The sequence below is a fragment of the Salvelinus alpinus genome, chromosome 9, assembly GCF_045679555.1.
Source record: "Salvelinus alpinus chromosome 9, SLU_Salpinus.1, whole genome shotgun sequence".
NCBI classification, from domain to species: Eukaryota; Metazoa; Chordata; class Actinopteri; order Salmoniformes; family Salmonidae; genus Salvelinus; species Salvelinus alpinus.
The window spans coordinates 62,244,991-62,317,079 of NC_092094.1; the positions used below are offsets into that span (position 1 = coordinate 62,244,991).

The 72,089-nt window shown below is 42.3% G+C and overlaps 1 protein-coding gene and 1 long non-coding RNA gene across 2 annotated transcripts; both read right to left on the reverse strand.

The window, feature by feature from the left end:
- Positions 1 to 4,025: 4,025 nt before the first annotated feature.
- LOC139584054 (uncharacterized) lies at positions 4,026 to 5,514 on the reverse strand. The gene is made up of 4 exons (XR_011676680.1): positions 5,329 to 5,514; positions 4,950 to 5,029; positions 4,674 to 4,785; positions 4,026 to 4,160 (listed from the first exon to the last, which is right to left on the reverse strand). It is a non-coding gene; the product is annotated as an uncharacterized lncRNA (long non-coding RNA).
- A 14,321-nt stretch (positions 5,515 to 19,835) lies between these two features.
- On the reverse strand, positions 19,836 to 52,634 carry th (tyrosine hydroxylase). The gene is made up of 13 exons (XM_071326864.1): positions 52,395 to 52,634; positions 51,707 to 51,910; positions 48,733 to 48,907; positions 48,180 to 48,268; positions 45,466 to 45,533; positions 40,531 to 40,581; positions 38,424 to 38,569; positions 37,280 to 37,415; positions 26,225 to 26,294; positions 25,924 to 25,980; positions 25,586 to 25,681; positions 24,609 to 24,742; positions 19,836 to 22,128 (listed from the first exon to the last, which is right to left on the reverse strand). Exons 1-13 carry the CDS (start codon positions 52,476 to 52,478, stop codon positions 21,969 to 21,971), a joined length of 1,470 nt encoding a protein of 489 aa, XP_071182965.1. The 5' UTR covers positions 52,479 to 52,634; the 3' UTR covers positions 19,836 to 21,968.
- Between the last annotated feature and the right edge of the window lie 19,455 nt (positions 52,635 to 72,089).

Here is a 72,089-nt window from a genome sequence, read left to right on the forward strand (position 1 = left end):
ACCACACAAACCATTTTCTGATAATGATTTATTGATATAAGTGGCGCGTGCCGGCAGTCAATCACATAACCTCTGACACTCCCACTCTGAGCCATTCAGTGCTGTTGTTTATGTATGTAGCTAGTGAGCTAAGCTGTAGCATCAGCAATGACTTTCAAAAGGAGACAACTCAGGAATGCGGAAATTATGGAGGTTTTTGTAAATTCGAACAGTAAGAAGGTCAGTAATCAGATTCTGACAGTGACAGTGAGAAGCTGCCCCCCCAACCATTGATAACCCTGAATCTGAGGACCCCTTGCCTACTGACGAAGTCCCAGGTCCCTTTGAAGATGCTGTTGGTGATGGAGGCAGACCCACAGTGGATGAAGTACAGGAGGTATGTGGTAGCTGGAAGGCCGCCAGTCATTTCATCCCTCCTGGCCCTGCTGTTTGCTTTGATGAGTCCCAGTCTGGAGTGCAAAGCCCCTTCCCATTTCCCTCTGATTCAGAGTGCTTCAAGCTGTTTCTGACAAAGGAGCTGGTGGGAGACATAGTGGAAGAGACCAATTGCTATGCCTTGGAGCTACAGGAGAAGAGAGAGCCAGGAGTGAGGGGGAAACTCGCTAAATGGGTGACAACCACAATTAGTGAAATGTATACCTTCCTGGTTAGAGTCCTTCTCAGGTGAATAGTGAAGAACTCCCTAAGAGAATACTGGAGCACAGATCCTATGTTTGCAACTCCCTTCTTTGCCACCCTCTTTTCCCAAGACCACTTCCTAGTTCTGCTTCGATGCCAGTATTTCATCAACAATGCTACTGCCAACCTAAATGGCCCATTTACCTTTATTTTTTATTACCAGCATAACATCAGCATTTGGTCGGGTCTATGTGCCATACAAAGACCTATGCATTGATGAGTCCCTGATGTTATGGAAGTTTAAGTATGGGGTTCCATCAATATATTCTCTCTGAAAAGCACAGGTTTGGGTTCAAGTTATTTTATTTGCGATGTAAAGACAGGATTTGTCCAGGACATTATAGTTTACACAGGGTCCACCACTGACATCCAACAATATGAGGGGCTTGGGGTGTCAGGGTCCGTGGTGATGACCATGCAGGCTCCTCATCTAGGAAAGAGACACTTTGTATGTGGACAATTGGTACAAAAGTCCCACACTCTTCCAGCATCTGCTCTCCAACAGCACAACGACCTGTGGCACAGTCAGGTCGAACAGGAAGGGGATGCCGGCATTCGGAAGCAGGAAGATGCAGAGGGGGAGGTTGAGTTCAAGGAGAATGGTCAACAGCTGGCAGTAAAGTGGCATGACAAACGAGACATCCATGTCCTCTCCACTGTCCATACAGTAACCATGTCGGCCACAGGGAAGGTGGACCACCTGACGGGAGAGAGAGAAATCAAACCAGATTGTGTGCTTGACTATAACGTCAAAATGGGGGCAGTGGATAAGGCGGACATGATAAATGTGGAATGCGTTCAGAAAACTACCAAGTGGTATAATAATATATTTTTCTATCTGATTGACACCGCTGCCCTCAATGGCCACATAGTTCACCGCCAACTAGCTGGTGAGATGATTACTGAACAATATTTTTTTGGTAATTGTAGAAATTATAGTGATAATATCTCACCCACCTACCCACTCCCTCATCATCCTCTCCTCTCCCTCATCCTCCCCACTCCTTCATAGTTAAAGTAATTACCTACCAAAAGTACAGAGAAAACCTAATGAGAGAGCTGCTGGAGGAGCACCACACCCCTCAGTGTCGATCCACTGGGGGTCGTCCTGCTGCAGACAATCCCCTACGCCTCACTGCGCTGCATTTTCCCTGCGAAGTCCCTCAAACTGCTGCTCAAGGTTGTCCCACACGGAGACACTGCAAAGTCCGCCTGTCTGGAACCAGGAGAAGGAAGCAAAGGAGGTTGACAAAGTATATGTGTTTAGCTTGTGATACTCCACTGTGTGTTTCACCATGCTTTGGGGAGTACCATATGCTCAAGCACTATTGAGCACATCTGCAACAATTACTGACTGACTGACTGACTTGACAGGTGACCTGCCATGATGTTATGCCTTTAGTTGTTGTTCAATCACTGCATGAATATTGAAATATGGATTATGCATATTCATAAGTTGTCAGTATTTTCTTGCAGTTTTTTTCCCCTCGAGTTAAGCAAGTTTTTGTTGTTCAACCACCGCCAATATTTAAATAAAATAGATGACTATTACATATAGGCCTATACGTTTTCTTGCTGCGTTTTCATCCAGTAAAACTGTTCAGGAGTGTACATTCAAACAGTATGTTGCTAGCATACAAACGCTGGCGTCAATCTTCAGCTTGAAAGATGTGTAACGTCTGCTTCCAACTCACACTCTCAAACACCTAGATCCCCTGAACGCAGCTCACTCTTCAGATCCCAATCACCTGAATTCTAATCACCTGTTCACACACCTGTATGTTATTATCACACACTATTTAGTTTAGTTCTTTGCACCCCATCACTGTGAGGTATTGTTTGTTTTGTGACACACGTCTTTCAGAGCGCTGGGTTTCCTGTCATTTACTCTTCCCGTGTATGATAGTTTTTGCCTGCCTCACTATTGACGCCTTTTGTCTATTCCCTGCCTGTACTTTAGCATGTTGGATTTCCTGTTATCTACCTAATGCCCGATCTCCTGGACTACGTTACTAGACTTTTCCCTGCCTGTACTGTTGCCCTTTTGGACCCCCTGTGTGTGACCTGCCTGCCCCTGGATCCAGCTACCTGCCTCCTCCTGTGTGTGACCTTCTGCCTGCCCCTGGACCCAGCTACCTGCCTCCTGTGTATGACCTTCTGCCTGCCCCTGGATCCAGCTACCTGCCTCCTCCTGTGGTCCTTTGCAATAAACATCTGCTGCGCACTGCACTTGAAACCAGCTCTGTCTCCCCTCGTGTTCATTACAAGATGTCCAGCTCCAGTTATATTGGCAAATATTATTTGTGTGTTTGGTTTCTGAAAGTACAGAATAAAGCGGAATTATTAGTAATTAGAACACAATATCAGGATATAGCAATAAAACTGTATTACAAAGAACATAACACTGCTATAAAAATGATACATTGCATTGACAAAATGAAAGCTCTACAAGGGGACAGGGCAAGGCAAAGCAGAGCTATGCTAAACAGGTCAAATGAAAACACAGACCATGGTCATAAGACCAGGGCAGCTTCAAAAGACACAAGCTAATCCTTCTGACACCATTAGCATTTTTTTACAGAGCTACATTAATAGAATGTAGCTAGCTACATTAATAGAATGTAGCTAGCTACATTAATAGAATGTAGCTAGCTACATTAATAGAATGTAGCTAGCTACATAAGCACAACTGAGCATAACACCATAAGAGTTATGTCCGTGGTTATAAGGAATACACAAATATATGATGCTCCGTACATAGTGAGCTACAGTAGAAACGACATACAGAAACTTGAGAACCTAGTAAGGCATTTACTTTGATAGAAACGCACACATGTCCAGAGTTATTGTCATGTAATGAAAACAATGAAGGCAATGAGGGCAATTGTGACCTCTATCTGACCAGCTGGTCATAATTCTGACCACTATATTATGTAGCCTACTGGTCATAGTAAGACCTCATCATAACCTGGTAATAGCCACCTGACTACAGCTTGTTACCTACACACTTAGAAAAAAGGGTTCCAGGAAAGGATCCTACATAGAACGCTAAAGGGATCTACCTGAAACCGAAGGGGTTCTCCTATGGGGACAGCCCGAATAGCCCTTTTAGGTTCTAGATAGCACCTTTTTTTCTAAGAGTGTACTGTAAAAAGTATTGCAGGGGATAAAGCTTGATATTGAATATGTTGTTCGTTACATTTCTAATGGATTCCATAGTTACCAATTAAAGTTAATCTGCAACAAATTCTTACATTTAAAATAGATCAAGCGATGGTAAAAACAAATGTAAATCACAATCTGCATACAGTAATTGTTTCATAATGCATAGAAATACTGGGAGTATATAAAGGCTGATTGTTTTATTTGATTATGATTAATAAGAGGGTTGTGATGGGGTAGATCCTCATCAAGGACCTCGGAGCACAGAAGGTGATCTGGAGAGTAGTGGCCTTCTCGAAGAGTCATGTGATGGGTCCGATCTGCAGTGAAGAGAATCATACCATTATCAATTTGAGATTTTAAAAGAACTAGAAAAGGATATTCTTGAAGAAACTTTGTGGACTCAGCTGGCTAAAAGTATTTCCATGGTACTAATTTAAGAATTATGTGGCAGTTATCATAGTATTAAAAAAAAAAACTCATATACACTACATGTATGTGGACATGCCTTAATTTGTGGATTTGGGTATTTCAGCCATACCTGTTGCTGACAGGTGTATAAAATCGAGCACACAGCCATGCAATCTCCATAGACAAACATTGGCAGTGGAATTGGGGCGGCAGGTAGCCTAGTGATTAGAGCATTGGGCCAGTAACTGAAGTGTTAATGGATCGAATCCCCAAGCTGACAAGGTAAAAATCTGTCGTTCTGCCCCTGAACATGGCAGTTAACCCACTGTTCCCCGGTAGGCCGTCATTGTAAAAAAGAATTTGTTCTTAACTGACTTGCCTAGTTAAATAAATAAAAAATCTACATTTTGTACACAACTTACTGTCAATGATTATGGATTAAAGGAATGGTGGTTCTGCTCTCTCCATTCCCTGGGATGTGGCAGAATAGGTCACTAGTAACTGAGTGGGTGGCCAAGCACTGCAGTAGTGGAACTGTAAAGACAGAGGAGAATCATGATTAACCATTACCTAAGGTCTTCACTAAGTTAGACTTAGCCTAGAAAGTACATTGACGATGTTGCCCCTCAGCAATCTGACAGTCAGGCAGACCCACCGAGAGATAGAGAGAGCTAGACGGCAAAGCACATGGTATTTACATTTCTTAGTCAGCAGCCTGGATAACTTCTGTACTCCTTCCCGTTGTTACCTCTATCCTTCCACCCAAACTAGAAGATTCCTGCAAAAACAGAGAATCAAGAATTGAAAAAGGCAGTTGAGGTATAACATTAGAATGCGTGTTGAGGGGGAGCAGGGATAGGCAAAATGTATTGTATTGTCAAATACAAATTACACAAATGCAGTGGCATTAAGTACTTAAATAAAAATACTTTAAAGTACTACTTAAGTCATTTTTTGGGGTATCTGTACTTTACTTTCCTGTTTATATTTTTGACTACTTTTACTTCTCTACATTCCTAAGGAAAATAATGTACTTTTACTCAATACATTTTCCCTTACACCCAAAGTACTACTTACATTTTGAATGCTTAGCAGGACAGGAAAATTCACATACTTGTCACGATCGTCTAAGGGAGGAGACCAAAACGCAGCGCGGTAAGTGTTCATTTTAATAAATAAACTGCACACTGAAACAACAAAGAGAGTGAACGAAACAGTCCTGTAAGGTGCAGCAACACAAAACAGAAACCAACTACCTACAAACACAGGTGGGAAAAGGCTACCTAAGTATGGTTCTCAATCAGAGACAACGATAGACAGCTGCCTCTGATTGAGAACCACACCCGGCCAAACACATAGAAATAGACAACATAGAACAAAAACATAGAATGCCCACCCCAACTCACGTCCTGACCAAACCAAAATAGAGACATAAAAAGGATCTCTAAGGTCAGGGCGTGACATCAAGCGGACATCCCTGGTCATCCCTATTGCCTCTGATCTGGCGGACTCAAACGAACACACATGCTTCGTTTGTAAAATGATGTCTGAGTGTTGGAGTGTGCCCCTGGCAATTCCTAAATAAAAACATTTAATGATGCCGTCTTGTTTGCTTAATATAAGGAATTTGAAAGTATTTATACTTTTATTTTGATACTTAAGTATATTTTAGCAATTACATTAACTTTGATATTTAAAACCAAATACTTTTAGGCTTTAACTCAAGTAGTATTTTACTGGTTGACTTTCACTTTAACATTAGTTATTTTCTATTAAGGTATCTTTACCTTTACTCAAGTACGACAATTGGATATTTTTTCCACCACTGCAAAAATACAAGGATCTCTGATGAATCAAGAACATCTTTACATCCATATTGGGGGTACAAGCCGAGCTAACTGTCTTACAGACATAAACAATCAATGTTTTCTGTATTCATGTGCCATCCATCTCTCTCTCTCTCTCTCACTCGCAGACGCAGACGCAGACACACACACACAGCAAGCATGACACAATGTTTTTAAAAACATTTTTAGGAGGTGGATTAATACAGCTTTAATATTGCAGATAGATTGTAGCTTCCATCAATGTAATTGTCTGCATCACTTCCAATCCCCCAAATATATTTTTAAAATACGTATATATATATATATATGTACATACACACATATACATATACAGTGGGGCAAAAAAGTATTTAGTCAGCCACCAATTGTGCAAGTTCTCCCACTTAAAAAGATGAGAGAGGCCTGTAATTTTCATCATAGGTACACTTCAACTATGACAGACAAAATGAGGAAAAAAAATCCAGAAAATCACATTGTAGGATTGTTAATGAATTTATTTGCAAATTATGGTGGAAAATAAGTATTTGGTCAATAACAAAAGTTTCTCTCAATACTTTGTTATATACCCTTTGTTGGCAATGACAGAGGTCAAACGTTTTCTGTAAGTCTTCACAAGGTTTTCACACACTGTTGCTGGTATTTTGGCCCATTCCTCCATGCAGATCTCCTCTAGAGCAGTGATGTTTTGGGGCTGTTGCTGGGCAACACGGACTTTCAACTCCCTCCAAAGATTTTCTATGGGGTTGAGATCTGGAGACTGGCTAGGCCACTCCAGGACCTTGAAATGCTTCTTACGAAGCCACTCCTTCGTTGCCCGGGCGGTGTGTTTGGGATCAGTGTCATGCTGAAAGACCCAGCCACGTTTCATCTTCAATGCCCTTGCTGATGGAAGGAGGTTTTCACTCAAAATCTCACGATACATGGCCCCATTCATTCTTTCCTTTACACGGATCAGTCGTCATGGTCCCTTTGCAGAAAAACAGCCCCAAAGCATGATGTTTCCACCCCCATACTTCACAGTAGGTATGGTGTTCTTTGGATGCAACTCAGCATTCTTTGTCCTCCAAACACGACGAGTTGAGTTTTTACCAAAAAGTTATATTTTGGTTTCATCTGACCATATGACATTCTCCCAATCTTCTTCTGGATCATCCAAATGCTCTCTAGCAAACTTCAGACGGGCCTGGACATGTACTGGCTTAAGCAGGGGGACACGTCTGGCACTGCAGGATTTGAATCCCTGGCGGCGTAGTGTGTTACTGATGGTAGGCTTTGTTACTTTGGTCCCAGCTCTCTGCAGGTCATTCACTAGGTCCCCCCGTGTGGTTCTGGGATTTTTGCTCACCGTTCTTGTGATCATTTTGACCCCACGGGGTGAGATCTTGCGTGGAGCCCCAGATCGAGGGAGATTATCAGTGGTCTTGTATGTCTTCCATTTCCTAATAATTGCTCCCACAGTTGATTTCTTCAAACCAAGCTGCTTACCTATTGCAGATTCAGTCTTCCCAGCCTGGTGCAGGTCTACAATTGTGTTTCTGGTGTCCTTTGACAGCTCTTTGGTCTTGGCCATAGTGGAGTTTGGAGTGTGACTGTTTAAGGTTGTGGACAGGTGTCTTTTATACTGATAACAAGTTCAAACAGGTGCCCTTAATACAGGTAACGAGTGGAGGACAGAGGAGCCTCTTAAAGAAGAAGTTACAGGTCTGTGAGAGCCAGAAATCTTGCTTGTTTGTAGGTGACCAAATACTTATTTTCCACCATAATTTGCAAATAAATTCATTAAAAATCCTACAATGTGATTTTCCTGATTTTTTTTCTCATTTTGTCTGTCATAGTTGAAGTGTACCTATGATGAAAATTACAGGCCTCTCTCATCTTTTTAAGTGGGAGAACTTGCACAATTGGTGGCTGACTAAATACTTTTTTGCCCCACTGTACATATAAATACGCATATATACATATCTATTTTCCTTTATTACCCTCCACCCCTCTTCTAATTGGAGCAAACCAGTGAACAACAACACTTAGGCCTGTATTTCCAGCTTATACATACTATATACATTTTAAGGACACAGTCTATTTTACAATAGTTCTGTTTTGTTTGTTTTTACTCCTGTCCTTCCTCTACCCTCAACCTCTCCCATCTATTTCTGATGTCCATCTGGTTTGCCATATCTTTCAAACTGTGCTCTTTCACCAACGTTCTTAAGCTATATATGTTTTACGGACACAGTATGTTTAACATTAGTTATCTTGATGTTATTAGTCCCAACCTTCAGCTCCATTTAACCCCTCGCATCTATCTCTTAACACCATCCATATTGGATTTCTATTTGCCATATATTTTTCAACTGTGCTGTGATGTTTCACAAAAGTTCTGAACCTTTCTATTCTCATTGTTTCTACAGATTGTCAATTGAAAATAAACATTTCTGCTAAAAGTATTATTGTATTATTGATCGATTGACTATGACTTTTCAGATCACCCTGTAGTGCTATCTGCAGCTCCAAGTAAATATTGCAATTCTTCAGCCATTCCTTGACCTGTGACCAAAACCAAGCTACATCTGGACAGTACCAAAACAAATGATCTAATGATTCTGCCTCTTTGCAGCAAAATCTGCAGACCTGGTGTCACGTATACTCTCTCTCCGGACTCTAGGTCATCAGGCTGCTGATTATCCCGTAAACCTGTCACCATTGTCTCGCGCACCAGCGCCTCATGACACTCACCTGGACTTCATCACCTCCTTGATTATCTTCCCTATATCTGTCACTCCCCTTGGTTTTTTCCTCAGGTGTTATTGACGCTGTTCTGATGTCGGTGCGTTGGTTGTGTTTCGTGTTAATTGGTTCTATTATTTATTAAAACACTCACTGCCTGTACTTTCTTCCCGACTCTCAGCGCAGACACGGCTGTCAATTTTTTTGGTCCTTAAATGAAACTGATGCTTTTTTATTTATCACAATTTTCTTTATCCAATTTTGGTCTTTAACGCAGGGCCGGCAGACAAGTTCCTTACTTTCTCCCCCTTCCACTTGCCTCTTCCATTTTTGTGGTAATGCTGCAATTAGGTGGTTGTAATTTTGGTTAAAGCAGACATTTCCGTATGTTTTTGTTAGCTGCATGTGTGAAAACTCCAGCTATTTATGATATGATATCAAGATTATATATATATATATATTTTTAATCAATTAGTATATTTGAGTCTAACTACAATATTTGGTATTATTTGTTCTGTCTTTTCTGGTGGATTAAATTGAAATTGCAACCAACTTTCTATGGCTTGTTTTAAAAATAGCAATATTTGTGAGAGGATTTCCTTTTCAAATAACTGAAAGTGAGAGGTAATCTGAATAAAAGGAAAAAGGCCTTTCTTGAACATAGGGTGAGACATTCTTAATTATTAATTATTCTTAATTTGCTAGAGAACCAGTTCAGATTTAAGTATAACTTTTGTTTGACTGACGCCTTAGTGAGAGGTCTAATGCTTTAATATTTAATTTCTGCCCTCCACATTCATATTCATTATATAAATAGGCTCGTAAAATTTTGTCTGGCTTGCCGTTCCAAATAAAATGGAATCTTTTTTTCTAATTTCAAAAACTGTTCCCTAGGTGTAAACAAGACCATGAGCAAATAGGTAAACTGGGATATTACTAAAGAGTTAATCAGGGTTATTTTTCCACAAATAGAAATGTATTTACCTTCCCATGGTAGCAAGATCTTATCTATTTTTGCTAACTTTCTATAAAAATGTATTGGAGTGAGATCATTTATTTATTTTGGGATATGTATCCCGAGTATATCCACATCACCATCAGACCATTTTATTGGTAAACTACACGGTAATATAAAAGTTGTATTTTTTTGTGATCCAATACGTAGTATAGTACACTTAACATAATTTGGATGTAATCTAGAGAGGTTAGAAAAATTATCTAGATCCTCTATGAGGCTGTGGAGGGATCCAAGTTGTATATTTAAAAGAAAACATGAATCATCAGTGTACAATGACACCTTTTTTTAAGCCCTGGATTTCTAATCACTTGATATTATTGTTGGACCTGATTTTAATAGCTAACATTTCAATGGCCATAATAAATACATATGCCGATAGAGGACAATCTTGTTTACTCCTCTTGACAGTTTAAAACTTTCTGAGAAGTAGCCATTATTTTCTATTTTACACCTAGGGTTACTATACATGATTTTAATAGATTTCCAAAATGTAAATGTTCCAGGCATTTAAATGTAAACTCCAGTCGTACTTTATCAAAAGCCTATTCAAAGTAAGCTATGAATAGCAAGCCTGGTTTCACAGATTTTTCATGGTGTTCTATTGTTTCCAGTACTTGCCTTATATTATCTCCAATGAATAATGTCCGACAACACCTTTTTAATTCTATGCGCTATATAATTAGAAGGCCAGCATCCCGGAGTCGCCTCTTCACTGTTGACTTTGAGACTGGTGTTTTGCGGGTATTATTTAATGAAGCTGCCAGTTGAGGACTTGTGAGGTGTCTGTTTCTCAAACTAGACACTCTAATGTACTTGTCCTCTTGCTCAGTTGTGCACCGGGGCCTCCCACTCCTCTTTCTATTCTGGTTAGAGCCAGTTTGCACTGTTCTGTGAAGGGAGTAGTACACAGCGTTCTATGAAATCTTCAGTTTCTTGGCTGTTTCTTGCATGGAATGGCCTTCATTTCCCAGAACAAGAATAGACTGACAAGTTTCAGAAGAAAGGTCTTTGTTTCTGGCCATTTTGAGCCTGTAATCGAACCCACAAATGCTGATGCTCCAGATACTCCAGTTGTATTGCTTCTTTAATCAGGACAACAGTTTTCAGCTGTGCTAACATCATTGAAAAAGGCTTTTTTAATGATCAATTAGCCTTTTAAAATGATACACTTGGATTAGCTAACACAACGTGTCATTGGAACACAGGAGTGATGGTTGCTGATAATGGGCCTCTGTACGCCTATGAGATATTCCATTTAAAAAATCAGCCGTTTCCAGCTACAATAGTCATTTACAACATTAACAATGTCTACACTGCATTTCTGATCAATTTGATGTTATTTTAATGGACAAAAAATTTGCTTTTCTTTCAAAAACAAGGACATTTCTAAGTGACTCCAAACTTTTGAACGGTAGAGTATGTAATACCCTAGGTACTTAATGGTGTTCTACAGCTCGATAAATGGGTCAACTAACGTTAGCTAGCCACGCTGCCTCGTCATGCTAGTTGTGTTACACCCAGCTATAGTTTTGTTTCATTACTGGTAGCTAGCGTGTTTCATCTATTTGTGATCATTGCTTTGTTGATTTGATTAGATGGGTAGTCGTGGATTTAGCACACGACTGATTGCACAGCCAATGATGTATGCCTCGCCATGCAATTAATCCAAATGCATCTTCTCTCAAATTATTACATACCTTTCAATCTCTGTCCCTTCCTCTGGACAGTATTGCAGCTGATTGCTGCACCTAGCCTTATCTTTCTATCTTTGTAATAATTGCAGTGGTTATCAGTGTATCTGACGTCAAACACATGAGATTCCAGCTCAGCAATTTTCTAATCAAGTGGGAAAATAGCCTTGCATAATTTGTTTTGTATATTGCTTCCCCTCCCCCTGAACAAAATCACAGAACATTTTACATTTATTTATTGATGACATGTTTCTTATCGTCAAAAATAGATGATTCACAGATGGAGTATTAGTAGTGTCAACAATAACAAAAACTTGAAAAGACATCGATTTCTAGATATTTAAGCCAAGTACGTTTTTTTAATTCTTTGAGTTGTGAATTGGCTCGATAGCCAGCTCAATATCTACTTGGAACAAGCTAGCTAGCTGCTGCCAAGAGGAGGAGGACCATTTGTGCCTTACTGAATATGCATGAGAATCTTCATTAGGAAAACGCCCACTACCTTCTGCACTCATCCTAAACAAAGTCATCTCTGAACAATTAGGTAAATCAAGTCTACCAAACTTAGTGCACTCTGTTTGTTAGAGATTACCGATCAAATGTTTCATTGACGAGAAAATGTGTAGAATGTCGGCCAAAATCCATCTCACTCCATCTTCTCCCACTGCCGGCCAATGGGCTTTTCTTACTACCATATTTGGTAGTAAGAGGAAACGCCAACCGGATGCTTCACATTTATACATCGGGTGAAATATCTGTCTCATTGATCTCTGATGAAACCAAACCATTTGAAGACCGGTTATTCTCAAGTTTTTTTGAAAGCACAGTGTGAGTTTTTATTCGTCTGTATAGCAATATAACGTTACTGATCCGTCAGTTTTTTAACTAATTCCCTACCTTTTCACGCCAACACGGTATAAACAGCTCTACAGGCTACACTGTCATGGTGCACAGGCAGTACACAAGACTATGCTCATCATGTCTTAGCAGGATCAGATGGTGACAGGTGTCCCAGCAGGGTCAGACAGCCAGGGAAGTACAGTCTACGGAGCTCAGGTGAATTTTGTAGTATATTATATTAATCGGTGAACGGATAGAAAGTTCCATCTTGAATTGATGGGTAGACCTACGGTAGCTACAGGACAGCAGTTTAAAGCTACAGTCTGGGATCTGGGAATAATGGTCATTTCAATTATTGAACCGTTGATTCTATTCTTGGATTATATAATGTATAAATGTACACCAAGGTAATTATTTATCATGCCTCATCTTAGGAGGATCAGAAGGTGACAGGGGTCTCAGCAGGGTCAGGCAGCCAGGGAAGACCAGCCTGTGACGGTGCTGGGGTGATCTTTTGAAGATACCACACTTGATTCTCTTGGAAGCAAACACTGGACAAGCCAGAAGCTTCAAAGACGTAAACTATTTTAAGGCAGTCTGACAAACCTCAAGTTGATTTCCACACTATCAAAGGTCGATAGAGGCTTTTCCCAATGATACAAAACATGACAACGTGTGGCTCACTTGGTAGATCATGGCACTTGCAATGCCAGCGTTGTGGGTTTGATTCCCATGTATGAAAATGTATGCACTCACTACTGTAAGTTGCTCTGGATAAGAGTGTCTGCTAAATTACGTAAATGTAAAAAGGTGAGGAAAATCTGGGAGACACTACTGATGATGAATGGATACAGATATGTTTGAATGCACAGTCCTGTTCATATCATCACAGACATAAACTACTGCACGTTAAGACCATCCATAGAACATACTATATGCCTGTGTAACTGATATATCAATGCACTCAGAAATGTACTTTCTCTGCTGATGGTCTAAAACACAAAAGGGGACATAGTTGCATGTTATGATCTTCTGAATTCTGGCAAATATGATTTTATCTCAACATGTCTACAGATTCTCTTTGTTTTTGTTTGCTTGGATTGTAACGGCTGTTGGAAGGAGAGGACCAAGGTGCAGCGTGGTACGTGTCCATATTTATTTAATGAACACTAAAATAACTAAAATAACAACGAGAACGACCAAAACAGTTCTGGCTGGTGCAGACACAAAACAGAAAACAACTATCCACAAAACACAGGTGGGATGAGGCTACCTAAGTATGGTTCTCAATCAGAGACAACGATAGACAGCTGCCTCTGATTGAGAACCACACTCGGCCAAACACATAGAAATATAAAACATAGAACAAAAACATAGAATGCCCACCCCAACTCACACCCTGACCAAACCAAAATAGAGACATAACAAAGGAACTAAGGTCAGGGCGTGACATGGATACGTTGATACTGGAGACTTATGAGAAAAAACGGTGTAATCTAGCATTTATAGCGGCTAAGAAATGCTTTGCCATTAATTGCAAGGCTGGTTATCCTCCCACAATGTCACAATGGATGGCATAAATGTCAAGTTATGTATCACTTTATTACAAGATTAATGGTATACTGTGCAATTTTCATAAGGTCTGGGTGCTTTATATGGAATACTGTATGACAAAAGGGGTCTATTGAAAACATGAGATTTATTTTAGTCCAGCAGTCACAAATATAAAGTGCTTTTCATTTGTATTTTTCAGGGCACATAAGATTTGCACCTGTCATTGAGACCGCGGGATGACACAGTCCTTAAATATGGGGATTGTCTCAATGCACAATTGCACGACTCTCTCCAGAATGCGCTCTCTCTCCCTCCATTTTGTGGGTACTCATTGTTTTATAACTTCATTGTTTGCGGTGTCTATCAATTATCCATTACCTATTTCACCAGTAGTAACTTACATTTACTGTTAATTCCCATAATTTCTAGTCTGCAATATTTGTTTGGATAAGGTAATATCTTTTATTTATTTTTTTTCCTCCCCAATTTCATGGTATCCAATTGGTACTGTAGTTAGTCTTGTCCCAACGTTGCAACTCCCATGGGAGAGGGGAAGGTCGAGAGCCGTGAGTCCTCCGAAACACAACTCAGCCAAGCCACACTGCTTCTTGACACGATGCCTGCCTAGCCCGGAAGCCAGCCGCACCAATGTGTCGGAGGAAACACCGTACACCTGGCGACCGTGTCACCAGCTCGTACACCTGACATTGCGCCCAGCTCGCCACAGGAGTCGCTAGTGCGCGATGGGACAAGAACATCCCTGCCGGCCAAACCCTCCCCTAACCCGGACAATGCTGGGCCAATTGTACGCCGCCCCATGGGTCTCCCGGTCGCGGCCTGCTGTGACAGAGCCTGGACTCGAACCAGGATCTCTAGTGGTACAGCTGGCACTGTGCTGCAGCGCCTTAGACCACTGCGTGACTTGGGAGGCCCTTTGGTTAAGGTCATTTCTGTTAACATGAATGGACTAATTGTAAGTCGGTCTGGATATGAGCGTCTTCTAAATGACAAAAAAAAGTACTTTAAAATGGAGATAGCCCACAATGTCACGGCCCATGCCATCACAGAAGACAGCCATCACAAGGATATAAGGTACCCTATCTTCCTATACAGTGGGGCAAAAAAGTATTTAGTTAGCCACCAATTGTGCAAGTTCTCCCACTTAAAAAGATGAGAGAGGCCTGTAATTTTCATCATAGGTACACTTCAACTATGACAGACAAAATGAGAAAAAAAATCCAGAAAATCACATTGTAGGATTTTTTATTAATTAATTTGCAAATTATGGTGGAAAATAAGTATTTGGTCAATAACAAAAGTTTATCTCAATACTTTGTTATATACCCTTTGTTGGCAATGACAGAGGTCAAACGTCTTCTGTAAGTCTTCACAAGGTTTTCACACACTGTTGCTGGTATTTTGGCCCATTCCTCCATGCAGATCTCCTCTAGAGCAGTGATGTTTTGGGGCTGTTGCTGGGCAACACCGACTTCCAACTCCCTCCAAAGATTTTCTATGGGGTTGAGATCTGGAGACTGGCTAGGCCACTCCAGGACCTTGAAATGCTTCTTACGAAGCCACTCCTTCGTTGCCCGGGCGGTGTGTTTGGGATCATTGTCATGCTGAAAGACCCAGCCACGTTTCATCTTCAATGCCCTTGCTGATGGAAGGAGGTTTTCACTCAAAATCTCACGATACATGGCCCCATTCATTCTTTCCTTTACACGGATCAGTCGTCCTGGTCCCTTTGCAGAAAAACGGGGGAGGGAGAAGCAGAGGAGCAGCAGATACAGTATGGAACGTTTTTTTGCATAAAATAACACATGCGTAGAATGTAAGGTTTAGTGCATGGGAAAAGGTGTGCTGGGGCACAGGTCTTGCAGCCACTCTGTAAAGATAAGGACATAACCTCCACAAGTTGCAAGAATGCCTTGGAGATAACAAGACAGTGAGTGCAATACGTGTGAGGAAACAACCCCATGTCGATAACCATTTACTTTACAGCCCTGTCTTTAGCAGGCAGTTACTTTGAACTGACTTGTTGAAATTGTAATTCCCTAATAACCGCATATTAATTCCAAGTTAGAACATTGACATAGCGCATGCTTTGTACCCTTTGGTACCAGGTAGTTAGCAATGGTGTTGAATTATTTGAAGTAAGTGCAAGAAAGTATCTATCGCTACCACATAGTGTCTTAGTAAATACCACCAATACCACGCTGTAAAATGAAGCGTAACCAGGCCTTCTGCTGTCATTGGCCCACGGCAAGGCGACTAGTTTAAGGTGCTGTGTTCAGGTCACAGCCTCTCCTGGAGGTGTGGATTCGAATCCCACTTTTGACATTACTTTAGCGGCTTGTCATCTCAAGGGAGTTTCCATGGAAAACTTGCTCCTAGCTCCACCGAAGAAGGGAAATCGCCTCAGCACAGCCAGCTGCAAGAGAGTTAGTCGTGTCCAAGGGGTTAAGAACGGACTAGAACTCTATTGGGATCTACTTGTGCAGAATCCTGCTGACTACAGCTCTATGTTTTGTCAGCCCGTTTGGAAGCTGTCTTTCCCGTAGTCGATGAACTCCAAACAACATGGTTCACTCCTAACAAAAGGTAGACAGACAGAATTAAAGAAGACAGGTTAAAGGTTAGGTTAGACAGGCTAAAGAAATGATTTTTAAGCCTTGAGACAATTGAGACATGGATTGTGTATGTGTGCCATTTAGAGGCTGAATGGGCAAGACAAAAGATTTAAGTGCCTTTGAAAAGGTTATGGTAGGTATTAGGTTCCAGCCGCACCGGTTTGAGTGTGTCACGAACAGCAGCGCTGCTGGGTTTTTCACGCTCAATAAGTTTCCTGTGTGTATCAATAACGGTCCACCGCCCAAAGGACATCCAGACAACTTGACACATTTGTGGGAAGCATTGGAGTCAACATGGGCCAGCATCCCTGTAGAACGCTTTCGACAACTTGTAGAGTCAATGCCCCGACGGAAAAGGGGGAGGAGGGTTGCAACTCAATATTAAAGCTAATTTCCTGCAATTCTACACATATTGCCATGGGCAGAGAGAAACATCTGCAGTTTTATGATAACTTTAGCAGTATATGCAAACATTTGGTGACCCAGAAAGAAAAGAAAAGTGATAGCAAACACTTGATTGACAGAATACGTTTTCGTCTTGCCGCTACACTGCATCTGACTAGGTAAACAACTTAATTTGCAGTTAATGTGGACTGAAGCACTGGGACTCGGACTCCAGCCATCGGGACTCGTGACACAACTTGTGACTCGACCATTGATGACTTGGACTCGGACCGACGCACAGGGGACTTAGTCTCAGATATCCTCGACCTTGGAGCTACGTAAGCCTATAAGCAACGGCACAGTGTCTGGGGGAGAATGTCAGCTTTTCTCTGACATTTTGAAAGGGGACAAAAAAATGTTATGTGGATGTTTCTCAACTTTCCCAACAAATCACGAATTTTGGTCGGCGGGGCTGAAAATGCAGGAATTGTGCTCCGAACTTACGCTTGAACGTACAGATGTCTCACAATTTCGCAATCAAAGATGGCGGAAGTAAGCCGTCCGGCTCATGGACTACAGCCCACTGGGCAGTCTACATCAATTCAAGGTCTATTCCACGTTGGTTTAACATCATTTCATTGAGATGACGTGGAAACAACGTCGATTCAACCAGTGTGTGCCCAGTGGAAGGGGACTTCAGACTCTGACTCGAGGTGTAATGACTTGACTCTATCACTGTATAGTATCAGCAATTCTCATTCAGATGAGACAGACTGGTCTCATTGATTAACAGATATTACTGAAACTGAGATTTAAAAAAATAAAAAAATAAACAATTATATTTATTATATTAAATATAAGGCAACATACAAACAGTACATACAAGCAGTACACAGGGGGAGAAACATTAACAACAACCAAAAACGAGGAATAAATCAATCAAGAAGGTCAAAACAAATTGTGTTGCAGTTCTTGTGTTTTTTTCTGGTGAATAAACATGACTATACTAAGAGCAGTGTAATTACACCTTTGGGCACAGGATGGTGCAAAGCATGCATACTCCTGAACAAGAATACACCACAATATATACACAAACATACACGTACAAACCACACGTACACATATAGCCTATAATAGCAGCCAGATATCCTAAAGTGATGACTAGGGACAGATCCTATATCAGATTCTGGGTGTACGTGATAGCCTAGGATCAGTTGGTTATTGAACTTAATAGCCTAGGATCAGTTTGGCTATTGAACTTTCTAATATGCAAATGAGTTTGATATAATACCCAAACTTTACACAACACAAAATTGGGTTCAAACAAAAGAAATTGAACGTTTTTTTCCCACAGCTGTTGAAGCTGATAAGATTATTAGCTTTTCTTGAAAGGACATGTTGAAATGTGGGTTGTAACCAAAGAGCATAAGAGCAGGAATGATCCATTAGCGTCCCACTTTAAATGACATTCAGCATATAAAGGCTTCATAAAGCCTTCATAACGCCTTCATAAGCACTCCATAAATGTGTTACAAAGCATCTATAAGCATATGTCATGCTTTATAAAGGCTTCATAAATGTGGCATAACTGTATGACAATCACCAATGTCAAACATAATATAAACATGTGCTTTGTAAAGGGTGGCATGTTGTGGTGAAGGATGGCTCACGCTCTGTGAAGTCATGTTAGTCACAGTACACCTAATCTCGTTCCCAGACACTTCTGCCCAAATGTACAGGTCTGGTGGACCAACGCATTAAACTTGGCCTTCATTAGTTGGGTTACATTTCAAGTCAAATTTTTAAGAAGAGAAATTTTGGAAATGGACAAGATTTTGCCATAATTATGACTTTGTGTCTGTGTTAACTAGTGATGACCAGGGGAAATGCTTTTGCTGACAGAGGACATAGCCTGATGACAAATACTTTACTCAGTAAGGTCACTCCCATAGAATTCTATGGCCACTCCCACTAAGGCCAACTTTAAATGGTTGATATCCCAGGCTTATATGTGTTGTGTGCACAAAAGCCTTATCCAAATCAACTTACAGTCATGCGTGAATACATTTTTATGTATGGGTGGTCCTGGCAATCGAACCCACTATCCTCGTGTTGCAATGCTCTACCAAGATGCATGACAAGGTTATACATGCTTTGTGACGCCTCGATGTAATACGATTTATAAGCCTTTATTGAGCAGTGCTTACGCCACCCTTTATAAAGCACAGGTTTATGTCATATTTGACGTAGTGGTTGATGTCACATTTATGCTCAGTTGTGGGTAATTATATAAAAAAATATTTTACAAAGTTTAAACTGTTGAATTTTGTGAAGAATATTGTTATAGACTCTGTTTTTATAGTTTATTCACCGTTAGTCAGCAGCTCTACACTAAATCAGTTTCTCTGGGTGTGCGCCAGCTCATGCTTTTGATTAGAATACTGTTCAATCAAAATCAATAGCCTGACTATTTCTTGTTGAAAAGAGTCTCATAAGATATCCTACTGGTAATGAGAAATACAAGTGAGTCAAAATTCTGACATCCAGCCCCCATCTCCCTTAATCTGCATCGGAAGCACACGTAAAGGAGCTGCGACTCACCAAATGTTTCAGAGAAAACAAGTTATGATATTGCATACATTTGATCAAATGCTTGCAGCCAAACAAACCAATAATACTGTCCGCATCTTGTTCTTTTCCTGTGTTTTGTTGGTATGTGTGACGTTTATTTATTTAATAAAATGTCATCATAATAGCCAGATTAAATTTGAGAGGAATAGTCAGAGCGATAGTCAATATACTAGAAAATGTACTGTATAGGTGTGTATTTGAGGAATCACGTTTTCTTTGAGATTATTGAGTCAGGAATGGACACCAAGAGGTAATGCTAATGTCTGATTATTTCTTTTTTTTATTGATATTTTTACAGAGAATGTGCTATCATAACTTCCTCACTGGGCAAGCATAAATATATGTATATAACATCGGATACAGTTCTTTATTTTTATTCTGCTATTACATCGCAACAAGCACAATGCTTACAATTCACAGAAAATAGTTATACCACAATAATGTATTTTTTATTCCAAACAGGGTTTGTTTTGGATGACTTCAATATTTTCCCTGGTTCAATATTACAGTAATTTACATAAACATCCTTTTTTATCATTATACCATGTCCAGTTTCCCTGCTTTTATTACATTCATCATTTTACTGCTTGGATTTTGTAATTTTCCTAGCGTTTTACATATTTTGTTGAATTCATACCAAACTATTAAAGTGAGGTGAAACTTTGCATTGAGACTTTTGTTTGAAAGCATAACACACGTGAGTAGCAAGCCACAACCTTGCCTTAACCCTACATTAACTCTGCATTTTAGCCCTATTCCTTGTTCACAAAATTAAAATTTTTCGCATTTTGCGCCATTTTAAAATAATTTGAGATTGAAGTGACATTCTCACCCCTCTGTATTTATTTGGACAGTGAAGCTTAAACTATTAATTTGTCTCTATAATCTATAATCCAGCATTTTGGATTTGAGATCAATTGTTTTATTTGATGCAACAGTACAGAACGTAACATTTTATTTGAGGGTTTTTTCGTGCACTTTATGTATCAAGTCCCAACATTTGAAGGTGTCAAGTATTTGGACAAATTCCCTTGTAGTCTATTATAGTAGTCAAAAGTATAGTAATTGGTCTCATAGTCCTAGCATGCAATGCCTACACTGTACATCAAGCTTGTGACTCTACAAAGTAGTTGGATACATTTGCAGTTTGTTTCGGTTGTGTTTTGGATTATGCTGTGCCCAAAAGGAATGCATGGTGAATAATGTAGGTTGTGTTTAAAACAGCTAGCCCATGGCTGATCTTTTTTCCACTAATTTGTCTTTTGACCAAATCAAAATCAGATCTTCTCTCATCAGATCTTTTTCAGACCTGATCAGATTCGTCAAACGCAGCCGAATGGTTCATTTTGGAATCCCTTTTCTTGTAAATAAGAATAGAATATGTTTATGAACACAACATTAATGTGGATGCTACCATTATGGATAATCATGAATGACTACTGAATAATGATGACTGAGAAAGTTAGAGGCACAAAGATCTTACCCCCAAAACATTCTAACTTCTCATCATTAATAACGGGAGTTTTCTGGTGGCGGGGTAAGATATTTTTGCCTCGTCATTATTCAGGATTCATTCATGATTATCCGCAATCATGGTAGCATCTACATTCATTTAGAAGTGTTCAGAAAAATATTATATTCTTATTTACAATAAAAGTGACTCCAAAATGACACAATATATTATTCACCATATTCACCATTCAGTTCCTTTTGGGCACAACGTAATCCGAAACACAACCAAAACAAACTGCAAATGTATCCAACAAGTTTGTAGAGTCACATGCTAGGAACATTGCATGTTAGGAAAATGGGACCAAATACTAAATGTTTGACTACTTTAATACACTATAAGTGAATTTGTCCGCATACTTATGACACCTTCAAATGGGCCGACTAGATACATATAGTGCTTTCATTTCTAAACGGTAAAACAAATATGTATGAACATACCCTCAAATAAAAGGTGACATTCTGTGTTGTTGCCTCATAAAACATTCGATCTCAAATCCAAAATCCTGAAGTATAGAGCCAAATTAAAAGTTTTAGCTTCACTGTCCAAATAAATACGGAGGTGAATGTGTACAACATTTGAGATGAACGCAGTCTCCACCAATGGAGGAAAAGTGCCTTTAAAAGCCTCATTGTCTACTATGCGCGATCAGATTGAATCCTGACTTCAGTAAGCATGGGTACTGGATAATGCCCACCCACCTGCACAACATATCTTAGAGACATCACCAGATCAAATAAACCAAACAAGTCCAGCGAGAGGTTTCACGGTCGTCACTTAGCCAGCCACATAAAGCAACTCATAAAGCACAAGAGAACAATGGTCCATGTCACACGTCAAAATGGCACAGAGTGGGACCAGCAGCAGTAGCGGTGTTGTTGTACATCATGCGAGCACGTTGAGGGCATCTGTGAGCATCTTCAGCTCGTCCTTGACAGACTCCAGGCCTCCTCGGATCTTCAGGGGATTGTCCAGGACCTCTATGCTGTAGGTGTAGGGGTCAAACCGCACAGAAAACGGCCTCTTAATTCCGGCCACATACGATCTGTCCGGAAAAACACAAGGCAAATATAAAATGTATAGAAAGTCTAATATCTATTGATTGGTCAATGTCTGTCTGTCTGTCTGTCTGTCTGTCTGTCTGTCTGTCTGTCTGTCTGTCTGTCTGTCTGTCTGTCTGTCTGTCTGTCTGTCTGTCTGTCTGTCTGTCTGTCTGTCTGTCTGTCTGTCTGTCTGTCTGTCTGTCTGGACTGCCTACAGTTCAATGACAACATTCTTATTGTATCATGCACCTTTTCTTCAGTAGAGGCCAACTACAAGAAACATGAATTCAATATGCATTGAATCACAGAAAACTGATTTGCATTGCACTGCAAATACATATTAACCATCTACAGTCTAAGCCTCTAGAGGGCGATATCGACTAACCAAACATATGGAATTGTTTTAAGTTAGTAATAACATGGACCATTTAGCTGATTTAGAATTTTAGGACACCTGTAGGTATAAAAAAATATGTAATTTTTTTTATTTATTAAATATTACATTTGGCCTTACTGCTATTAGACCATAGAAACCCACCGAATAACACACAAATACATGGCAAATAAGAGAAGCAAAAAATATTTGGGGTCACTTACAAATGTCCTTGTTTTTGAAAGAAAAGCAAAAAATGTTGCCCATTACAATAACATAAAATTGATCTAAATACAGTATAGACATTGTTAATGTTGTAAATGACTATTGTAGCTGGAAACAGCTGATTTGTAATGGAAGATCTACATAGGCGTACAGAGGCCCATCATCAGCAACCATCACTCCTGTGTTCCAATGGCACGTTGTGTTAGCTAATCCAAGTTTAGCATTTTAAAAGGCTAATTGATCATTAGAAAACCCTTTTGCAATTATGTTAGCACAGCTGAAAACTGTTGTCCTGATTTAAAGAAGCAATAAAACTGGCCTTTAGAGTAGTTGAGTATCTGGAGCATCAGCATGTCACGTTCCTGACCTGTTTTCTGTTATTTTTATATGTGTTTAGTTGGTCAGGGCGTGAGTTGGGGTGGGCATTCTATGTTTTGTGTTTCTATGTTTAGGTCACTTGTAATTAGCCTTATATGGTTCTCAATCAGGGACAGGTGTTTGACATTTCCTCTGATTGAGAACCATATAAAGGTTGGCTGTTCACAATGTTTGTTTGTGGGTGATTGTCTTCCGTGTCTGTGTATGTTGCACCACACGGGACTGTTTCGGTTTGTTCGTTCGTTTGATGTAGTCTGTTCCTGTTCGTGAGTTCTTCGTGTCTTTATGTAAGTTCCATGTTCAGGTTTCGTCTACGTCGTTTTCTTATTTTGTAGTTTGTTGAAGTGTTTTCGGTTTTCGTCTGTACTTTAATAAACTTTATTATGTATTCACAACCCGCTGCATTTTGGTCCTCCGATCCTTCTCTCCTCTCCTCATCCGAGGAGGAGGAAGAACTAGACATTCGTTACACAGCATTTGTGGGTTCAATTACAGGCACAAAATGGCCGGAAACAAAGAACTTTCTTCTGAAACTCGTCAGTTTATTCTTGTTCTGATAAATGAAGGCCATTCCATGTGAGAAATTGCCAAGAAACTGAAGATCTCGTACAACACTGTGCACTACTCCCATCACAGAACAGCACAAACTGGCTCTAACCAGAATAGAAAGAGGAGTGGGTGGCCCTGGTGCACAACTGAGCAAGAGGACAAGTACATTAGAGTGTCTAGTTTGAGAAACAGACGCTTTACAAGTCCTCAACTGGCAGCTTCATTAAATAGTACACGCAAAACACCAGTCTCAACGTCAACAGTGAAGAGACGACTCCGGGATGCTGGCCTTCTAGAAGCTAGCAGGTAGATCAGGTTTGAAAGCAAAAACTGATGTTAGTTGGTAAAATAATAAAACTAGTGTGAGACCGGACTATACGGCTTAAACGTGTGCGCTTGTGTGTGTATGCATTCGTGTGTCAATGGCCGTGTCTGAAATCTGTCTTGCCTACTACTTACTAAAACTACATGCTGTGTACTTCAGTGGAGGCTGGTGGGAGGAGCTATAGGAGGACAGGCTCATTGTAATGGCTGGAATGGAATTAATGGAAGGTATCAAACACATCAAACATATGGAAACCACATGTTCGACTCAATTCCATTCATTTATTTCCAGCCTTTACAATGAGCCTGTCCTCCTATAGCTCCTCCCACCAGCCTCCACTGGTGTACTTATAGTACTACATACTATTTTGCATGTACTGTTTAATAAAAATGTATTCAGCAAACAACAAATATCAACATTCCACTCATCCATACTGAGAAGGCATCATCTAATGCGCAATCGCGCTTCCTCAATACTGTGCAGTGAATTCTACTTCATGAAAAGCCAAAATGAGTATGACATCCTGGCATACTACATTTTCTAAATGTATATTTTTGCATACCAAAAAAGCCTACTATTTAGCCTACAAGTATTGGTATTCTGACACGGCCTATGTGTGTCTGGTTCGTTACCTGAGTTTCTCTTTGGCATCTGTGAAGCTCTCAGAGACAAAGTATACAGACTGGTAGTTCTGGTCTTGGTAGGGCTGAATGGCAGCAGCCTCTGGGTCAAACTCCCTCCTCTCTGGCTCATCTGACAGAGCATGCTGGGCAAGACAGGGGGAGAGTGAGAGAGAGAGAGCGAGAGCGGGAGAGAAGGGGGACGGGGACGGGTGGTTAATGTCTGGATGTCTGGATATTACTGTAATTCAACATTTAATGGAAAATTTGGTTAGGGGAGGTTTATTCTGTTCCATTATATTGTTTATACGGTGGCTTATCTCTAAGATGAACCTCTTAAGGATCTGACCTTTTTTTTTCGCCTAAAATGACATACCCAAATCTAACTGCTAACTGCTCAGAACCTGAAGCAAGGATATGCATATTCTTGATACCATTTGAAAGGAAACACTTTGAAGTTTGTGGAAATGTGAAATTAATGTAGGAGAATATAACACATTAGATCTGGTAAAAGATCTTTGAAAAGCAAGAGAAAGGCCACAATGTATTATTCCAGTTTAGGCACAGTTTAGATTTAGGCCACCCGATGGCAGCAGTGTATGTGCAAAGTTTTAGACTGGTACAATGAACCATTGTATTTCTGTTCAAAATGTTGTATCAAGTCTGCCCAAATGTGTCTAATTGATTTATTGATACATTTTCAAGTTCATAACGGTGCACTCTCCTCAAACAATAGCATGGTATTCTTTCACTGTACTGGCTACTGTAAATTGGACAGTGCAGTTAGATTAACAATAATTTAAACTTTCTGCCCATATCAGATATGTCTATGTCCTGGGAAATGTTCTTGTTCCTTACAACGTCATGCTAATCACATTAGCGCACATTATCTCAACTGTCCCGTGGGGGTGGTCACCAATCCCGTAGAGGTTTTAAGATATGGTATGATTTTAGAATGGAGAGAGAAAGAGAATACTCCATGTACTCACCACTAGCTCTCCATATGAGGAGAGGAGTCCTGCCCCGTAGGCTTTCACAATGCCACCCTGTTTACACAGACCAAACTCCACCGTGAACCAGTAGAGCTGAGAGACACACACACACACACACACACACACACACACACACACACACACACACACACACACACACACACACACACACACACACACACACACACACACACACACACACACACACACACACGACATGCATTCTAAATTAGTCATGTTTCCACAGCTTCACACTTCATATGTTTTGCATGTGTGGTAGGAAGCAAATAAGGAATCAGGAATAATCCAAGCCATGTTGCAACAACAAAACGTACCGTTGACAGTTTCTCAATATCTTCTTCTGAAGCCCCCAGTGAAGCAAGACCGATGTTCTACAAGACACATGTGATCTCTGTTAGTAAAGCATGGCAGAGTATCATCTTTGGTTCATGGTATGTATACAAGGCAGACAAGAGGCTGATGGGTAGACAGCTCAAGTCAAGGTGCAGACCAGAGGCCCAACTCTCTTTCATTTTAGAACGGCTCCTTTTCTAAATGTTACTGGGTTAAAAATGTCCATCTTCAGAATCAATACATCAGAATCAATAAAGCCAATAAAGCCACAGAATTTGTCACCTGAGAAAACTGGGCGAACACCCGGTCAGCCAGAATGGGGACATGGCCCAGGAGCTCGTGCACACAGTCCCTATGGCAACATCACAAAAATAATGAGATGATGAAATGCTAAATGCACACAGTCACACAGGAGATGGAGACAGAGAGTGAGAGTGAGAGTAAGATGCCCAGTACATATTTCCTACAGTTATCATACAGAAAGTGCATGATGCTGTCTCTATCTAAGAAGGTGCAGATAAGGAAGAGAGAGGTATGGAAAGAGAGAAATACATGATACAGGGACAGAGAGCTGTTTGGACTGCAGACCTGAGTTGAAATACTATTTGAAATATTTCAAAATACCTTGTAAGATATGCATAATAAGTCATAGAATTGCAGAATTGCAGGAAATTGTAGGAGGACCCCCCCCCCCCCCCCCACTGACAAGCGGTTTCGACTCACTATTCACATTTGAGGTTTGGTCCAACAGAAGGTCTAACCAAATTATTCATAATGTGTTTCGGTGTCCATATTATGGACACCTGAACACATTGAGATATTATTTTACTGTAATAGAGGAGAACTTTTCTAACAATCCCCTTTCTTTGTCTCAAGTCCTCAAATTGCACGCAGAGCAGACACTACTAAAACAGTAGTATCAATGAACATTGATTCTGGAAAGTGTATGCTCAGTACTACATACCACTAGCAGGATTCTATCCAAAGACTGTCGTACTAGCTGTCTAGTCTGTGTTTTATAAATGTGCAATAAGCATAAAACACAATTATATAAGGAATTGGCAACACATTCTCATTCTGAGAAATAAGGCAGGCCACTCGATTTCAACATGAACAAATGCTGTTCAAACAGTTGGAGACGGACAGAAGGGTGTGTTCATAACAATTCAACTGTTCTGCCTTGTTAGCTAGCAAATAGATACACGTTGGATAAACTTGAAATAAAAAGAGTAGCTGGCTGCTCACTAGCACGTGGGCTTGTACTTGAGAGATTGTTGATGAGACCTGGGTTAATTTTCTATAATGCCTACAAGAAGTTAGTCATTATTAGTGAATTTGCATTATGAATGGTTTTGGTATTTGTTTTACAAAATGGTATTGTCATAGACAGACTTGAAAGTCAGATCAGTTTTCTGCCCTATCTAACTCTAACCCCACATAAGGGACGCATGTGGCAGCTCCCTTACGATTGATGAGGATTTTCATAGGGAAAATGGACGGTCCCTAACTAGACGTCCACAGGTGCTATTACAATAGACAGACGGCCTCAGGTCGCACCCTAAGGCCTGGTCTCCGGGAAGTAAAAAAATAAAGTGACCAGGACACTCGGTTTCCGAGATATACATATTATTATAATTTTTTTAATGTAATGCTGTACTGGAAAATTCCACCAGATGGCGACTGACTGTATATGGCAAATAGACATTTCATAATCAAATGGACATGGCCGTTTCTTGTAAATGGAACAGACTTCAAAGACGAAACTCAGTGAGCATAGGGGTGGCCAAATGTACTTTTAGCCCTGAAATAAGTTGGCGTCGAGGCCACAACGCTCACAACTTCTTATGGCTGGGGGCAGTGTTGAGTAGCTTGGATAAATAAGGTGCCCAGAGTAAACTGCCTGCTACTCAGGCCCAGAAGCTAAGATATGCATATTATTAGTAGATTTGGATAGAAAACACTCTAAAACTGTTTGAATGATGTCTGTGAGTATAACATAACTCATATGGCAGGCAAAAACCTGAGAAAAATCCAACCAGGAACTGGGAAATCTGAGGTTTGTAGGTTTTCAAGTCTTTGCCTATCCAATATACAGTGTAAAACTTGGTCCGATTGCACTTCCTAAGGCTTCCACTAGATGTCAACAGTCTTTAGAACCTTGTTTCAGGCTTCTACTGTGAAGGGGGAGAGAATAAGAGCTGTTTGAGTCAGGTGTCTGTCAGAATGCCATGAGATAAATCTCGCGCGCAGCCGTGAGCACGAGCTCTGTTCCTTTTCCTTTCTCAAGACAAAGGAATTGTCCGGTTGGAATATTATTGAAGATTTATGATAAAAACATCCTAAAGATTGATTCTATACATCGTTTGACATGTTTCTACGAACTGTAATGGAACTGTCGTCTGAACTAAGTGCTTGCGCCTTGTGAATTTGGATTTGTGAACTAAACGCACAAACAAAAAGGAGGTATTTGGACATAAATGATGGACTTTATCGAACAAAACAAACATTTATTGTGGAACTGGGATTCCTTGGAGTGCATTCCGATGAAGATCATCAAAGGTAAGTGAATATTTATAATGCTATTTCTGACTTCTGTTGACTCCACAACATGGCGGGTATCTGGATGGCTTGTTTTGGTCTCTGACCGTTGTACTCAGATTATTGCATGGTGTGCTTTTTCCGTAAAGCTTTTTTTGAAATCTGACACAGGAGGAGGAGAAGTATATCTTTAATTCCATGTATAATACTTGTATTTTCATCAACATTTATGATGAGTATTTCTGTAAATTGATGTGGCTCTGCAAAATCACCGGATGTTTTGGAAGCAAAACATAAGAACATAAGAACATAACGCGCCAATGTAAACTGAGATTTTTGGATATAAATATGAACTTTATCTAACAAAACATACATGTATTGTGTAACATGAAGTCCTATGAGTGTCATCTGATGAAGATCATCAAAGGTTGATTAATTTTATCTCTATTTCTGCTTTTTGTGACTCCTCTCTTTGGCTGGAAAAATGGCTGTGTTTTTCTGTGACTAGGTGCTGACCTAACATAATCACATGGTATGCTTTCGTCGTAAAGCCTTTTTGAAATCGGACACTGTGGTGGGATTAACAAGAAGTTTATCTTTAAAATGGTGTAAAATACTTGTATGTTTGAGGAATTTTAATTATGAGCTTTCTGTTGTTTGGATTTGGCGCCCTGCACTTTCACTGGCTGTTGTCAAATCGATCCCTTTAGCGGGATTTCAGCCGTAAGAAGTTAATCCACATTTTGTGGGATTAAAGGTCAAAAATGGTAATACAGCAGTAATTTGACCGCTTCACGTCAAAGTACATGAACCTACGCTGTAAGGAAAAATAGAACCAGCCATTTATCTATTGTAGTTTACGAGAAATCGTACAACGCCCATTTCATGATGCTAAAACAAATTTTTATTTTTATTTTTTTGTTATAGATCCAGTTGAGGTGTGTTAAGGCGAATCCGTCAACATGGAGTGAGGTGTGTTAAGGTGAATCCGCCAACATGGAGTGACACACTGTGGGGCTTACAGACACACAGAGCCTGTGTTCGCACCATCAAAGAACAGTCAGAACTAGAGCTCTGATACTTTATAAACCTGTTCTAGGGCTTAAGTCGGTAGCGCACGGTGAGTTATGTGGCTCTAGAAGGTTCTCAGACCGCGAAACAGCCTCGTCCATTTGCAATACCTTCAATACATTTTTAACGTCGTGAAAATGACAACATTTAGAAAAGTCCCAGAATCACAAGACTAGGTGCATTGAAACCGCCTCGGCCCATAGAGACGGACCCTACAAGCACTAATTAAGGTCTCTGCTCGGGCTCCGAATGACCTATCGAGCCAAAACTCAGGATTCGGGGTTGCCTCAGCTAGGCCTACACATAATGTCTGAACTGGAACCACAGCTAGAACGTAACTACGTGTTTTACGTTTTTTATGGTTTAAACAGAAGGCGCTGTGTGAATTTTGGGCCGGCTCTAAAATATGTGATATTTGGCTTCTAAACGAGTTGGACAAAGTGGGTTTGGTGACAGTATGTATCAGTTTGGTGTCAGTATGATATCTTATTGACTGATGGATGGCTGACTTTATGGCTGACTTATTGTCTATTTCCAATAAGTTTAAACAGTGATGAACCATCACCAAATGGACAGGCTGAAATCACACACAAAGGGTTGGCAAATGGCCTCACCGTAGTCTCTGGGATGTGCCGAGTTTAACGAGGTGCCCCACTTGCCGGTAGCTCGCTTGGTCTGACCGCAGCGACTGTGCAAAAAGTAGGCCCAGAATGAAGCCTGACAATTAGTGATTTCAACATGCTTTTGACATATTGTGGCCTCTGGGTCACACAGAAACACACCGTTTCGATGGGGTCGTCGGGGAGAGGTTGGGGTGGATAAGCCACAGAGTTATTCTAGCTGCGCTCGCAGGTTCATGTAGTTTGACACATCCGAGTTTCTCCCTAAGGATAACATGGGTTTACAGGTTATGCTCTAACTTTCTGCCACATTAAATACATGCTTAATCATTTGGACAAGTATCCTGCCTCTATTGTATTGTGTTTTAGAGAAAATGGGGGTCATGTTAGCAGTAACTGCATAAAGTTACTGTGAAACCAAGGTAAATAAAAGCAATTTTTCTCAATTCCACGCTATGAGCAGTTACTGCCTTTTTGCTTAGTAGGGCAGTATTGCAAAAAAGCAGGTTCAACTATTTTGATGAAATAATGACATTATTATTGGGTCTTATGGTTGTGGAAGGCTTATATTTAGCCTAGGACTAATTTCACAAGCCCTGAATTCATTAGATTATTGCTGACTGTTTGAAATGCAGTGTATCTGACCTTTAATTGTACAGAAAAGCTTATTTAAAGAAACCCCCAAAAATTGAGATACACAGTTTATTAGGTAAAGCACCCCATTCACGAAAATGAGTCACGTGGCCGTGGCTTGCTATATAAAGCAGGAAGACAGGCATCGAGGTATTCAGAGACTGTTGGGCAAAACGAGTGACCTAAGCAACATTGAGTGTGGTATGATCGTCAGTGCCAGGTGTTCCGGTTTCAGTATCTCAGAAACGGCCGGCCACCTGGGCTTTTCACGCACGACAGTGTCTAGGGTTTACTGACAATGGTGCGACAAACAGAAAACATCCAGTCAGTGGCAGTCCTTTGGGCAAAAACAGCTCGTTGATGAGAGGTCAAAGGAGAATTGCAAGGGGGTATGCTCCAAAACGTTTTGTGTGGGTTCAAGTCCCCTACGCGACTCGAATTAGAAAAACCATCTCCTGCTGGTCCTCGAGTCAAATAATGCATATGTGATGTTTGTAGATCATTTTAATAATGTATGTACAAGGTTGTACAGTTAAATGTACACGTCTGTGCAATATATGTAATAAACATGATTATTAACAGTGTGTCTACAGGGCTGAAGAAAGATGCCTCATTAAATGTATTATTATTGTTCATTATCAAGGTGTTGCACTTCCCTTTGCAACACAATAACACAAATGTAATTGTACATAAAAAAAATTGAATAATCTGATCTGGGATTCAAACCCTTGCCGCAATCTACGAAAATTATCAGGAGCTTGGCTCACTACACAGTGAGCTATTTAACCAGTCATTTAAACACATGTGATTTAGTAACTTTGATCAGCAGAACTTCTGTTTGGAACACTTTCATGAAAAACTGTTAGATCCCGTCCAACTACAGAACGTCAACGTTTTTAATTTGTTACATTATAGTTAGTCGCATGTCATTTGCGGCATGCATGATCTTGAGCAAAGTCATTATAGCCTATCATTTCACTTCCCCTGTGAGAACCATGAGCACAGGTTTATTTGTCTTTGCTGTACCACAGTCGAAACCTGACAGCAGACTACCTAACAAAGGTTGCACTGTATGTCAGGTTTTGGCCAGGACTGTTCTGTTTTTTTGTCACTAGATGTCCCCATTGCACCTTTTTTGTACCTTTTGTTTTTCCCTTGTTCTAATTATTGTTTGCACCTGTATGTCGTTCCCTTGTTAGTATTTAATCCCTGTGTGTTCCTCAGTTCCTTGCTCAGTGTTTGTATGTTAGCACCCAGCCCCAGCCCAAGCCTTGTTGTGAACATATATTTTTCTCTTGTTGGATTTTCCAGAGGTTCTCTGGTTTTGTTCTTTTGTATTTTGGATTAGTCTTTTGAGGTTTGTTTTTCCCTTGCTGTTTTTACCACTTTGTGGATTTTCTTTGTATTTTGGAAGATATCTATTTTTTATTAAACCACCATCTCTAGTACTGCTGTGTCTGCCTCATCTTCTGGGTTCTGCCGATTTAGTGACTGTTTCTCGCACCGGGTCGTGACAGAAACACTGAGCCATTAAAATGAACCCAGAGGCAGCCAGTACCCAGGACTTTTTTCCCATGCTGTCCCACCACGAGGGGACTGTCCAACGTCACGAAGCTGCTCTGGTTCAGCAAGAGGCCTTAATGGCTGGACATTCTCAACTTCTATCGGAGATGATGACTTCCATAAAGCAGATTTCTGATCAACTTTCTCCTGCAACCGCTTCTGCTCCAGTTCATCAGATTCAAGTGCCCGTGGCAGTTAACCCCCTGGCTGAACCTCGTCTGCCGCCTCCCCAACGGTTCTCAGGTGATCCGAGTGGTTGTAAGGGGTTTTTCACCCAATGTTCTCTCTCCTTCGAGCTGCAACCCTCGTCATTTCCCACCGACCGGTCCAAGATAGCATATATCATCACCCTGCTGTCGGAAAAAGCCCTAGCCTGGGCTACTGCTGTGTGGGATGCCCAAAGTCCCTGCTGTGCCAGCTACTCTACCTTTGCTGAAGAATTCAAGCGAGTGTTTCAAGGTCCTACCAGCGGTCCTGACTCAGCCAAACAGCTCCTGACTCTCCGCCAAGGTCGGCGCAGCGTGACGGACTATGCCATCCAGTTCCGCACGGTGGCAGCAGCGAGTGGCTGGAATGACGAGGCGCTCACAGTGTGCTTTTTGAAGGGTCTTTCCGACACCATCCAAGATGAACTGGTCACTCGGGAACCACCGGACAACCTCGAGTCCCTGATCAAGTTGGCTTCACGCATAGACCAGCGTCTGAGAGAGAGAGAGCTCAACCGTAGATCTCTCACCCTAGCTCCTATCGGTCCCAGCTCCGAGTCTCCACCTTTATCCCCGCTGACTCCACCGGAACCCATGCAGGTTGGACGCATCTCCCAGGCTGAGAGAGACCGCCGGATGAGGGAGCGATGCTGTCTATATTGCGGCAAACCGGGCCATTTCCTCTCCACGTGTCCCGGGCTCCAGGGAAAACGCACTCTCCCGTGCAGGCCTGGGAGGACGGTAACGGGAAACATAACCTCCTCTCATCCATCCAACTCCCGCCTGCTCATTCCAGTTACCCTTTCCTGGGACAACCACGAGCTTCCCCTTCAAGCCTTGGTAGACTCTGGAGCCGCAGGTAACTTCATGGATGGTGTCTGGGCGAAGGAGAATGGCATTCCCTCTGAACCTCTAAGTGACCCCATAAGGGTTACTACGTTGGATGGAAGCCCTTTGGGATCTGGACTTGTCACTCGTGTCACTACCCCCTTGCGTCTTTCAGTTTCCCAACACCAGGAAGTGATGAACTTTCATCTGACCTCGTGTTCCGAGTTCCCTCTCGTCCTTGGATACCCCTGGCTTCACAGCCATAACCCTCACATCGACTGGTCTGTGGGCACTATCAAGCAGTGGGGTCCTACGTGCCAAGCCACTTGTATCTTCCCAAGTTCCCCGAGTTCCCCTCCCGAGTCTCTAGAATCCATCGACCTGTCCCGAGTTCCCGAGTGTTACCATGACCTCAAACCGGTATTTAGCAAACAGAGGGCCACCAAACTACCACCCCATAGACCTTACGATTGCCCCATCGACCTGTTTCCGGGCACCTGCCCCCCCAGGGGTCGGATATTTTCCCTATCTCCTCCCGAACGAGCTGCTATGGATACCTACATCAAGGACGCTCTGGCAGCAGGCCTCATGCGTCCATCCACCTCGCCGGCGGGAGCAGGGTTTTTCTTTGTGGCCAAAAAAGACGGGGGATTACGTCCTTGCATCGACTACCGGGGACTTAATGCCATAACCGTCCGTAACCGCTACCCGCTACCCCTTATGGCCACAGCCTTTGAGCTGCTCCAGGAAGCAGTGGTCTTCACTAAGCTTGACCTGCGGAACGCATACCATCTTGTGCGGATCAAACCCGGTGACGAGTGGAAGACCGCTTTCAACACGCCTACTGGTCACTACGAATACTTGGTGATGCCCTTCGGCCTGACCAACGCCCCGGCTGTGTTCCAAGCGCTCATAAACGATGTGCTTAGGGATATGCTTAACATTTTCGTGTTTGTTTACTTGGATGACATCCTCATCTTTTCGAGCTCCCTTCAAGAACACACTAAGCATGTCAGACAAGTGCTCAAACGCCTCCTAGACAGCCATTTGTACGTTAAGCCGGAAAAGTGTGAATTCCATTCCTCTCGAGTACAGTTCCTGGGATTTGTAGTGGAACCCGGTCGAGTCCAGATGGACCCCAAGAAGGTAGGGGCGGTAGCAGATTGGCCCACCCCCAAGTCCGTTAAGGAAGTTCAGCGTTTCCTGGGCTTCACTAACTTCTACCGCAAGTTCATCAAGAACTTCAGCTCGGTGGCAGCCCCTCTCTCAGCTTTAACCAAGGGTGGCAACACAAGGTTTCTGTGGGGAAGAGAAGCTGAGACGGCCTTCCAAGGACTCAAGCAGCGCATCCTCTCTGCTCCCATCCTGACACTACCGACGGCGGATGAACCTTTTGTGGTGGAGGTAGACGCATCAGAGGTTGGTGTTGGAGCTGTCCTGTCTCAGAGGGGTGAAGACAAGAGGCTTCATCCTTGCGCCTTCTTCTCTCACCGGCTTACCCCGGCCGAGAGGAATTACGATGTGGGGGATCGTGAACTCCTAGCGGTTAAGATGGCATTGAAGGAATGGAGACACTGGCTCGAGGGGGCTTCTCAACCGTTTCAAGTGCTTACGGACCACAAAAATCTGGAGTATATCCAGCAGGCGAAGCGGTTGAACTCCAGACAAGCTCGATGGTCTCTTTTCTTCAGCCGATTCCAGTTTATTCTCACCTATAGACCCGGGTCGAAGAATCTCAAACCGGATGCCTTGTCACGAGTCTACTCTCCTGCCATTCGAGAAGATACTGACATGACTGTTCTTCCTGCCGCTAAGATCGTGGCTCCGATCTCGTGGCAAGTGGAGGATACCGTGAAACAAGCTCAAGCCATCGAACCGGGCCCTGGAGGAGGTCCTGCTAATCGGTTGTTTGTTCCCAAGGCAGCAAGGTCCCAAGTCCTTCTGTGGGGGCACTCCTCTCGCCTCACCTGTCACCCGGGCGTAGGTCGCACCTTGGAGTTCATCCAGCGTAAGTTCTGGTGGCCCACCATAAAAGAAGACGTTGCCACTTTCGTCAAGGCCTGTTCCGTGTGCTGCCAGGGCAAATCTTCTCACCTCCGCCCTCAAGGACTCCTTCAGCCTTTATCTATTCCCCACCGACCCTGGTCCCATATCTCGCTGGACTTTATTACTGGCCTTCCTCCGTCCCATGGTAATACTACGATCCTAGTCATCATCGACAGGTTTTCTAAGGCGGCCAGGTTTGTTCCCTTGACCAAATTACCTTCTGCCAAGGAAACAGCTGAGTTGGTGATTAACCATGTGTTCCGAGTCTTTGGCATCCCGCAAGATATGGTTTCCGACAGAGGTCCCCAGTTCGCCTCAAGGTTTTGGAAGGCCTTCTGCCAACTCATAGGGGCCACGGCCAGTTTATCTTCAGGGTACCATCCGGAGTCCAACGGCCAAACTGAGAGGATGAATCAGGAGCTGGAAACCACCCTCAGATGTATGGTTTCCAACAACCCATCCACATGGTCATCCTTCATTGTTTGGGCTGAGTACGCGCACAACACCTTGTGCTCCTCCTCCACTGGTATATCCCCGCACGAGTGTCAGTTTGGCTATGCTCCTCTATTGTTCCCGGACCAGGAGGCAGAAGTCAGAGTGCCTTCAGCCTCGAGGTTCATCAGACGCTGTCGGCTTACGTGGAAGAAGGCCCGTCTTAATCTTCTGCGTTCCTCACAGCAGTACCAACGACAAGCCAACAGACGTCGCCGTCCCGGTCCTACCCTGTACCCCGGCCAGAGAGTATGGCTCTCAACAAAAAACTTACCGCTATGGGTGGAGTCTCGCAAGCTGTCCCAGAGATTCATCGGACCCTTTAAGATTGCCAGGAGAGTCAATCCCGTTACTTTTCGCCTGCACTTACCCAGATCCCTTAAAATCAATCCCACATTTCACATTTCTTTATTAAAACCTGTTGTTTTTTCTCCCCTTATTCCGGCAGGCAGACCTCCCCCTCCGCCCCGTGTCATCGGAGGCCAGTCGGCTTATACCGTCCACCGGATACTGGACTCCCGCCGGGTGCAGCGGTCCTGGCAGTATCTGGTGGACTGGGAAGGCTACGGTCCCGAGGAGCGCTCCTGGGTTCCTGCCAAGGACATACTGGACCCTGACCTCATTCGTCAGTTCAGGGCCCTCCACCCTGAGAAGGCTGGTAGGAACGTCAGGAGCCGTTCCTAGGAGGGGGATTCTGTCAGCTTTTGGCCAGGACTGTTCTGTTTTTTTGTCACTAGATGTCCCCATTGCACCTTTTTTGTACCTTTTGTTTTTCCCTTGTTCTAATTATTGTTTGCACCTGTATGTCGTTCCCTTGTTAGTATTTCATCCCTGTGTGTTCCTCAGTTCCTTGCTCAGTGTTTGTATGTTAGCACCCAGCCCCAGCCCAAGCCTTGTTGTGAACATATATTTTTCTCTTGTTGGATTTTCCAGAGGTTCTCTGGTTTTGTTCTTTTGTATTTTGTATTAGTCTTTTGAGGTTTGTTTTTCCCTTGCTGTTTTTACCACTTTGTGGATTTTCTTTGTATTTTGGAAGATATCTACTTTTTATTAAACCACCATCTCTAGTACTGCTGTGTCTGCCTCATCTTCTGGGTTCTGCCGATTTAGTGACTGTTTCTCGCACCGGGTCCTGACACTGTATCCAGTACAATGTAGAAAAATGCAGATCAGCTATCTTTTAACCCAGGTATGGAGAACTAGGATGTTGTGCAATGTTAAGATAGAAATATAGCATGTAGAATTAGGAATCACAACAGCTCTATTCATGACATCTCTATCTGCAACTTTCTACAATGTTTGCATACTGAATATGGCCATGGTGAAACAGTAGTACTCACGGTTCAGGGGAGTGCATGGGAGAAGAGGCGTGGCGTATATACTGGGTACACTGGAACACGCGGAAGGCCAGACTGGCTAAAAAGTCTCTGGCAGAGAGGAGACCTGCCACGGGACGCAGCTGGAACCCTGTACGCTCTGTGTGTGAGAGTGAGTGAGTGAGAGCGAGACAGAGAAAGAAAAAATAGAAAAAGCAGGGAGACAGTGACAATGACAATTGGGTACTAATGACTACGCATCTACCAAGAGGTGGAACTTAGGTAGTGTATATTCAGCCGACAGAAAATGTATGACTGCAGTACGTAACCTTTGTCTCTAAACCCAACCTTAACCCTAACCTTTACCATTTTCGACCCCTACGCAGGTTGAATATCCACTTCTTTGCACTTACATGTATCTAATGTTCAATCAGGAGTGGGCTGTATTGAACATGCTATAGGCCAGTGGTAGACACTAATATTTCTGAGGGAGCTACTTTATTGGGGGGGGGGGGTCATGAAGTGAAATTGATTCATACATTATATCAAATGAATTCATACATGATATTTAAGATACTATTAACATGGACCATCAAGCTTTCATTCAAGTTGCAGTATTAGTAACAAATGTGTTAAAATCATTGTATGAATCTTTTGAATCTGGCCTTATTGCCATTATCTCAAAAAGAAAAAGTTGATGATGATTATCAAGCAATCTTTGTGTATGATCTTTTGTGAAGAATCAATTAATTTCCCCCAGTCATTCTGAACAGATTCTTCTCTGTCTCTTCTACTGAGTCCTGCACAACTTGTGTGATAGATAGATAGAAACAGAAGACACAAACACATTCCTGAGAATCTTAGCTTTCAGGAATGGGGTCAAAAACTAGAGCCCAATTTGTAGGAATATTTTGTTTTCAGGATGCGCTAAAAGCACTAGAAACCGCTGTTACTATTCCGTTTGTCCCAGCCGCTAATAGCAAAGGTTACTAACGTAACCAGGGTTCTATGAACTAAGCGGCGCATTCAGCTGACTGAGGAGGAAAAAAAAATTCACAGCACATTCATTCAGATTATTGCTGGAGTTGCCAATGAAATTGCAGAGAGACGCATGCGTCTTGTGAGAAGCTCAATGACAATGGCTGCTATAGGCGGCATGTATGAGTACCTCTGAGGAAGCGTGACACGTCCTCCAACTGGGGGATGTTTTCAGGGCTGTATCCACAATGTCTCTCCAGCAGGCGGAAGGCGTCCAGGTGCTCACTGCAGGCATGGGTGGTGTACAGGTCCCTCAGGGTGGAGTAAACCTCTCTCCTATCCAACACACACACACGTGGGAGAACACACAGACATGCATGCACGTACGGACACACACATGGATACACACACACCAGAAGATGAACACACATGATGGAAACAAATATAATGTTGTAGATAAAATTGCATGAAAATGTAGAAATCTTAAAACACAACTGTGGGAAAAGGATTGATTTCTTGGCATTTTCAAGACAGAAATGTTATAGAAGTCCAAATATATCCATTAAAAAATAGAGAACTTCTGTATAACTCATTTCCAGAATGGTGAGCTGAATGTGTGGCCTCTCTTTGATTGAGTTATGGCAGCATATTGTCCTCTAGGTAAACTATAAATCTCTCCAAAACAAAACTGTTTACTCTCTTATAATCGGGTTATCCATGAGCAAGTCTACGTCCCAAATGGCACCCTTTTCCCTATATAGTGCACTGATTTTGAACTGGAAACCATAGGACTCTGGTCAAAAGTAGTGCACTATATGGGAATAGGTTGTCATTTGGGATGCAGAACAAGTCGTGTACCAGATGGCTGACAGTCACTTCGGAGAAGTTCGGTCAAGGGACCTGCACGCTTTTTTGAAAATGTTTTTATATTGTTCAAACACAATATTTCCGTTTGGTGGAGTGAGTCAAACAATGAACTGACATTTTAGACTGACATGATATCTGGGCAATTGACTTTAATCGGTGACATTTGCACATAAACGATCAAAAGCTTTTACTCTAGATTGCTTGATAGCACCCTCCATCCGTGGCAAATCAGGAAAATAACCTTTACCACTCTGAGTCAAAATCACAAAATCATAAATAGTACGAAATAAACACGTCTTTGTGCAAATGGACATGTAAACAGAGGGCTGAAGCATAACAGAAAGCATACAATAAACAACCCTTGCACGATAAGTATTGAGATGTGAAGAGTCATTGTAGTTACAAAAGCTACTGCCGAAGCTTTAGTTCAATGGTCTAACACTATCTTAGTTAGGGCTAGACCCCTTTTTTCTCAATTTCCGCCTGACTAACGTGCCCAAAGTAAACTGCCTGTTGCTCAGGCCCTGAAGCCAGGATATACATATAATTGGTACCATTGGAAAGAAAACACTTTAAAGTTTATAGAAATTATAAAATAATGTAGGAGACTATAACACAATAGATATGGTAGGAGAAAATCCAAAGAAAAACCAACCAGAATGTTTTTTTTGAGAGCCCATTCTCTTACAATGGAAAGTATAGGGGCATACTGAATTCTAGCTCCCAGGATGCAATTCCTATGGCTTCCACAGCGTGTCAGCAGTCTATGTTCAAGGTTTCAGGCTTGAAACTTCCAAAACGAATAAGAAATATCAGTTTTAGTACAGGGACACAGTCTTGTAAATGAGTGTTTGGGCGCACGATGAAGACAAGACACACCTTCTAAAATTGGTTTCCTATTGAACATACTTCTTTCCGTAAGAAGTATTATAGTTTGATTACATTTTAGAGTATCTGAGAAGTAAATGGAAACGTATTTTGACTTGATGAAACAATGTTTAGTGGTAGATTTTCAGATTCCTTTCTCTGCATTGCATGTTGAACGAGTGGATTATTCAAATCAATGGCGCCAACTAAACTGACTTTTTGGGATATAAAGAAGGATGTTATCTAACAAAACGACACTACATGTTATAGCTGAGACCCTTTGGATGACAAATCAGAGGAAGATTTTCAAAAAGTAAGTGAATATTTAATCGCTATTTGTGAATTTATGAAACCTGTGCCGGTGGAAAAATATTTTGATGTGGGGCGCCGTCCTCAAACAATCGCATGGCATGCTTTCGCTGTAATGTCTACTGTAAATCGGACAGTGCAGTTAGATTAACAAGCATTTCAGCTTTCAACCGATATAAGACACTTGTATGTACCTAAAGGTTTGAATACTTATCACTGATTTTACCAGAGAATATCAGGCTAGGGCCACTCACCATGTACCGATCTCCTCCTCTGTGTATTCTACTCTGGGGATGGGCTCCCCTCTGACAAAGAGAAGAATGAAATTAGCAGATATACACCATTGTAGCTTCCTATTCCTGGATAAAACTTGTATCCACTTTTTTGATGATTTTTACATGACATTTTAAGTAGACAGTCGTCTCCATGTACTGTGAAAGTTTCATGACTCTTTGTATTTGTATTACTACATGGCAGACCTAGAATAACTATAGTTTTAACTATTCTTTGTGGAAAGTAACTATTTTTCCGGGGAAATAAATATTTACTTTTGAGGTGACCACCACTACTTGAATACAGATCCGAAAAAAATACTACTTTTTAAAACAATTTGAATAAAACTCTCAGAAAGTAACTACTTAAAAAAAATTATGGCAGTGCTGTATCTGGAACTGCATGTTAAGATAGAAATATAATGAATAGAGCACACCAAATCTAATAAACTATTCAAATCTATAGGACAGTCATGTTTGATATACACAAAACATTTCTTTCTGAACATTTTGTAAATGTCCATTCTCCTGAATGTCCATTGCCATAAAGTCTAACTATTTATATATACAGTACCAGTCAAAAGTTTGGACACACCTACTCCTTCAAGGGTTTTTAGTGAAGACATCAAAACTATGAAATAACACATATGGAATCATGTAGTAACCAAAAAAGTGTTATATTTGAAATTCTTAATTCAAAAGGCATATCTGAGCTATCTTTTTTGCTAGTGCATGGTAACAGTTGAATAAAATGAGAAACAAGAAGAAACCTGCACACTGCTCTTGATAGTATCACTGCTCTTTAATAAGCTTTTACGTATCAACCTCACAGCCTTCTTCAGAGCTTTTTTGCACTCTTGGCATTCTCTCAACCAGCTTCATGAGGTAGTCACCTGGAATGCATTTCAATTAACAGGTGTGCCTTTGTTAAAAGTTCATTTGTGGAATTTCTTGCCTTCGGAATGTGTTGTAGCCAGTCAGTTGTGTTGTGACAAGATAGGGATGATTATACAAAAGATAGCCCTTTTTGGTAAAATACCAGGTCCATATTATGGCAAGAACAGCTCAAATAAGCAAAGAGAAAATGACAGTCCATCATTACTTTAAGACATGGACAGTCAATGCCGATGTGCCAACATTTCTTCAAGTGCAGTCGCAAAAACCATCAAGCGCTATGATGAAACTGCTTCTCATGAGGACCGCCACAGGAAAGGAAAACCCAGAATTACCTCTGCTGCAGAGGATAATTTCATTAGAGTTACCAGCCTCAGAAATTGCAGCCCAAATAAATGCTTCACTGAGTTCAAGTAACATACACATCAACTGTTCAGAGGAGACTGTGTGAATCAGGCCTTCATGGTCAAATTGCTGCAAAGAAACCACTACTAAAGGACACCAATAATAAGAAGAGGTTTGCTTGGGCCAAGAAACACGAGAAATGGACCTTAGACCGGTGGAAATCTGTCCTTTGGTCTGATCATCAAATCAAATCGAGTTTATTTTATATAGCCCTTCGTACATCAGCTAATATCTCGAAGTGCTGTACAGAAACCCAGCCTAAAATCCCAAACAGCAAGCAATGCAGGTGTAGAAGCACGGTCTGATGAGTTCAAATTTGAGATCTTTGGTTCCACCAACCGCTGTGTCTTTGTGAGACGCAGAAAAGGTGAACAGATGATCTCTGCATGTGTGGTTCCCACCGTGAAGCATGGAGAAGGTGGTGTGATGGTGTGGGGGTGCTTTGCTGGTGACACTGTCAGTGATCTTTGATAAATTCAAGGCATACTTAACGTGCATGGCTACCACAGCATTCTGCAGTGATACACCATCCCATCTGGTTTGCACTTAGTGTGACTATCATTTGTTTTTCAACAGGACAATGATCCAACACACCTCCAGGCTGTGTCAGGGCTATTGACCAAGAAGGAGAGTGCTGCATAAGGTGACCTGGCCTCCACAATCAATTGACCTCAACCCAATTGAGATGGTTTTGGATGAGTTGGACCCCAGAGTGAAGGAAAAGCAGCCAACAAGTGCTCAGCATACACAAGGAGTCGCTAGAGTGCGATGAGACAAATAAAACACCCCCGGCCAAACTCTCCTAACCTAGACGGCGCTGGGACAATTGTGACCCGCCCTATGGGATTCCCTGTCATGGCCGGTTGTGACACAGCCTTGGATCGAACCCGGGTCTGTAGTGACGCCTCAAGCACTGCATTGCATTAGACGGCTGCGCCACTCGGTAGGCCCTAACCAATTATATTGTGTACAGATAAGTATAAGCAAGTTGTGACGCTCAACTACTGTATGCCACTGAAAAGGTAAAAAGATTTTATGATACCTGGAAATACTGCAGAGTAATTCAAAGCCATTTGTAAACAGCAAGTTGGAGGCTTAGCAAAAACAACTTGAACTTTCTCCATCTGAGGGTAAATGTTTGTGTTTCAAACACACACTATACCGTCTTTAAAGGGATTGTTTTTTTAGAATACAAACTAAAATGATTTTCAACCTACCTTGGCTGTAAATGATTCAAGAAGGCAGTATTTTCTATTTTTTTTTAACCTTTATTTAACTAGGCAGTTCAGTTAAAGAACAAATTCTTATTTCCAATGACAGCCGATGACAGATTTTTTCCTTGTCAGCTCAGGGATTTGATCTTGCAACCTTTCAGTTCCTAGTCCAACCCTCTAACCACTAGGCTACCTGCCGCCCTGATTTTTAGTTTCCTTATGCCTTAATAGGCATATTTTGTTACTGTTAGCATTCTCAGTAACACTTAACAAACTGTTCTGGCGCCTGTGTAAAAAAACTGTAATAACTTTGAGCAACATTTTATTAACATGTTACGTAACACTTTGGTAATTCCATTTTAATTGCATAGCAATGAGCAATACAGTACTCTACAGGAATAGTAACTGCTCCTTATTCCACATGTTATAACTCCATTATTATGCAATTATAAAGCAATTTACACAATCTTATGGAGGGGTTGGAACCTAAATTATTTTCCAATCGTTTCGTTCTGAACAGAACCCTTCAAAAAAATTGTTCGGTTCCACTGTTACTATACACATAATACCCCATAATGACAAAGCAAAAACAGGTTTATAAAAATGTTTGCTAATTTATTAAAAATAAAAAATTTAAATAACTTATTTACATACGTTTTCAGACCATTTGCTATGAGACTCGAAATTGAGCTCAGTTGCATCCTGTTTTCATTGATCATCGTTGAGATGTTTCTACAACATAATTGGAGGCCACCTTTGGTAAATTCAATTGATTGGACATGATTTGGAAAGGCACACACCTGTCTATATAAGGACCCACAGTTGACAGTGCATGTCAGAGCAAAAACCAAGCCATGAATTCGAAGGAATTGTCCGTATAGCTCCGAGATAGGATTGTGTCGAGGCACAGATCTGGGAAGGGTACAAAAAATGACTGCAGCATTGAAGATCCCCGAGAACACAGTGGCCTCCATCATTCTTAAATGGAATACGTTTGGAACCACCAAGACTCTTCTTAGAGCTGACTGCCCGGCCAAGCTGAGCAATGGGGGGAGATGGGCCTTTTGTCAGGGAGGTGACCAAGAACCCGATGATCACTCTGGCAGAGCTCTAGAGTTCCTCTGTAGAGATGAGAGAACCTTCCAGAAGGACAACCATCTCTGCAGCTCTCCACCAATCAGGCCTTTATGGTAGAGTAGCCAGGCGGAAGCCACTCCTCAGTAAAAGGCACATGACAGCCCGCTTGGAGTTTTCCAAAAGGCACCTAAAGACTCTCAGACCATGAGAAAGGGTTCGGGTCAGGGTTAGGCTTCTCTGATCTGATGAAACCAAGATTGAACTCTTTGGCCTGAATGCCAAGCGTCACGTCTGGAGGAAACCTGTCACCATCCTTAAGGTGAAGCACGTTGGTGGCAGCATCATACTGTGGGGGTGTTTTTCAGCGGCAGGGACTGGGAAACTAGTCAGGATCGAGGCAAAGATGAACAGAGCAAAGTACAGAGAGATCCTTGATGAAAACCTGCTCCAGAGAGCTGAGGACCTCAGACTGGGGTGAAGGTTCACCTTCCAACAGGACAACGACCCTAAGCACACAGCCAAGAAAACAATGCAGGAGTGGCTTCGAGACAAGTCTCCTAATGTCCTTGAGTGACCCAGCCAGAGCCCAGACTTGAACCCGATCAAACAACTCTGGAGAGACCTGAAAATAGCTGTGCAGCAACGCTCCCCATCCAACTTGACAGAGCTTGAGAGGATCTGCAGAGAAGAATGGGAGAAACTCCCCAAATACAGGTGTGTCAAGCTTGTAGCATCATACCCAAGAAGACTTGAGGCTGTAATCGCTGCTAAAGGTGCTTCAACAAAGTACTGACGAAAGGGTCTGAATACTTATGTATATGTGATATTTCTATTTTTAATAAATTAGCAAAAATGTCTAAACCTGTTTTTCCTTTGTCATTGTGGGGTATTGTGTGTAGTTTGAAGGGAAAAAAACTATTAATCAATTTTAGAATAAGGACGTAACCTAACAAAATATGGAATAAGTCAAGGGGTCTGAATACTTTCCGAATGCACTGCATATTCAAGTACCTTAAAATATTATTTGTTTTTCTGAGAGGTATTCCAAATACTGTTTGTTTATCTGATACCTGTATTTGAATATCAAAGAAAATAGTTGCCTTTTTGTTAAAATTATATAATCTATACCCGACTACCTCCAGTTTGTACTGTATTTTCAAATAAACTACAAAATACAACTACATTATTTTCTGCCCAGGTCTGCTACATAGCAGTATATTGAAATATATATATATATTTATTCGTGAAATGAGAAATATAATTTCTTAGGGCTTATGTTTATGAATAAATGTTGTAATGAGTTAAGGTATAATTATTTCTGACTTACTGTTTATATCTGAAGGCAATGTCTCCAATCATCTTCCTCCTCTGCCTATAGACGGGATCTGTGAATCCCTGTACAAAACCGTCACACAAAACATGAGTAGAGACCCAATATCTATAGTTTCACATTTTATCTAGAGTCATTATACTGTTATTAGAAATATGGCAGTGTTATTGTCACGATCGTCGTAACGTTGAAGAGAGGAGGACCAAAGCGCAGCGTGGTTTGAATACATTCTTCTATTTAATGATGACGAAAATGAAGAACACTTGACAAACTAACCCACAACCCACAATACAATACAGGCTACCTAAATGTGGTTCCCAATCAGAGACAATGACTAACACCTGCCTCTGATTGAGAACCATATCAGGCCAAACATAGAAATAGACAAACCAGACATACAACATAGCATGCCCACACAGATCACACTCTGACCAACCAAAACATAAAACATACAAAGCAAACTATGGTCAGGGTGTGACAGTAAACCCCCCCCCCCCCCCCAAGGTGCGTACTCCGGCCGCAAAACCTGAACCTATAGGGGAGGGTCTGGGTGGGCATCTGTCCGCGGTGGCGGCTCTGGCGCTGGACGTGGCCCCTACTCCACCATAGTCAATCCCCGCTTCCGTGGCCTCCTAGAAACAACTAAATGGCCCCACTGGACTGAGGGGCGCCTCTGGACTGAGGGGCAGCTCCGGACTGAGGGGCAGCTCCGGACTGAGGGGCAGCTCCGGACTGAAGGGCAGCTCCGCACTGAGGGGTAGCTCATGACTGAGGGGTAGCTCATGACTGAGGGGTAGCTCATGACTGAGGGGCAGCTCATGACTGAAGGGCAGCTCATGACTGAAGGGCAGCTCATGACTGAGAGGTAGCTCATGACTGAAGGGCGGCTCTGGCGGCTCCTGACTGAAGGGCGGCTCTGGCGGCTCCTGACTGGCGGGCGGCTCTGGCGGCTCCTGACTGGTGGGCGGCTCTGGCGGCTCCTGACTGGCGGGCGGCTCTGGCGGCTCCTGACTGGCGGGCGGTTCTGGCGGCTCCTGACTGACGGACGGCTCTAGCGGCTCAGGACAGACGGGCGGCTCTGACGGCTCAGGACAGACGGGCGGCTCAGGCGGCGCTGGACAGACGGGCAGCTCAGGCGGCGCTGGACAGACGGGCAGCTCAGGCAGCGCTAGACAGACGGGCAGCTCAGGCGGCGCTGGACAGACGGGCAGCTCAGGCGGCGCTGGGCAGACGGGCAGCTCAGGCTTGCCGAGGCGCACTGTAGGCCTGGTGCGTGGTGCCGGAACTGGTGGTACCGGACTGGGGACACGCACCACTGGGCGAGTGCGGGGCTCTGGAGACGCACAGGAGGCTTGGTGCGTGGTGCCGGAACTGGTGGTACCGGGCTGGGGACACGCACCTCAAGGCTAGTGCGGGGAGGAAGAACAGGGCGTACTGGACTCTGGAGATGCACAGGAAGCCTGGTGCGTGGTGTTGGCACTGGTGGTACTGGGCTGGTGCGAGGGGCTGTCACAGGCGGACTGGTGCGTGGAGAAGGCACCGGATAGACCGGACCGTGGAGGCGCACTACAGGTCTCGAGCACCGAGCCTGCCCAACCCTACCTGGCTGAATACTCCCCGTGGCCATGCCAGTGCGGCGAGGTGGAATCAGCCGCACTGGGCTATGAACACGTATGGGAGACACCATACGTAGGGCTGGTGCCATATACGTAGGGCTGGTGCCATGTACCCCGGCCCAAGGAGACGCACTGGTGACCAGATGCATAGAGCCGTTTTCATGGCACCTGGCTCGATGCCCACCCTAGCTGGAATGTACCGCACCGGGCTATGCACACGCACCGGGGACACCGTGCGCATCTCTGCATAACACAGTGCCTGCCCGGTCGCTCTCTCTCCACGGTAAGCACGGGGAGTTGGCTCAGGTCTCCTACCTGGCTTAACACCACTCCCTGTGTGCCTCCCCCAATAATTTTTTGGGGCTGCCTCTCTGGCTTCCAGCCGCGCTTTCGTGCAGCCTCCTCATACCACCGCCTCTCCGCTTTCGCTGCCTCCAGCTCAGCTTTGGGGCGGCGATACTCACCAGCCTGTTTCCATGGTCCCTTTCCGTCCAGTATTTCCTCCCATGTCCAGAAATCCTGACCTCCCTGTCTCTCCTGCTCCTGCCCGTTACCACGCTGCTTGGTCCTTGGTTGGTGGGTTATTCTGTCACGATCGTCGTAACATTGAAGAGAGGAGGACCAAAGCGCAGCGTGGTTTGAATACATTCTTCTATTTAATGATGACGAAAATGAAGAACACTTGACAAACTATACAAAACAACAAACGAACGTGAAGCTATGTAACGAAAGTGCAGAACACAAGCAACTAACGTATAGACATAGACAATAACCCACAACCCACAATACAAAACAGGCTACCTAGTATGGCTCTCTCTCTCTCTCTCTCTCTCTCTCTCTCTCTCTCTCTCTCTCTCTCTCTCTCTCTCTCTCTCTCTCTCTCTCTCTCTCTCTCTCTCTCTCTCTCTCTCTCTCTCTCTCTCTCTCTCTCTCTCTCTCTCTCTCTCTCTCTCTCTCTCTCTCTCTCTCTCTCTCTCTCTCTCTCTCTCTCTCTCTCTCTCTCTCTCTCTCTCTCTCTCTCTCTCTCTCTCTCTCTCTCGCTCTCTCTCTCTCTACATAAGCAGCCTGAGTGATTGTTTCCATTCATTCACTCACTGGGTGTTCTTGGTCTAAATCTGGATCAAATTTTGTGATAAGGTGGTGACATCTGTCCAGCTCTGAGATTTTCTTTGGGAACCAGTGAACTGAAAAAAAGACCGTAAAGATGTTTCATTTTTTAACAAACATGCGCCCATTTCCATGTTTTATCTTTAATTCTTGTCACTGCAAAACACGTAATGCACACAAATGTTTGGACAAAGCCTGCCATCTATCGTAGATTAATAGCTTTGGTCAACTCAATAGCAGCTACAGTATAACTAAATGCAATGCAAAGGTGGACTATATCTAAGGAGGTGACCAGCCAGTCAAGTCTTCAGATTCAACAGGATCATTCAACTATACTTTTTGAGATTTTGTGAGTGTAAAGATGGTTCGGCTAGGTTACATTTGGGTCATACATCGGCGATACAATATTAGATGATCCGACACTTGATAGATGTTTTTTTTAAAGCCTCGAGTTTCACAGCATTATGGGTCCTCACCTGCGCTCGTGAGACGAGTACAGTTTTAATGAAGTGCACTATGCAGAAATATTGAATGTTCTCACATTTGACTTCTTTGGTGGTTTTGACGTCCTCCGCTATCCTCCGGATGGAGCTGATGAGGGTGCTGACGTCAGACAGGTGCACCTCGCAGCGGACAAAGTACTCCAGCCCCTCCAGGTTGTCCCGGGGCTTCCTGCACGGCCGTGTTTCCAGGTGGTGGATCTTAGCTTCAAACGTCTATCAGGCACAACATATATATATATATCTCTTAGGCTCTTCTCATTGGCTCAAACGTCTATCCTTTCCTCGTTTACTCCCCTTCATCTGCACAATGGTAGAAAAAGTACCTGACTGTCATACTCGAGTAAAAGTAAAGATTTCTTGATAGAAAATTACTCAAGTAAAATTCACCCAGTAAAATTCTACTTAAGTAAAAGTCTAAAACTACTTGGTTTTAAATATACTTAAGTATTGAAAATAAATGTAATTGCTAAAATATACTTAAGTATCAACAGAAAAAAGTATAAATCATTTAAAATTCCTTATGTTAAGCAAACCAGACGGCACCATTTTCATTATTTTTTTTAACTGATAGCCAGAGGCACACTCCCACACTCAGACATTTATAAAAAAACAACAACATGTGTTTAGTGAGTCCGCCAGATCAGAGGAAGTAGGGATGACCAGGGATGTTGTCTTGATAAGTGTGTGAATTGGACCCTTTTCCTGTCCCGCTAAGCATTCAAAATGTAACAAGTACTTTTGGGTGCCAGGGGAAAATGTATGAAGTCAAAAGTATGTTATTTTCTTTAGGAATGTAGTGAAGTAGAAAGTTGTAAAAAAAAAAAGATAAATAGTAAAGTACAGATACCCCCCAAAACCCAAAACTCGTACTTTAAAGTATTTTTACTAAGATTTACACCACCACTGCATCTGCAATAGAAAATACTTCAAATGTCTGTCAGGCTCAACATACTTCTCTTAGGCTCTTTCTCATTTGCTAAAATTTTTCCTCGTCTCCAACCCTTCATCAGCACTGCCTAGAAAAGACTCGAGAACATTATTTTATGGTGGAATCTCATCATTAGACTGGTTTTCATCTGGTTTGTTCTTGCAGTGAAGGAAAGGAAGTGAGGAGATTTTCCTACAATTGAGAACAAACCTTTGTGATGGAATAAGAAGGGTTGGAGTGAAGGAGAGAGGAAGGGAGGGATGGGTGCTAGGTCTAACCTGAACACATTTCCTCCGGTAAACTGCACGGGTCAATTGCAACCAATGGGCAGAGCAACCTTTTACTGTAGTGGGCTAAATCAGTGTTTCGTGGTAGTTGTAAACGAATCAACTTTGAAACAAAAGTATACACCTCACACACATGGTTATGGGCTTTAAAAAAAAGAAAACACCTGTACCATGTCAGATATAGAGCTGAAATGTATTCCATTTTGAGTTTGCATCCCAATATTACACTTTATATACATCATAGAAGACTGGAATATAACAAAACCGTTTGACATAGAAACACTGGATTTTCGTAGTTAAAAAAGTTTTATTAATTATGAAAAATATGAATAAAGTTCCACCCATGTGGGCGCTTCTGGTCATTCGACTGCAGAAATGAGCTATCACGTCAGTGCAGGGTTTCTTCACAAACGCAGGGCAACTAACGCCTCTATCAGACCTATCAGACCCACAGTGTAGATGCATCAATACTGCAGATTATTATAATTTTTTTTCATTTTCATTATGTAATCCAACATTTTGTCTATATGTGTGCAGCGTTCAATTGCAAATGAATGTACTTCTTGTGCACCAAAACGCAACGACACTGACGGTCTGATCAAGGCAGAAAGGGAGATTACATGCTTGCAACACTTGATCTCATGCTGTTATGTGATACCAGACAGCTTCCTCTAGGTTCTCTACATACACACCCAATGAAATAGCGACCTATCAGGGACATTAAAAATCGCAAGGATGGTAATATAGGATGAAATTTCCTACAAAGATTGCATCTTAAATGTCAAAATAATTTATGTCATTTTATATAACTTGATGAGACTACAATTGAAATAAAACTAGATTATACTTTAACGCAATCATGACCCACTGGGCATTGACATCAGTTCAACATCAAGTTTTGTTTTACATTTGGTTGAGTTGTCAACTAACGTGAATTCAACGTGAAATCAACGAAAAATGTTACCCTGTCATTGGATTTACGTTAAAAGTTGGGTGAAAAAATGACGAAATTCCTTGACCTTGAAGACTTTTGGCAAATCAAATCAGTTTTCCACGTTGATTCAATATCATCACTGATTTTTTTTGGGGGGGGGTTGAAATGACGTTGAAATTAACTCGTTTTTGCCAGGTGGGGATTGGTTTGATTAGATTAGCCTACACATTTTAAAATGTGGACAGTTCAGGGATATTTTATTTTCCCTTGATAAGAAATGACTATACTTTAAAACAAGTTGTTGTTGATAGCATAGGCTACACCACGAAAACAATATCGTCATTGAAACATTCCCATTTAGGAAATCTATTTAGGCATAATCCTTGACACCTTTCTGTCAAGGCTCCAAAAATCTGCTCTGCATAATTTGCCATAACATTCGAATTTACCTAGTTGCCTCTCCTGAACCATAATGACATAATAGACACAGTGATGATGTTGCCTTGTCGCCTGGAAAAATCAACAAGAAGAGCTGAGAGCAAGCACTAATAGGCTTAGGCTACAACATTTTCTCACACTTTAACAACTCCGAATTAATTGCCTTCTTGAATATCTCCTATTTTCTCGTATATTCATACAAAATATAAATTGTGCAAAATATGTATTCCACTCTCCATTTGAACAAAAATAAGTGTTGGTTTGTGTTATTTGATAGACTATTAGGTTCAATTCGATTTGTTAATTTTTAAAATGTGTTAATTTTCAAAGTTAAACGTTTCATTTTAAATCCTTTTTTGAATTATCACAAATCCCATCTAGGCTCTTTAATACAGAAAACGGCATAGCTCATCGTTTGTACTTACCTCGAACACCTTGAGAGAGCGTGACAGTGCTGGTGTCTTGGAACTTCTCAGCGTGAAGAAGAGATTGAGCAGAGCTTTTCCATCCTCTTCCTCAAACACGATCTGCTCAGTCGCTTCAGCCACCTCTGCCGCGGCTGCCGCTGCCTCTCGTTCCTTCCGCGCATCCTCGATCAAACTTTGTCGTCTCCCAATGAATCTTGGAGACTGCGCCCCAAAAAAAGAGCAACATATTGGATTTAAAACAGCTTTACTGTTATGTCTGTGAACATATTTAAACTCGAACATATTTATCTCGACCACCGACAGCGCACAAGACACAGCCCATAGTAATTGAAGACTGGAGAGCCTTGCTTACCTCGATGGAAGCATTTTACATCTCCAAAAAACGCATAAGAACTCCAATGCAGTCTAAGTAAACCTGACGCATAGCTTAGTCTTAGTGATTTAAAAGCCGAGCTGCTAAACCACAATAAGGTATTTTCCTATAAAAAGTTACCATTTACCCAACCGCTCCTACATAATAGTGCACTCTCCAATGAGCCAGGCTCTCTGCGCGCATTGAGGCAACATAGAAAAAGTCTAAAGAATATTAGCAAGTGACACTTATAACAATAGTTCTGACCATTTCTACTCAAAAGTTGAGTATGATAGGGCTAAATGGAATGGTAATAAGAACGTTACTCCTTACCGTAACAGAATCAGACCTATCGAGCTCGGACGCTGCCCTGCGCATACTCTTCGTTGAGGAAGAAGAGCTGCTTGAAATCGGCATGATCAGATTCTGGAGTGTGTAAGATAGTGTCTTTGTATGCGTGTGTAATGTGAGTGTCTGTGTATCTGAGCGTCTTTTATTGATGCTCCCTGCACTGCGTTGACTTTGCTTGGTGCGCCTGGTGTCTTTTTTTCCCCACGCGGAAGAACTTGCCTGTCTTATTTATTGGGGAGAGAGGAGGATTTGTTTGTCCTTCCTGACGTCAAGCATCCCGTTCTCTTTATCGAACAACACAGCATCCGACACATGCTCCCATATTTGCCTTCATTATTATGTAACAGAGCAAGTGGCATTTTAAAAGCCATGTTCGTGTGGTTTCGTTTTGGCCTCCTAATGTAGCAAGACAATGTGTATTGATTTCCAATCATAGCTGCGGGAAGTAGGGGTGTTGAAGGTTCTGCAGCACCTCCTGATACATTGAAATAACGTGTACAAAATTATGTGACTACTCCTGTCTGAACACTGATGAGCATGGGCAGCACATGCACCAAATATAGAACAGTTTCTTGCATTGCTGCCATCGAAATATAATCCATAGCACCCAGCTAGCACATAATGTTCTGAGAACCATATGTTTCTTAGAGCTTGGTGAGAGCATGTTTGTCCAATGGTTATTTTGCAAATAACCTTCCCATAAAGTCTCCTACAGGTTTCTTCATGGTTCTATTTAAAGAAATATTCTCAAATCATTCAGAGACCGTAAAGAAACAACCTTGTTCTGTGGGAATTCTAATACTTCAGCATTAAGTTTTCTGCAGGTTTCTTCAAGGTTCAATGTAAAGTCCTGTTTTCAGAACATTAAGAAAACTTTCCATAAACCCCCCAAAAAATCCTTAGTAATGTTCAAAGAAAGTTCTAATAATATGATTTAAAAACATATACGTTTAGTTTTCAGCATCAACAAAAGTCTCTCTGTCCTCTATCTTGTTAAGGGTTTTCAAGTGTTTTGGCCGCGTCCACTAATTGGCCACACCTGAATCAGTACCTCTGTAGAGATGGGTGAACCTTCCAGAAGGACAACCATCTCTGCAGCCCTCCACCAATCAGGCCTTTATGGTAGAGTGGCCAGATGGCAGCCACTCCTCAGTAAAGGCACATGACAGCCCGCTTGGAGTTTGCCAAAATGCACCTAAAGGACTCTCAGACCCGGGGGCAAACTACCTGCCCTCCATGACACCTACACCACCCGATGTCACAGGAAGGCCATAGAGATCATCAAGGACAACAACCACCCGAGCCACTGCCTGTTCACCCCGCTATCATCCAGAAGGCGAGGTCAGTACAGGTTCATCAAAGCAGGGACCGAGAGACTGAAAAACAGCTTCTATCTCAAGGCCATCAGACTGTTAAACAGCCACCACTAACATTGAGTGGCTGCTGCCAACATACTGACTCAACTCCAGCCACTTTAATAATGGAAATTGATGGAAATTGATGTAAAAATTTATCACTAGCCACTTTAAACAATGCCACTTAATATAATGTTTACATACCCTACATTACTCATCTCATATGTATATGTATATACTGTACACTATATCATTTACTGCATCTTGCCATCTTTATGTAATACATGTATCACTAGCCACTTTAAACTATGCCACTTTATGTTTATATACCCTACATTACTCATCTCATATGTATATACTGTACTCGATACCATCTACTGCATCTTGCCTATGCCGTTCTGTACCATCACTCATTCATATATCTTTATGCACATATGCTTTATCCCTTTACACTTGTGTGTATAAGGTAGTAGTTGTGGAATTGTTAGGTTAGATTACTCGTTGGTTATTACTGCATTGTCGGAACTAGAAGCACAAACATTTCGCTAGACTCGCATTAACATCTGCTAACCATGTGTATGTGACAAATAAAATTTGATTTGATTTGATTTGATTTGACCATGAGATTCTCTGGTCTAATGAAACCAAGATTGAATTATATTTTTGTTCAGTATACAGTACCAGTCAAAAGTTTGAACACACCTATTCATTCCAGGGTTTTTCTTTATTTTTACTATTTTCTACATTGTAGAATAACAGCGAAGACATCAAAACTATGAAATAACACATATGGAATCATGTAGTAACCAAAATAGTGTTTTTTATATTTTATATTACATATTTGAGATTCTTCAAAGTAGCCACCCTTTGCCTTGATGACAGCTTTGCACATTCTCTCAACCAGCTTCATGAGGTAGTCACCTGGAATGCATTTCAATTAAGAGGTGTGCCTTGTTAATGTCACAGCCGTCGTAGGGAGGAGACCAAGGCGCAGCGTGGTAAGCGTAGATTCTTCTTTATTAAAGAACGAACACTGAACAAAAGTAACAAAATAACAAAACGAACCGTGAAGCTAATATGGATAGTGCAGACAGGCAACTAAACATAGATCAGAACCCACAAATACCCAAGGGAAAATGGCTACCTAAATATGGTCCCCAATCAGAGACAACGATAAACAGCTGCCTCTGACTGGGAACCATATCAGGCCACCATAGACATATATATACCTAGACTTACAAAAAAACCTAGATATACAAAAACCCTAGATAAGACAAAACTAGCATACCCACCCTAGTCACACCCTGACCTAACCAAAATAATAAAGAAAACATAGATAACTAAGGTCAGGGCGTGACAGTTAAAAGTTAATTTGTGGAATTTCTAATGCGTTTGAGCCAATCAGTTTTGTTGTGACAAGGTAGGTGTAGCCCTATTTGCTAAAAGACCTTGTCCATATTATGGCAAGGACCGCTCAAATAAGCAAAGAGAAATGACAGTCCATCATTATTTTAAGACATGAAGGTCAGTCAATCCGGAACATTTCAAGAACTTTGAAAGTTTCTTCAAGTGCAGTCGCAAAAACCATCAAGCACTATGATGAAACTGGCTCTCATGAGGACCGCCACAGGAATGGAAGACCAAGAGTTACCTCTGATGCAGAGGATAAGTTCATTAGAGTTAACGGCACACCAGATTGCAGCCCAAATAAATGCTTCATAGAGTTCAAGTAACAGACATCTCAACATCAAACGTTCAGAGGAGACTGCGTGAATCAGGCCTTCATGGTTGAATTGCTGCAAAGAAGCTACTACTAAAGGACACCAATAAGAGGAAGAGACTTACACAGACCAAGAAACACGAGCAATGGACATTAGACCGGTGGAAATCTGTCCGTTGGTCTGATTAGTTAAATTTAACATTTTTGGTTCCAACCGTGTGTCTTTGTGAGACACAGAGTAGGTGAATGGATGATCTCTGCATGTGTGGTTCCCACTGTGAAGCATGGAGGAGGATGTGTGATGGTCTGGGAGTGCTTTGCTGGTGACACTGTCTGTGATTTATTTAGTATTCAAGGCACACTTAACCAGCATGGCTACCACAGCATTATGCAGCGATACGCCATCCCATCTGGTTTGCACTTAGTGGGACTATCATTTGTTTTTCAACAGGACAATAACCCAACACACCTCCACACTGCTATTTGACCAAGAAGGAGAGTGATGGAGTGGTCCATCAGATGACCTGGCCTCCACAATCACCCAACCTCAACCCAATTGAGATGGATTGGGATGAGTTGGACCGCAGAGTGAAGGAAAAGCAGCCAAGAAGTGCTCAGCATATGTGGGAACTCCTTCATTTCTGTTGGAAAAGCATTCCAGGTGCTGGTTTAGAGAATGCCAAGAGTGTGCAATGCTGTCATCAAGGCAAAGGGTGGCTACTTTGAAGAATCATAAATATATTTGGATTTGTTTAACAATTTTTTGGTTACTTCATGACTCTATATGTGTTACAGTATTTCATAGTTTTGATGTCTTCACTATTATTCTACAATGTAGGAAATAGTCAAAATAAAGAAAAGTAGTTGAGTAGTTGTGTCCAAACCTTTGACTGGTACTGTATATACAGTGGGGAGAACAAGTATTTGATACACTGCCGATTTTGCAGGTTTTCCTACTTACAAAGCATGTAGAGGTCTGTAATATTTATCATAGGTACACTTCAACTGTGAGACACGGAATCTAAAACAAAAATCCAGAAAATCACATTGTATGATTTTTAAGTAATTAATTTGCATTTTATTGCATGACATAAGTATTTGATACATCAGAAAAGCAGAACTTAATATTTGGTACAGAAACCTTTGTTTGCAATTACAGAGATCATACGTTTCCTGGAGTTCTTGACCAGGTTTGCACACACTGCAGCAGGGATTTTGTCCCACTCCTCCATACAGACCTTCTCCAGATCCTTCAGGTTTCGGGGCTGTCGCTGGGCAATACGGACTTTCAGCGCCCTCCAAAGATTTTCTATTGGGTTCAGGTCTGGAGACTGGCTAGGCCACTCCAGGACCTTGAGATGCTTCTTACGGAGCCACTCCTTAGTTTCCCTGGCTGTGTGTTTCGGGTCGTTGTCATGCTGGAAGACCCAGCCACGACCCATCTTCAATGCTCTTACTGAGGGAAGGAGGTCGTTGGCCAAGATCTCGCGATACATGGCCCCATCCATCCTCCCCTCAATACGGTGCAGTCGTCCTGTCCCCTTTGCAGAAAAGCATCCCCAAAGAATGATGTTTCCACCTCCACGCTTCACGGTTGGGAGGGTGTTCTTGGGGTTGTACTCATCCTTCTTCTTCCGCCAAACACGTCGAGTGGAGTTTAAACCAAAAAGCTCAATTTTTGTCTCATCAGACCACATGACCTTCTCCAATTCCTCCTCTGGATCATCCAGATGGTCATTGGCAAACTTCAGACGGGCCTGGACATGCGCTGGCTTGAGCAGGGGGACCTTGCGTGCGCTGCAGGATTTTAATCCATGACGGCGTAGTGTGTTACTAATGGTTTTCTTTGAGACTGTGGTCCCAGCTCTCTTCAGGTCATTAACCAGGTCCTGCCGTGTAGTTCTGGGCTGATCCCTCACCTTCCTCATGATCATTGATGCCCCACGAGGTGAGATCTTGCATGGAGCCCCAGACCGAGGGTGATTGACCGTCATCTTGAACTTCTTCCATTTTCTAATAATTGCGCCAACAGTTGTTGCCTTCTCACCAAGCTGCTTACCTATTGTCCTGTAGCCCATCCCAGCCTTGTGCAGGTCTACAATTTTATCCCTGATGTCCTTACACAGCTCTCTGGTCTTGGCCATTGTGGAGAGGTTGGAGTCTGTTTGATTGAGTGTGTGGACAGGTGTCTTTTATACAGGTAACGAGTTCAAACAGGTGCAGTTAATACAGGTAATGAGTGGAGAACAGGAGGGCTTCTTAAAGAAAAACTAACAGGTCTGTGAGAGCCGGAATTCTTACTGGTTGGAAGGTGATCAAATACTTATGTCTTGCAATAAAATGCAAATTAATTACTTAAAAATCATACAATGTGATTTTCTGGATTTTTGTTTTAGATTCCGTCTCTCACAGTTGAAGTGTACCTATGATAAAAATTACAGACCTCTACATGCTTTGTAAGTAGGAAAACCTGCAAAATCGGCAGTGTATCAAATACTTGTTCTCCCCACTGTATATAGACCTGGCTCGCAGTCGGCGTTTGAATTAATCCCAAGAGTGTTCGTTGGGGTTTAGGCCAAGGCTCTGTGCAGGACAGTCAAGTTGTTCCACACCGATCTCGACAAACCATTTCTGTATGGACCTCGCTTTGTTCTCAGGGGCATTGTCATGCTGAAACAGGAAAGGGCCTTCCTCAAACTGTTGCCACAAAGTTGGAAGCACAGAATAATCTAGAAAGTCATTGGAACTAAGGGGCCTAGCCTGAACCATGAAAGACCACTTTACAGTTGGCACTATGCATTTGGGCAGGTAGCGTTCTCCTGGCATCTGCCAAACCCAGATTTGTCCGTCGTACTGCGTGATTTATCACTCCAGAGAACACGTTTCCACCACTCCGGCCAACGTTTGGCAATGTTCATGGTGATCTTAGGCTTGTGTGCGACTGCTTGCCCCTTGAAAACAGATTTCATGAAGCTCCTGACGAACAGTTCTTCTGACGTTCCTTAAGAGGCAGTCTGGAACTCAGTAGTGGGATGGCTGCCGTTTAACGAGCTCCTAACCAACTGTGCTATTTTGTGTATTTTTTCGCATTGTTTGTAACATTTGTTTGTAACATATTTGGTACAAAATGTTGCTGCTACCATCTCTTATGACCGAAAAGAGCTTCTGGATATTAGAACCGCGATTTTTCACCTCGAACTGGACAACGTTTTTTTCTTTAATGAGTCCGACGCTGAGGATATACAGTTTCTCCGAGACCAGGCCCAAATCCCCGTCATCCGCATGAATAAAAGACGGAGGTACAGGGGGCGGAGATCGGGGTGCATTGTGAGAATTTGTCGGCGAGTGGGTAACCCGCCTCTATTGGCCAACGTCCAATCACTGGAGAATAAACTGAATGAGCTCCGTTCGAGACTATCCAACCAACAGGACATTAAAAACGGAAATATCTTATATTTCACCAATTCGTGGCTGAACGACGACACAGATAATATACAGTTGGCTGGGTTTTCCGTGCATCAGCAGGACAGAACAGCTACATCGAGTAAGACAAGGGCTGGTGGTGTGTGTCTATTGGTCAATAACAGCTGGTCTCTATTATTAAAGAAGTCTCGAGGTATTGCTTGCCTGAGGTAGAGTACCTCATGATAAGCTCTAGACCACACTATCTACCAAGAGAGTTTTCACCTATATTTTTTGTAGCCATCTACTTACCACCACAATGTATGTAAGTTGTTTTGTCTGAAACGTTGTTCCCCCTGCTGCTATTGGACCAGGTCTCTCTTGGAAAAGAGATGTTATCTCAGTGAGAAAAACCTGTATAAATTAAGGTTAAATAAAAAAATATATAAAAAAACAAACTGATGCTGGCACTAAGACCGCACTCAATGAGCTGCATAAGGCCATAAGCAAAAAAGAAAATGCTCATCCAGAATCTGTGCTCCTAGTGGCTGGGGACTTTAATGGGGACTTAAATCTATTTTAACCTAATTTCTACCAGTGCATCACATGTGCAACCAAAGGGAAAAAAACTCTAGACCACCTTTAATCCACACACAGAGATGTATACAAAGCTCTCCGTCGCCCTCCATTTGGCAAATCTGAACATAATTATATCCTCCTTATTCCTGCTTACAAGAAAAAACTGAAGCAGGAAGTACCAATACGGAAGTGGTCAGATGACGTGGATGCTACGCTAGAGGACTGTTTTGCTAGCACAGATTGGAATACGTTCCGTGATTCATCCACTGGCATCGAGGAGTATACCACCTCAGTCACCGGCGTCATCAATACGTGCATTGACGACGTCGTCCCCACATATCCCAACCAGAAGCCATGGATTACAGTTAACATCCACACCGAGCTAAAGGCTAGAGCTGCCACTTTCAAGTAGCGTGACACTAATCCGGACGCTTATAAGAAATTCCGCTATGCCCTCAGACGAACCATCAAACAGGCAAAGCATCAATACAGGACTAAGATTGAATCCTCTTACTACACGTGACACTAGTCGGATGTTGCAGGGCTTGCAAACTATTACGGACTACATAGGGAAACCCAGCTGCGAGCTACTCAGTGGCGCTAGCCTACCAGATGGGCGAAATGCCTTTTTATGATCGCTTCAAGGCAAGCAACACTGAGGCATGCGTGAGAGCACCAGCTGTTCAGGACTACTGTGTGATCACGCCAGTGGTGGTCAGTGCTGTTACTGATGAGAGAGGACAAATTTTTTTTCATGAGCATGGCCTTATTTCTATTGCAGCCTGTTGGATGACTGTCATTCATATTCCATTCACCCAGTTCAATGTAACATCGATAGGTTTAGGCTACTACATGATACTCACATTTTCCCTATACCCATCATGAGGTTGCTAAAACCTAACCTATGAATTAAAGTTTACAATGTAGGTGCACACAGGTCTTGAGAAAAATTTGAGATGACAGACAGTGACACATGGACAGACAGTGACACATTCAAAACCGCCTTGCACACTCTTGCCTGCATCTAGCTTATCTAGGGTGTAATCATTAGTCCAACAGTTGCAAACGAGAATTTCTATTGGACAAATTCAGGTATTTTTACCCCGCTTTGTTTGCTTCCGTTTAAGAAACGTTTTTCAACAGAATTGGTGGAATGAATACACCCCGGGTCACTTATAAACACAGTTCACTTTCATAGCAGCCACATTGAATTCATTATAGCCTCTGCGCACTCTCCTCCTCTCACCTTTTCCCTTCATTTATGGACTTCAATGAACAACACATCAGCTGTATGTGACCAGGCAAAAAAACACACAATAATGCAGTAAGGTTACAGTGTATAGTCAGTTAGCAGTTAGACCGGCAGGCCCCGGTTGCAATTAATAAAACCAAAAGCTTACCATGACTTGGAAGAGTTCCAGTGTTGTGTTGGATAGTCATAGCCAGCTAGCTAACATAGCATCCCTCTGTTTGAACCGGGTGTTTGAGTAATTCAACTATCCAGCTGCATTTGCTAACTAAGTAATTGAAACTGAAAGTTTAAAACTCCTTTGGGAATGGGGGGCAGTATTGAGTAGCTTGGATGAATAAGGTGCCCAGAGTAAACTGCCTGCTACTCAGGCCCAGACGCTAGAATATGATTAGTAGATTTGGAAAGAAAACACTCTAAAGTTTCCAAAACTGTTAAAATAATGTCTATGAGTATAACAGAACTCATATGGCAGGCAAAAACCTGAGAAAAAATCCAACCAGGAAGTGGGAAATATGAGGTTTGTAGTTTTTTTTTAAGTGATTGCCTATCCAATATACTGTGTCTATGGGGTCAAATTGCACTTCCTAAGGCTTCCACTAGATGTCAACAGTCTTTAAAAAGTTGTTTCAGGCTTCTACTGTGAAAGGGGAGCGAATAAGAGCTGTTTCAACCAGTGGTCAGGTTGAAAGCCTTGAGTTGTTTATCGTGCGCGGCCGTGAGCGCGAGCTCCGTTCCCTTTCCGTTCTAATGACAAAGGCATTGTCCGGCTGGAATATTATTGAAGATGTATGATAAAAACATCCTAAAGATTGATTATATACATTGTTTGACATGTTTCTACGAACTATAATGGAACTTTTTTGACTTTTCGTTCTGGACTTTGTGAGCACACTTTGTGCATTTGGATTACTGGACTAAATGCACAAACAAAAAGGAGGTATTTGGACATAAAGATTAACTTTATCGAACAAAACTAACATTTATTGTCTAACATGGAGACCTGGGAGTGCCATCCGGTGAAGATCATCAAAGGTTAGTGATTAATTCTAACGCTATTTCTGACTTTTGTGACACCTCTCCTTGGTTGGAAAATGCCTGTATGGTTTTCTGTGGCTAGGCGCTGACCCAACATAATCACATGGTGTGCTTTTACATTTACATTTAAGTCATTTAGCAGACGCTCTTATCCAGAGCGACTTACAAATTGGTGCATTCACCTTATGATATCCAGTGGAACAACCACTTTACAATAGTGCATCTAACTCTTTTAAGGGGGGGGGGGGGGGGGGTTAGAAGGATTACTTTATCCTATCCTAGGTATTCCTTAAAGAGGTGGGGTTTCAGGTGTCTCCGGAAGGTGGTGATTGACTCCGCTGACCTGGCGTCGTGAGGGAGTTTGTTCCACCATTGGGGTGGAACAACACACAATAATAATAATAATAATCGAAGGATTGGGCGAAGGTGGTGCTTAAACTGGGGGTGGGGATTTGATGCGGAAAGTTTTCTCGTCCAAGTTTAAAAACATACGGATGAGCTAGTTAAGAAGCTGAGATTTAAGTAGGCTTCTTTTATGTAAATAGATAATGCCTCTCCCTAAACAGCAGGAAGTAGATTGTACGTTCAACTATGTTCAACCAAAGTTCTTGACTATGACTATGGCGACACCATTTATCGGAAAGCAGTAGTCTTTCCTGCAGGCAAATGACTCGTGACCTCATGGGTGGAATGTTATAAATATTTTTCATAATTTCATAATTAAGTTTTCTAGTGTGCCTCTGGAAGGACCCCCCAACCTTAACGGACCCCTCTTCCTACATCATTTTAATTAAATTAACATGTCACAACAGTCTCCTGGTAAAAAGAAACTTTGCCAATGACCCCATCCAAAGTGCTGGAAGTGTGTTGAGTTTTTGGATCTACTTTCAACACGTCTCCCCCCAGAACACAAACTTAGTTGAGAATCTGACCAAATGACCTGAGATTTAGTTCCGTGTTAACCGAGATTAGGCCCATGTTATGCACAACCAAGATGAGTAAACCACATGTTCTAACCACACCATGTTGCTTAAATAAGGTCCCCTCATGCTACGGTATGAAAATATAATGATAAGGAGATACAGTACGTCAATGGAGTAGATTGAGGTCCTGGCTATTGCAGCCTCGTGTTGTTTTAGTGTGGCCCCAGGGCAGGTGGTGGATGGAGGACAGGGGGCCATTAGAGAAAAGGTAAATCTAATCACCATTCTGTAGAGTGACAGGGCTTTGTGTCACTGCTGGAGGGAACACTAACCACTGCATCAATACACTGCTCCTCTGACCTCAGCACAGAGTTGTGTAATATAAAAAAACAGAAAGCAAATCTTTGTTTTAAAAATAAGAAGTGATTTGTTTCGAAAACAGCAGGTAAATTAGGGTCAGGTAGTTGCTGACTGTCTAAAAGACAATGGGGACCTGGTGTATGGTTTTTAAGGTAAGCGTTTTTGTGGAATATTAGTCTATCACAAGTGTTCTGTGAAAATGTTTTCGTCAAGAGGTTGTGCTGTATAGTTGTATAATCATCATGCATGACAATGGGGTTGACTTTTTAACATAGTACACATCACTGAGTGTAAAACTCTGAAATGTTACTGCACTCTCTGGACGTTTCATGTTTGTTACGTTTCATTTTGTGTGTTTCTCATTGGTGAGAAAGCACCTACGAGGCATGCAACCAAAGTGAGACGAATGACTTATCAAAACAATTATCATGATTGATGAAAAGCATTCTTAAAGTGATTTCTTATGGCTCAGACCCATTCTTCTCCAGGGCCCGGGAAGACACTTTGCTGTTCCAGATAAGACATGACACTAAGGGGTTTCTCTCAATATGCATTCAATATGCAATAAGGCATTGTCTTCAGCTTGGTGTCGAGCTCGGAGGGTTCAATAGTGTTGAATGCTGAACTGTAATCAATGAACAGCATTCTCACATACAGCTGAAGTCAGAAGTTTACATACATCTTAGCCAAATACATTTAAACTCAGTTTTTCACAATTCCTGACATTTAATCCTAGTAAGAATTCCCTGTTTTATGTCAGTTAGGATCAACACTTTATTTTAAGAATGTGAAATGTCAGAATAACAGTTGAGAGAATTATTTATTTCAGCTTTTATTTCTTTAATCACATTCCCAGAGGGTCAGAAGTTTAAATACACTGAAATTAGAATTTGGTAGCATTGCCTTTAAATTGTTTAACTTGGGTAAAATGTTTCAGCAGCCTTCCACAAGCTTCCCACAATAAGTTGGGTGAATTTTGGCCCATTCCTCCTGACAGAGCTGGTGTAACTGAGTCAGGTTTGTAGGCCTCCTTGCTCGCACACGCTTTTTCAGTTCTGCCCACACATTTTCAATAGGATTGAGGTCAGGGCTTTGTGATGGCCACTCCAAACACTTGACTTTTTTGTCCTTAAGCCATTTTGCATACTTTGGAAGTATGCTTGGGGTCATTGTCCATTTGGAAGACCCATTTGCAACCAAGCTTTAACTTCCTGACAGATGTCTTGAGATGTTGCTTCAATATATCCACATATTTTTCCTCCCTCATGATGCCATCTAGTTTGTGAAGTGCACCAGTCCCTCCTGCAGCAAAGCACCCCACAACATGATGCTGCCAGCCCCGTGCTTCACGGTTGGGATGGTGTTCTTCAGCTTGCAAGCATCCCCCTTTTTCCTCCAAACATAACGATGGTCATTATGGCCAAACAGTTATATTTTTGTTTCATCAGACCAGAGGACATTTCTCCAAAAAGTACGATCTTTGTCCCCATGTGCAGTTGCAAACCGTAGTCTGGCTTTTTAATGGCAGTTTTGGAGCAGTGGCTTCTTCCTTGCTGAGCGGCCTTTCAGGTTATGTCGATATAGGACTTGTTTTACTGTGGTTATAGATACTTTGTACCTGTTTCCTCCAGCATCTTCACAAGGTCCTTTGCTGTTGTTCTGGGATTGATTTGCACTTTTCGCACCAATGTACATTCATCTCTAAGAGACAGAACGCGTCTCCTTCCTATGCGGTATGATGGCTGCATGGTCCCAAGGTGTTTATACTTGCGTACTATTGTTTGTACAGATGAACATGGTACCTTCAGGCGTTTGAAAATTGCTCCCAAGGATGAACCCGACTTGTGGAGGTCTTGGCTGATTTCTTTTGATTTTCTCATGATGTCAAGCAAAGAGGCACTGAGTTTGAAGGTAGGCCTTGAAATACATCCACAGGTACACCTCCAATTGACTCAAATGATGTCAATTAGCCTATCAGAAGCTTCTAAAGCCATGACATCATTTTCTGGAATTTTCCAAGCTGTTTAAAGGCACAGTCAACTTTGTGTATGTAAACTTCTGACCCACTGGAATTGTGATACAGTGAATTAAGTGAAATAATCTGTCTGTAAACAATTGTTGGAAAAATTACTTGTGTCATGCACAAAGTAGATGTCCTAACCGACTTGCTAAAACTATAGTTTGTTAACAAGACATTTGTGGAGTGGTTGAAAAACAAGTTTTAATGACTCCAACCTAAGTGTATGTAAACTTCTGACTTACACTGTAGGTGTTCCTCTAGTGTTATGTGTTATGTGTTAAAGCTGTGTGAATAGAGATGGAAATGGCATCTTCCGTGAATCTGTTGGAGCGCTAGGCAAATTGGAGTGGGTCCAATGTGCCTGTCATGCAGGCCTTTATGTGGGCCATGAACAGCCTCTCGAAGCACTTCACGATGACCAGGGTGAGTGCGACAAGGGCGATAGTCATTTTGGGCATGTCAACTTCTTTTTCTTGGGCACTGGGACGATCGTGGTGAAGCAGGTGGGGACCGCAGCCTGGGACTGGGACAGGTTGAAGATGTCCGAGAAGACGCCTGCCAGCTGGTCAGCTCACACTCTGAAGACATGGCCAGGGATGCCATCCCGGGCCTGTCAGGTTTGAATATTTACTATTTTGCGAGTTTTACTTGCGCCAGCCTCTGAGAGCGAAAGCACCTGGTTATCTTGTGCAGAGAGAGTTGTCCTGGATGGCTTGGTATTGTCTGTCTCGAAATGAGCATAGAATGTCTTAAGCTCGTCTGGGAGGGAGGCTTCAGTGGGCACCACACAGCTGGATTTGCCTTTGTAGTCCGTGTTAGTCTGTAGTCCTTGCAACAGTCTGTTTTGTCTTTTTGCGTCCCTAATGGATATGTGGAGCTTGTACCTGCTTGCCTTGTACTCGTTGTGAGTTCCTTCTGATGACATTGCATTATGGGCTCTCAGCATGGTACGGATATCTCCATTCATCCAGGGTTTTTGGTTGGGGTATGTTCGAATTGTTATTGTGGGTACCTCATCAACACATTTAATAGAAGCCTGTGACTGACAATGTACAGTGGGGAGAACAAGTATTTGATACACTGCTGATTTTGCAGGTTTTCCTACTTACAAAGCATGTAGAGGTCTGTAATTTTTATCATAGTTACACTTCAACTGTGAGAGACGGAATCTAAAACAAAAATCCAGAAAATCACATTGTATGATTTTTAAGTAATTAATTTGCATTTTATTGCATGACATAAGTATTTGATCACCTACCAACCAGTAAGAATTCCGGCTCTCACAGACCTGTTCGTTTTTCTTTAAGAAGCCCTCCTGTTCTCCACTCATTACCTGTATTAACTGCACCTGTTTGAACTCGATACCTATATAAAAGACACCTGTCCACACACTCAATCAAACAGACTCCAACCTCTCCACAATGGCCAAGACCAGAGAGCTGTGTAAGGACATCAGGGATAAAATTGTAGACCTGCACAAGGCTAGGATGGACTACAGGACAATAGGCAAGCAGCTTGGTGAGAAGGCAACAACTGTTGGCGCAATTATTAGAAAATGGAAGAAGTTCAAGATGACGGTCAATCACCCTTGGTCTGGGGCTCCATGCAAGATCTCACCTCGTGGGGCATCAATGATCATGAGGAAGGTGAGGGATCAGCCCAGAACTACACGGCAGGATCTGGTCAATGACCTGAAGAGAGCTGGGACCACAGTCTCAAAGAAAACCATTAGTAACACACTACGCCGTCATGGATTAAAATCCTGCAGCGCACGCAAGGTCCCCCTGCTCAAGCCAGCGCATGTCCAGGCCCTTCTGAAGTTTGCCAATGACCATCTGGATGATCCAGAGGAGGAATGGGAGAAGGTCATGTGGTCTGATGAGACAAAAATATAGCTTTTTGGTCTAAACTCCACTCGCCGTGTTTGGAGGAAAAAGAAGGATGAGTACAACCCCAAGAACACCATCTCAACCGTGAAGCATGGAGGTGGAAACATCATTCTTTGGGGATGCTTTTCTGTAAAGGGGACAGGGCGAATGCACCGTATTGAGGGGAGGATGGATGGGGCCATGTATCGCGAGATCTTGGCCAACAACCTCCTTCCCTCAGTAAGAGCATTGAAGATGGGTCGTGGCTGGGTCTTCCAGCATGACAACGACCCGAAACACACAGCCAGAGCAACTAAGGAGTGGCTCCGTAAGAAGCATCTCAAGGTCCTGGAGTGGCCTAGCCAGTCTCCAGACCTGAACCCAATAGAAAATCTTTGGAGGGAGCTGAAAGTCCGTATTGCCCAGCGACAGCCCCCAAACCTGAAGGATCTGGAGAAGGTCTGTATGGCCAAAATCTGAAGGATCTGGAGAAGGAGTGGGCCAAAATCCCTGCTGCAGTGTGTGCAAACCTGGTCAAGAACTACAGGAAATGTATGATCTCTGTCATTGCAAACAAAGGTTTCTGTACCAAATATTAAGTTCTGCTTTTCTGATGTATCAAATACTTATTTCATGCAATAAAATGCAAATTAATTACTTAAAAATCATACAATGTGATTTTCTGGATATTTGTTTTAGATTCTGTCTCTCACAGTTGAAGTGTACCTATGATAAAAATTACAGACCTCTACATGCTTTGTAAGTAGGAAAACCTGCAAAATCGGCAGTGTATCAAATACTTGTTCTCCCCACTGTATATTCCTCAGTGTTGATGGATGAGTCCAGGGTGGATGAAACTTAGAACATTTTCCAATCAGTATTCTTAAAACAGTCCTGCAGCTTTGAGGCTGCCTCTTGTTATAGTTCAAAAAGTATTAAATAAAGTATATTATTTCAGATATATTATTGGGACAGCAAAACTACTACTTTATTAGTGGGACTAGTGGGACTAGCGTAGGCAAAAAAAACATATTATTATTTGGAATGCTATTTTTTTCATACTCCATTTAAGCTAGACAAGTCATTCAAACTTTAAAATGTGCAGACTGGGCAGGAATAGTGAGCTTGTCTACAACTTTTTTAAAACATTGATACTTTTTAAACTATTAAGCTTTTTGTCCTCCTAAAAAACGAACTTATCCACTTTCACACTAGAGAAGTAGAGAGCGACATGTGGACGCAAAACAAATTCATAAGTTGAAGAGTGCAAGTGGTGCGTCGTTGCCACAGTGGAGACAAACAAAATGCTGCATATTTTTTTGTCATAATGTTAATTTACAAAAATCTCTGTATAACAAGCTATATGACTAGCTAACATTTAGCTTGTTATATGGGCATTTGACATTTGTATAAATTGTAATTTGTGTTGTTCAATGTTTTAGGGACTCCTGAGAAAACCAGCTAACCAGACTGTCCTCTTGTAAACCTCAGTGGATGTAAAAAAAATCTAGCTAAAGCATTTAATGTTACTGAAATTTGAAAAATTATTTTGGAAGCTTCCCTTGATTTACATAAAACATATTTCAATGTCTGACTTGTCACTGTTCTTTATTGGGGTCCTACTAATCACCCCAATCAACACCAAACAACCCGAACAGCTACCAAAGTCCACCAAAGTAACCCCAACTTACCCAAACAACCCCACACGGGTACCCCAAAGTACCACAGACAACCTCAAAGTACCCTATATGGGTATATAGGATCAGGCGGTGAGTGGCTAATATACCCTTGCCTTCTGTCCTGCTAGCTAACATTCATTCGCTTGAAAATAAATGGGCCGAACTGAAAGCACGTTTATCCTACCAACAGGACATTAAAAACTGTGATATCTCATGTTCCACCGAGTTGTGGCTGAACGACGACATTAAGAACATACAGCTGGCGGGTTAAACACTCTATCGGCAGGACAGAACAGCAGCCTCTGGTAAGACACGGGGCGGGGGCCTATGCTTTTATGTAAACAACAGCTGGTGCACGATATCTAAGGAAGTCTCGAGGTTTTGCTCGCTTGAGGAAGAGTATCTCATGATAAGCTGTAGACCACGCTATCTACCTAGATAGTTATCATCTGTATTTTTCATAGCTGTCTACATACCACCACAGACCGAGGCTGGCACTAAAACCACACTCAATGAGCTGTATACCGCCATAAGCAAACAGGAAAACGCTCATCCAAAGACGTCGCTCCTAGAATTAGTTTTACATAATTTCTATCAGCATTTTAAAAAATAAAATAATTCTAGACCACCTTTACTCCACACACAGAGACACGTACAAAGCTCTCCCTCACCCTCCATTTGGCAAATCTGACCATAATTCCTCCTGATTCCTGCTTACAAGCAAACATTAAAGCAGGAAGCACCAGTGACTTGGTCTATAAAAAGTGGTCAGATGAAGCAGATGCTAAACTACAGAACTGTTTTGCTAGCACAGACTGGAATATGTTCTGGGATTTTTCCGATGGCATTGAGGAGTACACCACATCAGTCACAGGCTTTGTCAATAAGTGCACCGAGGACGTTGTCCCCACAGTGTCTGTACGTACATACCCCAACCAGAAGCCATGGATTACAGGCAACATACACACTGAGCTAAAGGGTAGAGCTGCCACTTTCAAGGAGTGGGACTCTAACCCGGAAGCTTAGAAGAAATCCTGTTATGCCCTCCAACGAACCATCAAACAGGCAAAGAGTCAATACAGGACTAAGATCGAACAGTACTACACCGCTCCAACGCTCGTCGGATGTGGCAGGGCCTGCCACAAGCAAACCGCCGAGAGCTGCCCAGTGACACGAGCCTACCAGACGAGCTAATAACTTCTACGCTTGCTTTGAGGCAAGTAACACTGAAACATACATGAGAGCATCAGCTGTTCTGGACGACAGTGTGATCACGCTCTCCGCAGCCGGTGTGAGTAAGACCTTTAAACAGGTCAACATTCACACGGCCTCAAGGCCAGACGGATTACCAGGACATGTACTCCGAGCACGCGCTGACCAACTGGCAAGTGTCTTCACGGACATTTTCAACCTCTCCCTGTCTGAGTCTGTAATACCAACATGTTTCATTCAGACCACCATAGTCCCTGTACTCAAGAACACTAAGGTAACCTGCCTAAATGACTACTGACCCATAGCTCTCATGTCTGTAGCCATGAAATTATTTGAAAGGCTGGTCATGGCTCACATCAACATTATCCCAGAAACTCCATAACCACTCCAATTTGCATACCGCACCAACAGATCCACAGATGATGCAATCTCTATTGCACTCCACACTGCCCTTTCACATCTGGACTAAAGGAGCACATATGTGAAAATGCTATTCATTGACTACAGCTCCGCGTTCAACACAATAGTGCCCTCAAAGCTCATCACTAAGCTAAGGACCCTGGGACTAAACACCTCCCTCTGCAACTGGATTCTGGACTTCCTGACGGGCCGCCCCCAGGTGGTAAAGGTAGGTAACAACACATCCTCCACGCTGATCCTCAACACGGGGGCCACTCAGGGGTGCGTGCTCAGTCCCCTCCTGTACTCCCTGTTCACTCATGACTGCACGGCCAGGCACAACTCTAACACCATCATTAAGTTTGCTGATGACACCACAGTGGAAGGCCTGATCACCAACAACGATGAGACAGCCTGTAGGGAGGAGGTCAGAGACCTGACCATGTGGTGCAAGGGCAACAACCTCTCCCTCAACGTGATCAAGACAAAGAAGATGCTTGTGGACTACAGGAAAAGGAGGACCGAGCACGTCCCCATTCTCATCTACTGGACTGTAATGGAGCAGGTTGAGAACTTCAGGTTCCTTTGTCGTCCACATCACCAACAAACTAACATGGTCAAAGCACACCAAGGCAGTCGTGAAGAGGGCACAACAAAGCCTATTCCCCCCAGGAGGCTGAAAAGATTTGGCATGGGTCCTCAGATCCTCAAAAGGTTTTACAGCTGCACCATCGAGAGTATCCTGACAGGTTGCATCACTGCCTGGTATGGCAACTGCTCGGCCTCTGACCGCAAGGCACTACAGAGGGTAGTGTGTCCGGCTCAATACATCACTGGGGCCAATCTTCCTGCCATTCAGGACCTCTATACCAGGCAGTGTCAGAGGAAGGCCCTAAAAATTGTCAAAGACTCCAGCCACCCTAGTCATAGACTGTTCTTTCTGCTACCGCACGGCAAGCGGTACCAGATCACCAAGTCTAGGTCCAATAGGCTCCTAAATAGGCTCCTAAATGCTTCTACCCCCAAGCCATAAGACTCCTGAACAGCTAATCAAATGGCTACCCAGACTATTTGCATTGCCCCTCCCCTCTGGAACACTGCTGCTACTCTCTGTTATTATCTATGTCACTTTAATAACTCTACCTACATGTACATATTAACTAAATTATCTCGAAACCAGTGCCCCCGAACATTGACTCTGTACCGGTACCCCCTGTATATAGCCCCAGTATTGTTATTTACTGCTGCTCTTTAATCATTTGTTATTCTTATCTCTTACTTTTTTTTAGGTATTTTCTTAAAACTGCATTGTTGGTTAAAACCTCTAGGGCATTGGTGTCCCTAAACTGGGACGGTGAATGCTAACGTGCGCTAATGTGACAAGAATGACTTTGTAAGTAACAGTAAACATTCCTGGACATAGACATGTCTTATATGGACGGAAAGTTTACATTCTTGTTAATATAACTGCACTGTCCAATTTACAGTAGCTATTACAGTGAAAACATACCATGCTATTGTTTGAGGAGAGTGCACAACAACAAAAACTTTTATCACAGCAACTGGTTTGATACATTCACCTCTGAAGGTAAATAATGTACTTACATTCAGCAATCTTGCTCTGATTTGTCATCCTGAGGGTCCCAGAGATAAAATGTAGCATAGCTTTGTTTGATGAAAGCCATTTTTATATTCAAATGTAGGAGCAGGGGTTTGAACCCCTGCTGTCTCTGGCTCCACACTCACCCCATCCCCGGCATCTAGATGTGTGAAAGTTAGTGTATAAGCTAATGATCCAGCATGTATGACATTCCTGGGAGTGTGTAAACTTAAATGTTGTATTACCATATCATTTTTGTATTCTCTATAGTTA

What these genes read in the sequence shown, in the direction of transcription:
- th (XM_071326864.1), bottom strand. Translation starts at nt 52,478, where the DNA reads ATGCCGATTTCAAGCAGCTCTTCTTCCTCAACGAAGAGTATGCGCAGG. An exon ending in ATTTAGACCAAGAACACCCA is followed by an intron (nt 45,534 to 48,179) that starts GTGAGTGAATGA and finishes GGTTTTGTACAG; the next exon opens with GGATTCACAGATCCCGTCTA. An exon ending in ATATTGAGAAACTGTCAACG is followed by an intron (nt 25,682 to 25,923) that starts GTACGTTTTGTT and finishes TGTGTCTCTCAG; the next exon opens with CTCTACTGGTTCACGGTGGA.